This window comes from Balaenoptera physalus, assembly GCF_965194825.1.
Source record: "Balaenoptera physalus genome assembly, contig: HAP1_SCAFFOLD_2346, whole genome shotgun sequence".
Lineage (NCBI taxonomy): Eukaryota > Metazoa > Chordata > Mammalia > Artiodactyla > Balaenopteridae > Balaenoptera > Balaenoptera physalus.
The window spans coordinates 1-61267 of NW_028124461.1; the positions used below are offsets into that span (position 1 = coordinate 1).

Consider the following 61267-nt stretch of genomic DNA (forward strand, 5'->3'; position numbering starts at 1 on the left):
AAGGTCGGTGAGTTGGTGCGGAGTTTGTCTCGGCACGCGTGGCCGCGCTGGGATGGCGTCCTCCTCGTCTTCCTCCGCAGCGGGTTTGGGCTCGGTCGACCCGCAGCTGCAGCATTTCATCGAGGTAGAGACTCAGAAGAAGTGCTTCCAGCAGCTGGTGCACCAGATGACGGAACTTTGTTGGGAAATGTGCATGGACAAGCCTGGGCCAAAGTTGGACAGTCGGGCTGAGGCCTGTTTTGTGAACTGCGTTGAGCGCTTCATTGATACAAGCCAATTCATCTTGAATCGACTGGAACAGACCCAGAAATCCAAGCCAGTCTTCTCAGAAAGCCTTTCTGACTGACCTGATTATTACCTCTCTGGAAAAGGAAGGTAGTTCAAGAAATGAAGAGCAGTTGATGGGATGGTTGAAGAAAAGGCTGTGGGGGGATCGGCTCCCACCTTTGTCACTCTTGGGACATCCTGTCATCTGAGAATGAACAAAGACCAATTTTTGTGTGTGGGGGTGGTTTGAGGGTCAAATGTGTTTGGGGTTGTGTTTTTTAATGCTAATCTTGGGAAAACAATTGACAGATGAATGGAAAACTCTACTAGGTGTATGTTACTGTATGTGGGACGATGCTTTCCTCATAGTCCCATTAACTGCTTCCTATAATTTTAATAGTGGAACTGCTCTATAATTTGATATGTGGGACCACATAGGTAATAATCTGTTATTTGTGTGGATTCCTTTCAGATTTCTGGAGAGATCGATATACATCTTTGTGTCTCTCAGAAAGGGCAGCAGTGGGGGAAAGAGTAATTTGGTACTTGACTGTAGGCCTCCTTATCTAGTGTTTGATTATCTGTGCTAGAAAAAAAATGTATGGAGTATTCATACAGTACATTTCACCTTTCTAGATTATCTCCCTCCCTTATACTGTGATTCACTTAAATATCTATATATAAAGTACAGTCTTGAGCTAGTACAGGTAGCCTGAGAGTCTAGAGGCCTTTAGTTAAAGGAATCTAGCCAGCGAACATAATTCTCATACTAAACTGCCACAAGGAAGAAGTTAACTTACCCTGTATGTCAGGGTCCAAAAAAATTTAAAGATGTGCCTAAATGAAAAAATAAGTTATAAAGATTTAGGCCAGTCAAAAACTAACAGCAGGGCTTCCCTGGTGGCGCAGTGGTTGGGGGTCTGCCTGCCAGTGCGGGGGACGCGGGTTCGGGCCCTGGTCTGGGAGGATCCCACGTGCCACGGAGCAGCTGGGCCCGTGGGCCACAGCTACTGAGTCTGCGCGTCTGGAGCCTGTGCTCCGCAGCAAGAGGGGCCGCGATGGTGAGAGGCCCGCGCACCGTGGTGAAGATTGGCCCCCGCTTGCCGCAAATGGAGAAAGCCCTCGCACAGAAACGAGGACCCAACACAGCCATAAATAAATAAATAAATAAATTTAAAAAAAGAAAAACAAAAAAAAACTAACAGCAGTTTCAGGTAGAGGTGCATGCCTAATGTAAACCAGCATACTTTCCATTTACTGCGTTCTTTTAATCACTGAAATAAAAACTTCTACAAGATTCAAAAAAAAAAAAAATTCACCAATTAAAGTAAGTGTACAATTCACTAGTTCTTAGTATTTTCACCACCAATATTGTTATCTAATTCCAGAACATTTTTGTCACGCCCCCCACAAAGAAATCTTGTATATGTTAGCTGTTACTCCCTATTTTCCCCTCCCCAACATCCCCTGGCATCCACTAATCTACTTTCTGTCTATACGGATTTGCTCATTCTGGACATTTCATATACATGGAATTATACAATATATGACCTTTTGCTATTGGCTTGAAATATTTCTCCCTTTAATAGTGTCAGTTTTTCGGACTTCCCTGGTGGTACAGTGGTTAAGAATCCGCCTGCCAGTGCAGGGGACACGGGCTCGAGCCCTGGTCTGGGAAGATCCCACATGCCACGAAGCAACTAAGCCCGCGTGCCAAAACTACTGAGCCTGCGCTCTAGAGCCCAAGAGCCACAACTACTGAAGCCCATGCACTTAGAGCCCGTGCTCCTCAACAAGAGAAGCCACCGCAACGAGAAGCCCGCGCACCACAACAAAGAGTAGCCCCTGCTCGCCACAGCTAGAGAAAACCCGCGCGCAGCAACGAAGACCCAACGCAGCCAAAAATAAAAATACAAATAAATAAATAAATAAATTTATTTATTTAAAAATATAGTGTCAGGTTTTATCATTTTAATTCTGTTAGTTTTTTTTGTGTGTATTTGGGACTTGCTTATACTGCATTTGTCTTTTAAGTCATATAGGAGAAAAACTGAATTACAAACAAAAATACATTTATACTGTCTTTTGTATTTCCTTATGTAGTTACCTTTAGTACTTTTTTCATGTGGATTTAAGTTACTGTCTGGTGTTCACCATTCCATCTTGAAAAAAATCTCTTTAGTATTTTCTGTGGGTCAGTTTGCTAGCAGTGGAGTCTTTCAACTGTTGTTTATCTGAGAATGTCTTAATCTCTCCTTCATTTCTGAAGGGTAGTTTTGCTAGGTACAGAATACTTGGTAGGCAGGTTTTTTTCCTCAGCTCTTTGCATATGTCATTGCAATGCCTTCTGGCCTCTATGGTTTCTGATGAAAAATCAGCAATTAGTCTTATTGAAGATTCTTTGTACATGATAACTCCGCTCTTGCTGCTTTAACACTGTCTTTGTCATTTGATGGTTTATGATGTATGTAGATGTGGCTCTCTTTGACTGTATCATGCTTGGACTTCCTTGAGCTTTTGGGATGTGCAGATTAACAGCAGTCATCAAATTTGTGAAATTTTAGGCCATTATTTCTCCAAATACTCCTTCAGTCTCTTTTTCTGTCTCTTCATCTGGAACTCCCATTATGTGTATAATAGGATGCTTGAAGGTGTCCCATAGGACTCTGAGATTCTGTTAATTTCTCTTCGTTCTTTTTTCTTTCTGTTTCTCACACTGGATAATCTCAATTGGCCTATCTTCATGTTCACTGACTCATACTTCTGCCTGTTCAAGTCTGATACTGAGCTTTCTCCAGTCAATTTTTTATTTTAGTTATTGTACTTTTCAACTACAGATCTTCTATTTGGTTCTTTTTTGTAATTTCTCTTTATTGATATTCTCTATTTGGTAAGACACTGTTCTTATACTTCTTTAGACATGGTTTCATTTAGTTCTTTGAACATATTTTAAATAGCTATTTTAACATCTTCATTTAGTAAGTCCAATGTCTGAGATTCCTCACAGACAGTTTCTAAACTGCTATTTTTCTTTTGTATGGTCCATATATATATTTTTTTACTTTGAATTTCCATATCTTGTAACTTTTTGTTGAAAACTGGACATCTTAAAAAATATAATGTGACAACCCTGGAAATCAGAGTCTACTACCTCCCTAGGGTTTCCTGCTGTTGCTTTACGCTGTTTTTTTTTTTTTAAGTAACTTTTCTGAACAAATTCTATAAAGTCTACTGAAGCTGCCACTCAACTAGCTTAGTGGTCAGCTAATGCCTAGATGGAGATATCCTTAAACATCTAGAAACAATAAATCTCCCAGTCTTTGCCGAGGGACTACGTGCACATAGCCATCAACGCTGAGGGCAGGGAGTTATCAATTCGGCCTTAGCCTTCCCTTTCTTCTTGCCCAGAGCCTCAAGGGCAGCCAAAGGTAAAGGGTAGGCCCCTCTCAGATCTTTCCTGAGCATGCACTCAGGCCTGTGCACACTTGTGGTCTTCTAGAGTCCTAGGAATATATCAGTGCTTTTCAACATATCTATGGACATCTCATCCTCAGTTTTTCCGATAAAGCTTTTGGTTAGTCTATTGTTTGTCTCAAGTGTTATCCACTGCCTCATGCATTGTGACATTAAAACAGTTGCTTGGGGACTTCCCTGGTGGTCTAGGGGGTAAGACTCCGAGCTCCCAATGCAGGGGCCCTGGGATCGATCCCTGGTCAGGGAACTAGGTCCTGCAACTAAGGAGTCCGCATGCCGCAACGAAGATCCTGAGTGGTGCAACTAAGACCCGGCACAGCCAAAATAAATAAATTAAATAAATAAATATTTAAGAAACTAAAATAAAACACTTGCCTGTAAGTGTTTTTTGACAAACACCTCACACATAGACACAGAGGCTCATACGCACTGGATAGCTCTGAGTAAGGTCGAATAAAGATAAGCCTTTTGAGTGGAGTCTTCCAGAGAGCCATCAGACAGGTCAAATACTGACAATTCTTTGGGAATGAAATTGTGAAAGAGGTCCAGCTCTGTTCTGCTCCCTCCAGTCCTGGGAATGCAGGCTGATATTTTTCAAGGTTATCAATCACTGAGCTGAGTATGGCAATGAGAATAGGGCAAGGTAAAATGCCACAAGCTTATTACTATTCTTATCAAGGTTCAGCCATTTTTCTTGAATAAATGCTTACTACAAAAGCTACAAGCCTTTGGTTAATTTCCAGAGTTTTGGAAAAGTTTTCCATAAAGTTTTGCCAAAATTCTGTTGCTTTTATCACAGGGCAAAATGTTGGAGGTCTTTACTCCACCATTTTTTTCTGCTATTAACTCCTCACTTTGTTTTAAAACTCCCAGCCAGTTCTCTCCCCATGGCTTTTTGCTCCTATTGACAGTACTAGTACATAAAGTATTTAAATGTCTTTAAATGAATATCAAAATAACATCTATATTATATATTGGTATGAGGTATAAAATGGCTTACAAAAAAAAAGGCATAGTACCTATCTTCACAGAACTTACTGTCAGATATAAATGAAATCCTGTTACTACTTCAGAGTGTTACTTGACCTAATGAGTAAATCTCTAACATCTATCTCTTTCTTTGCGAGGTTACCTTTGCCTTGTTTTTTTGTTTTTGTTTTGTTTTTAATTTATTTATTTTTATTTTTGCCTGTGTAGGGTCTTCGGTGCTGTGCACGGGCTTTCTCTAGTTGCGGCGAGCGGGGGCTACTCTTCGTTGCAGTGCGCGGGCTTCTCATTGCGGTGGCTTCTCTTGTTGCGGAGCATGGGTTCTAGGCATGCGGGCTTCAGTAGTCATGGCTCGCAGGCTCTAAAGCGCAGGCTCAGTAGTTGTGGCGCACAGGCTTAGTTGCTCTGTGGCATGTGGGATCTTCCCGGACCAGGGCTGGAACCCGTGTCCTCTGCATTGGCAGGCGGATTCTTAACCACTGCGCCACGAGGGAAGTCCCTTTGTTTTTGTCTTTAAAAGAATTTTATGAGTTCAATTGTTTACTCATTCTCAACTGAGGAGAAATTATTTGGTCCAAATATCTGCAACGGTTTATGACTTGCCCTTGGCCCCAAACTCTAGTTGGATCTTTCTAGTATCTATAGAATCACAACACACTAATAGACACTATCTATCAGAACAATTCCTAGGCTTTCAGCTAGATCAGCTCTACTGGTCTAAGAAACTATTATTTTCTTCTGTCAACTCCCTCACTCTCAGAATAGATGCAGAACATGATAAATGACAACCTCAAGTATATATAGCCAACAGATCTCTTCTTGTCTAATTGATGCATTCAGTACTTTATTTATACGGACAGTATTTCTCAGGATACAGTGTACCATCCCTGAGTAGTCATTTCCTCTTCCCACTACTGTCCAATTTTTCTCAAAGTTAATGTCTCCAAAGGGAAGAGTTAGGATGTAAATGAATAGAAGTACACAGGAGGCCTCAAAAAATACTGGAACACCTGATTACACTTCTATTGGTACATTCTGTCTTCTGAACTAGGGGGCTGAAAGTGAGACTGAGATAAAAGATTTTCCTACCTACAATCAATTAAGTAAGCTTGTTTTATGTCTCGTAGCCACTAAGTGAGTTTTTAAAATCATAGCCATGCAGGTAGTGAAAATTTCTTCCAGTTCCTGGTTATAGGCTTCATAATCAATCCTAACATATGAGCATTTTGTGGTTCTTTTTTTCAGTGGCATCACAGTGGGAAATCAGGAGCAATTATATCAGGGGCTTTAACTCAGTTACCATTAGATACTAGTTGGGTCCTCTTAAAATTAACAGAAAATCTGCATAAGACCAGGGACAACTACTTTCTTTTTAATTTCTACACCTATAAAGATGTCTATTGACAAATCATGAACAATTTATATCTACACGGAACCAAGTCAACTCCTGTGGACCAATCAATATGTTATCCCAACAATCAAAACCCCGCACCATACCAACTCCGTATCCTTATAATTTTCCACAGAAAATATTTATTCAGTTCCTCCACAGGATGCTATTCATTTTCTAAATCTGCAGTTCTATTGTGGTGATCTCACAGGGATGTTGTGGGATATTTTAAAACTCTAGAGAAACAGTGATATGTAATATCTGGTGTACAGGACAAAAACTAATAGCTAAAGATAGTTTAAAGTTTCAACATTAGATACTGCTACATTCCTTTCAATGCTGCTGTCTGTATCTCTGCAGAGTTGGATTTTTGACAGTTTCTGTAACAAAAGCAATAAATGAGGGTGGTTGTGTCCAATCTCATCTCAAGGTGTGAGAAACTGTGCCCTAATAGCCACACATATCTCGTTAGCAAGTAATTATGCATATTTCTGAACAAAGTAAAATGTTTTCTTTCAAACACAAAACCAAAAATATTTTTGCTTATTAAGCTGTAAGATCAAAACGGTAAGTATTTTTATACCCTAATAACATAATAGCTTAGTATCTGAAAAAATACTTCATGTATTTATATGCTGCTGATGATTTATATCCCCACGATGATGAGAAAAGAAATCACCCAAACACTAAGGTGACTGTGAACAGAGAAAACTTGGAAACCTTTGTCCTAGATGGAGTCCACTAACCCAAACAAGTAACTGTTCATACAATTTTCTTCAAATATTTATCAAATGTTTGAGTGTACACAATACATCTGACCAAATAACTCACCTATCTGAACCAGAGACTGTGTCATGAAAATCTCCATGTTTCACTTAAAGATTAAATAGCACTGAGCTTTCATATGTCATCCAGAATTAAACAGCCAATCCACAAATAAAATTTCAAAAAGTAAAATTTTGAATAATTTCTGCATAATACCTGAGTGTGAGCTCTCAATGGTGGTGTCTGACTTGGAATCCAGAGATGAAGGAATTTGTCTTAATTGGGGAACATAGTACATCTTTGTACTACCAGAAGGCTTATATGGCAACAGTAAAGGCTGGCCTAAGGACATAAAGATCAGAATAATTAATAAGAAAACATTTATTAATTAACTGAACAAATATTAAGTACCTTTAATGTGCCAAGCAGTGGTCAAGATTCTTGGAATGTATCAGTAAACTAGCATTCTAGAAGAGGGAGATAGACAGTAAACAATTAGCATACTAAATAAGTAAATCATCTAGTGTTTTTATAAATTATTAGTGACATAAAAAATTAGAAAATACTGGGACTTCCCTGGTCGTGCAGTGGGTTAAGAATCTGCCTGCCAATGCAGGGGACAGGGGTTCGATACCTGGTCTGGGAAGATCTCACATGCTGTGGAGCAACTAAGCCTGTGCACCACAACTACTGAGCCTGCGTGCCACAACTACCAAAGCCCGCCCGCCCTAGAGCCCGAGCGCCACAACTACTGAGCCCATGTGCCGCAACTACTGAAGCCCACGTGCTCTAGGGCCCTTGTGCTGCGAGTACTGAGCCCTCGTGCTGCAACTACTGAAACCTGTGCGCCTAGAGCCCGCACTCTGCAACAGGAGAAGCCACCACAATAAGAAACCCATGCAGCACAACGAAGAGTAGCCCCTACTCACCACAGCTAGGGAAAGCCCGTGTGCAGCAACAAAGACCCAAAACAGCCACTCCCCCCCCCAAAAAATTAGAAAATGCTGAGGAAGATTAGAAGTATTTGGGAAATTGCAGCAGGATGCAGTTTAAATAGAGTGGTAAGGGTAGGATTCATTGAGAAGACGACTTCTTAGCAATCTATTCCATATTTAGATGGCTCTAACTAAGAAACACTTTATCTTATATTGAACCCAAACCTGGTCGTTGTTAACCCCTACTACTGATCTTTGAAGATTCTCCCTCCAGAGTCATAGAAAGTAAATCTAATTCTCTTCTATGTGGCAGATTTTCAAAATAAGTTTTCCATTATAAAAGTATAAATTCTCAATATTAAAAAAATACACAGAAATAAAAAAGACAAAGTCTTACCACTCAAAGATAACTATTATTAATATTTTAATGTATTTCTACAGGTCTTTCCTCTGTATTGCTTATTTGTTTACATAGTTGTGTATAGTATGTATAATGTGGAATTCAGTTTTTCTACTTTACATTGATAATAAAATATTCATTTTATTTCCTATCTTCACATTTTTTATCATTCTACTACACATTAAGTGTTTTTAACCCTTCTCATAATGTTAAAAATTTAGGCTGGATTAAATTTTCAATAATAAAGAATTCTGTAATAAAGACTTCCTGTTCATAGCATACCCATTCTCCCCTGCTGCCCCATTTCACATAAGTTTCCTGATTTCAGAGTGAAAAATTATGTCATTTATAAAGTTTCGTTTTTTTAAATACTAACTGCTAAAATTCTTTCTAAAATGTCTGTGACATGGTAGTAATTTGATTATTATAGAAGATGAAATCTTTTTCTTCTTCTTATTTTTTTGCTTCATTGGGTCTTCATTGCTGCACGCGGGCTTTCTCTAGTTGCGGTGTGGGGGGCTACTCTTCGTTGTGGTGCGCGAGCTTCTCACTCTTCTCACTGCAGTGGCTTCTCTTGTTGTGGAGCACAGGCTCTAGGCATGCAGGCTTCAGTAGTTGTGGAGCATGGGCTCAGTAGTTGTGGCTCGCGGGCTCTAGAGCACAGGCTCAGTAGTTGTGGAGCACGGGCTTAGTTGCTCTGCGGCATGTGGGATCTTCCCGGACCAGGGCTCGAACCCGTGTCCCCTGCACTGGCAGGTGGATTCTTAACCACTGCGCCACCAGGGCAGTCCCTGAAATCTTTTTCTATACACTTGTTTTTCTTTCATGATGTGGTAGAAACTCTGTCTCTGTAACAGCATTTTGATATTTAGCTGGGTACATACTGCTCATCTGTACACTGTATTTCCCAATCTCCCTTGCAGACATGTATGGACATATGACTGAGTCTGGGCCCATAGGTCAAGGGTGAGAATAATGTCTGCAACTTCCAGGCATCCCATGAAAACACTCCACTGGCTGCTGCTAAAATTTATCCTCCCCATTACTCTTCTTTTCCAGTATTTTCTTTATTATTCTTCCTGAAAAAACTTAAGATCAATTAAACAAGTTCAAAAGAACAATTCCATTAGAATTTTGAGTAGAATTACATTAGAGTTTAAATTCATTTGGGAATAAATGACATCTTTAAATATTCAATTTTCCCATTCAGAAATATCCCATCCCTCCTTTTAGTCTACTGTCCTTTTCTATGCCTACACAAAGGATTAGTATTGCCATCACATGAGCCCTATAAAATTCTTGTTTAGGTTACTCCTCAGTATTCATGGGGTTGTACTGCTCATTCAAATAGAATTTTGTAGATAGCTACCACTTCTCCTGATTAAACACAACAGCTTCTTCAGTTTATCCTTATGGACCATGGTCTTCTCTTGCATCCTGTAATCACCTCTAGATGGACTCCTAGTTGCCCATGTCTAGTTTATAAAAATCAAAATACTCTAGACAGAGTCTGATAGTCCCAGAGTAGAATGAGATCTCCTTCATTCTGGATGCAATAACAACTTATAAACTACTTAGAATTGTGTTACCATCCTTGGCCACTCCATGATTCTGATGATTTGACATGGAATCCATATTACTAGTACCCTGCTTCCAACCAAGGAACTGACTTCATAGTGAAGGAAATGAGACAAAAGGCTGACGACTAAAGGGAGTCACTGTTCTCCTCACAAGCCTGATCACCCACAGCTATGGTAAACTCAAGAACAAAAAAGCGAGTGAACAATTTACTGATAACTGTCATGGCACAAGCTGGGAGGCATCACTTTCTGAGGCTGGAATGCTAGCTTACTGAATACGGCATGTGCTCAGAACCACATGTGGCACTTGCCTATCCCACAGACAGAATGCATGTATTTAGGAACAAAGGCAGAAGCCTTTAAAATCTTTTGCTTTCTATCTCTGTGACTCTGCTTTGTTTGATGGAAGATCTTAGAAATAAGGGAGGGGCACTTCTACCGGGAGACAGGAGCCATCTAGTCATTTTACATTCTTTATGTCACTGAAACAATACAGGGAATAGGATGCCATAGTGTTGACTAAAACTACAATTGACCTTAACTATCAGGGAGAAATAAGGTTACCTTAAAAGAAGAAAGTCAGTAGGAGTATGGCTTACACCTAGGGGACCACTTTACCAAGCCTGGTCATAGAAATTAACAAAAAATTACCTTAAACCTATGCAGGGCTAGCAAAGCCTTAGACTACTTAGGAACACTTGTACCAACCTATCAGGCAAAACCCCAGCCAATGAGAACCTGGCTGAATTCAAGGAGAATGAAGAAATGTATAGAGGCTGGAAGAATTTAAATAACAGGAAAAATAGGTTGTAGCCTCTACTTCTCTTTGGACGTTGCTGTAGTCATTATTGTTAGGATATTGACTTAGTAGTTTTCTTCCTCCACCAGTGTATATAAAGCTTGGTGGTGATGGTTAAATTTACCATTTAGTTCAAAGTTTGCAGAAAATGGACAACAACAATTGGGCAGAATTACAATGGACCCAGAGCAAGAATGGTTACCATGTGGAGATGGAGAATTCAGAGGCAAGATAAGTGGCTTTTTGAAATTCTCAACAACTTTATGTTTGGATGCAGAAGTCTTAAAGTTACTTTGGACTGCCTATCTCTGGGGGAAGAAGCGACTATTCAGCAAATAATGGTTGTTCCTGGGAGAGAAAGAAAGGACTGGAGAAGGGTAAAGAAGAAAGTCCAACCATAAAATTTATTTCTTCAAAAAACTTGCAAATGGAACTAAATATAAACATATAGCATATTACTCTTAATTTGTTAATTCAGAGCAGTGGACACATAGTCATAAATTCAACATGCTATTCTGTATACTTTTTTTTTTTTTTAAAGCAATTCCTTTATTTTTATTATTTATTTATTTATTTTTGGCTGTGTTGGGTCTTCGTTTCTGTGCAAGGGCTTTCTCTAGTTGCGGCAAGCGGGGGCCACTCTTCATCGCGGTGCGCGGGCCTCTCGCTATCGCGGCCTCTCCTGTTGCAGAGCACAAGCTCCAGACACGCAGGCTCAGTATTTGTGGCTCACGGGCCTAGTTGCTCTGCGGCATGTGGGATCTTCCCAGACCAGGGCTCGAACCCGTGTCCCCTGCATTGGCAGGCGGATTCTCAAGCACTGCGCCACCAGGGAAGCCCTATTCTGTATACTTTTAAAATATTTTTTAAAATTTTACTTCTGAATCCACAGAGTTAAAAATATTTTATTATTAAACCAAATAATATTTCTCTTTTAAAGGAGTCCTTTCTACCAAGTACCTGTATGTAAAGGTAAGACCATGAACTGTGGGCTCTCTATAGACTGATCCATTTGATGTCAGAAGAGGTATAAAATACACTTTCACAGTTGGATTTCCTCTCCTGTGCTCTTCCACCAACATGAAAACAGCATAGCCCAGAGTAGCCTGGGTTTCAGTACAAGGCATGTGGAACAGACCCAAACCGTTTTTGCATCCTGATGCCAAACTCCAACGGACTCATAAGCCCATGAGTGAGGAAAGCAAATGTCTGTTGTTATAAAGCACTGAGATTTTCGAGGTTCTTATACAGTATCACGGTGGCAATAGGTAACTGACACATTAAAGGTGTTCTGTGTGATATTGATTAGACTATACATTTGGGGGGCATAATTTTATTTCACAATAAAAGTGTATAAGAAATATAACCATCTCGGGCTGCCCTGATAGCTCAGTGGTTAAGAATCCGCCTGCCAATGCAGGGGACACGGGTGCCAGCCCTGGTCCGGGAAGATCCCACATGCCGCGGAGCAACTAAGCCCATGTGCCACAACTACTGAGCCTGCGCTCTAGAGCCCGCGAGCCACAACTACTGAGCCCATGCACCACAACTACCGAAGCCCACGTGCCTAGAGCCCGTGCTCCACCACAAGAGAAGCCACCGCAATGAGAAGCCCGTGCACCGCAATGAAGAGTAGCCCCCGCTCGCCGCAACTAGAGAAAGGCTGCACGCAGCGATGAAGACCCGACACAGCCAAAATAAAATAAATAAAATAAAAAAAAAAGAAAAGAAATATAACCATTTCAACATATAAATGTATTTATTCAAATTAAATTCAGTGCAATTTAAATGTGGAACTAAGCAATTTTCTTTATACATTTAGGCATATTCCATTTATACCTACAGACAGATAAACTTTTTGCACAAGTAGGAACACTTAAAATCTATTTTGAATAGATTTGTACAAACTGTTGAATACTTTAAAATTAGTAATTGAAAGTTCCCACCCTCATTTGGAGGTAGAATGGGAACTTAACTTTCCAGTTACTGGTCTGAAAAAGAAAATAACTTGCTATAATTTTGAATGTTATATAGTGTAAGCACTATAAAAATATCACTGTCATGATAGCATAGGAACACTCTAAATGTTGTAGACCTTATGGTAGAAATTGCTAGCTGTTCACCAAAACTCATTTCTTTTTCATCCTGGAAAGCACAGCTAAACTATTCCTAGTCAGTGGAAAGTGATGTGGGCCACACCTAGGCCTAGACCATAAAAGCCTCCCAACATGTGCTCCTCCATGCTTTTCGTCCCTTCCAGTTGACTATGATGATGAATCCAAGGTTCCATGTTTTAAAGAAAGCAGAGTCACAGTCAACCTGGGTCCCTGCTCAACGTTTCTTGAGCAAGAAATAGACTGGTATTGTGTTTGCTATCTGTTCACTGTCTCATGCAAAACAATAGTAAAAGAAACAATGCCAAATAATTATCTACCTCCCTAAAATTGAACCTCTATAGTTTTTATGTTTTCATGAACTACTTGCATTCTTATGACAAGTATTATGAGTTGAAAATACGTCAGCCACAAGTAGCATGAGTTTCACATAGGTTGTTAACTTCACTAGAAATTGAAGTAAAAACATAATAAATTATATTCTCTTCATAGCTATGTAAATAAAAGATGTTATCATCATGTACAACCTAATGCTTAAAATTAAAATTAGGTTTTCTAACTAGAAAGACCCAATCAAGAAATTTATTGGTTAATGACACACAAAAGTTGGTAATGTGACCTAAAATTCTCTTACCATCTGTGCCATGAAGAACAGTAATCTGTTGGACTGAAGATGATGAAGCAAACTTGACAGGAACTTTGCCCAACTTCTGTGTACTGAGCTCTGGAATATCATGTCCACGATCTTCAGCATTACCAAAAATCTCAGATGAAAACATGGTTTTTCCTGGACTCTCTGTTGTTATCTGAGTGACTGCATCAGATGATAATTTTCCAGAGACGGGAGAAAACGGGGTCTTAATCTCCTTTGGTGATCTGAACAAAAAAGGGAAAGCACACAGCAGGTCATATCCTTGGCTTATCAAATACTGTAATTTCTTTCCAAATGTGGCTTCAATATTTTTTGGAGACACATCCAACTCCAATGGTTAAGTTATTTCTGCAGTACCCTTTGCTTTTTTACATACTTATTACAGGGTGATCATGCATGAGTTTACTTTTACTTATTTTAAAATCTACTTTTATTTTGGATTTAGAATGCTATTATATAAGGAAAGGGTACTTTTCAGTTGAAGTGGAAAGATATCCATTACAAAATAATTACTGGAAGTCCACTATAAATTAGGGGACTATGCTAAACGCATAGAGTGTACAAAAATAAAAAAGAAGCAGAGCCTTTCCTCAAAGAGTTTATATGTCAGTGGGGGAACCAGAGGTTTTTAAGGTTGTAATTATGTATATAGATGATAAAGAATCCATATTAAAACATAATGGAGTAAATAAATGAGTGTATAAATAAATAAATAATAGGAGGGAGGGAGAAGACAAATCTTGCCAACAGAAGAATTCCATATGTAGGTAACCTCCCCCACGCCACCCCCCCCCCCCCCCCGCCGGCATCCATCTCCTCCCCAAGGAGGTGGAGGTGAAGCTTAATCTTCCCCTTAAGTCCAGTCCTGGGCTGGCCTTAATGATTGAATTCCAAAGAGAGTATAAAATGGGAGAAAAAGTAACTTTACAGTGGAGAAACCAAGCAAACACCATGTTATGCAAGTGATGATGTTTCACATCACCAGTGATGTCACGGAGACACTACATACTCTCTGTTATGATGTGATGAGACGGTTACTTCGCTTCTGTGGTATTCTTTGTCAAAACCTATAACTCCAGTCTAATCATGAGAAAAACATCAGCCAAACCCAGACTGAGGACAATTCTACAAAATATCAGACAAATATTCCTCAAGACTGTCAAAATCATAAAAAACAAGGAAGGAATGAGGAACTGTCATAGACCAGAGAAGACTAAGGAGACATGACAACTAACTAAGTGGAATGTGATATACTGGATTGGGTCCTAGAACAGAAAAAGGTCATTAACAGGAAAACTGGTGAAATCCAAAAAAAGTCTTAAGTTTAGTTAATAGTAATGTATAAATGTTGGCTTTTTAATTTTGAAAAATATAGTATGGTAGTATAAGATGTTAGCAATAGGAAAAACTGGGAGAGAGGTAAAGGGAACTCTGTTTGTATCTTTTCTGCAGATTTGAAACTATTTGAAAATAAAAAAGGTCATTTTTAAAAAATGGAGTAATACTGTATTGTATTATATCACAGAAGAAGAAGACCTTTTAAAAGGTCTTTTAAATCTCTACCCTCTATATACTATTCACTAATTAAAAGGACAATTATGAGAAAAGAAAATAGGCCCATCTCCTTTATGTATACAGAAGCAAAAATCATACACAAAATGTTAGACAATCAAATGTAGAGTGTGTGAGTGAGTGAATGTGTGTGTGTGTGTGTGAATTCCTACCAAGTTGTTTTACTCCAGAAATGCAAGGTGAGTTAACATTCAAATATCAATAAATGTCATGCACCACATGAATAAAATAAAGGAGAAAATGTATATGATCATATCAGTATAGTCAGATAAAGCATTTGATAAAATTCAATAATTATGTATGATTAAAAACTCATAGCAAAGGGAAACTACAAAAAACTTTAGAGCCACCATCCTATTTATAGTGAAATGTGGAGAATGTCCACTGTAAGATTAGGAACAAAATAAGAATGCCAACTCTTACCTTTTCTATTCAACCTGTTAGTAAAAGTATTAAATGGCATTAGCAGTAAGGCAGGAAAATGAAATCAGAAATATAAGGCTAAGAAAGGAAGAAATAATACTGTCACTTTCCATATTTGATATAATTAAGGATACAGAAAATCCAAAACCATCTACAGATAACTTATTAGAATATCAGTTAGTTTTTAGAAGAGTTGCCAGATAAGAGACCAAACATTAAAAAATTCCACTAACATTTTTCTGTGTCTGAAAAGTTATAAAATTAAAAACTAAAAAATATGCCATCTACATTATCATCAAAACATCATATACCTAATAATAAGTGTAATAAAAAATGTAAGAACCCTGAACAGAAAACTATTAATATATCATAGAGAGAAATTAAAGGTGATCTAAATAGGATTTCTACTTTGAGGCAGGATATATAGGCATACCTCACTTTATTGCACTTCACTTTATTGTACCTTGCAGATAATGCTTTTTTTTTTTTTTTTTTTTTTTTTGTAACAAATTGAAGGTTTGTGGCAACCCTGTGTCAAGCAGCTCTACTGGTGGTGCCATTTTTTGCAACAGCATTTGCTCACTTCGTGTCTCTATGTCATGTTTTGGTAAGTCTCACAATATTTCAAACTTTTTCACTATTATACTTGTTACATGATCTGTGATCAGTGATCTTTGATGTTACTATTGCAAAAAGATTACAGCTTGCTGAAGGCTCAGATGATGGGTAGCATTCTTAAAGTCTGCTTTCAAATTAAGATATGTACTTTTTTTAGACATAATGCTATTGCACACTTAATAGACTACAGTATAGCATAAACATAACTTTTACATGCACTGGGAAACCAAACAACTCGTGTGACTTGCTTTCTTATGATATTCTCCTTATTGTGGTGTCTGGGACCAAAGCCATATCTCCATAATAATATGCCTGCACTAGGTAGGCACAGGCCATCACTCCTGCTGCAACGAGCAAACAAACTTGAATAAAGGATCATCGAGCTAAGGAAGCAATCAAGAAACAATATCAACTAGTATGCTAGAGAGGGACATTTAGAGATTTGGAGCAGGGGTTTGGTGTAGGGAGACATACTCCACTGGAAAAGAGAAATCACCATACCTTTTGATGAACTCATTTGCTGGCATGATGGAGTGAAATCTAGCAGAATGTCAAGCCGATTTCCCCCACAGGACATTTCCTTAGTGTCAGGGTGGTACAGGATGATGGGGGACTGAGCCAAGAAAGCAGAGTGAAATTTCCTGCACAGTCATGGCACGAACAAACCAAATCCCGCTAGATAAAGGGGCCTGTGACAATCATTAGGTCTCCTCTTCAAGACATTTGCCAGTTTTTGAACCTATAGAAAGCAGGAAGCTTAAATACCTAATGCCTGAGGGAGAGAACTTTCCAAAGTGAGGAATCAGAGACCTACCAGACTCACAGTAAAAACCCAGAAGTGCCATCCCCAAGAAGGGGGCTGAGTCAGAAAAAGTGAAATCATCTGCAATGTTTCAGTGTTTATGAGACAAATTTTCATTGAGAAAGTGTAACGGTAACAAATACATAGCTGGTCTCTCCTTACATTTGCCATACTCTGAAGCTGTGAGAACTGAGAGCCTAAAGAGCTGAATTCAAACATCTGAAAGACTGAAGTCAATAACTGACTGTATTTATTGAAGAATCAAAGACCTGTCAGGCTCACAGCAAAAATCCAGGGAGGCCACAAATCAGGAAAAATCATAGGTAGGATGAGACAAGTAAAGCTCCAACCCAGTTCTGACCTAGTAAAATTCCTGAAATGACTGAAATGATCAGCCACTCTGATTAACAGAGAAAGGGGTAAATCTTCTCTGGTTCAAAGTAATAGCATCTTCAGTCTCTATGAATTTTTTATTCACCATGTCCAGCACACAATCAAAAATTATGAAATTCCTGAAGCAGGAAAAAGTGACTAAAAATTAAGACAAAAAAAAAAAAAAAAAAAAACAAAACAAGAAAAATTGATTTAGAGGGAATTCAGATTCTGGAGTTAGCACAGAACTTTAAAATGACTATATTGAGAGTAAAAGATGGGGATTAATAGATTAAAATATGGAGAATCTCAACAGAAAATTGGAATCAATTTTAAAAAATCAAATACAGATAAATGAAAAATAAGAAAACTGATCCCCAGCAGACCTTAGGGAATACTAGAAGAAATTTTTTTAGGCTGAAGTAAAATGGCCCAACATAGAACAGAGCTGGCCTCTCCGTCCCATATTGAACTCGAGTTGGAAGAGGCGAGTCCGGTCTCAAAACGGAGGTAAAACCGCCGCCCGGTCGCCCCCAGCCCGACTCCGGCCGTCGCCGCCGCCGCCGCCGCCGCCGCCGCCACCGCCGCCGCCGGGGGGGGTGGGGAGGAGGGCCATGATCCAAAGGAACCAGAACAGTTGAGAAAACTGTTTATTGGTGGTCTGAGCTTTGAAACTACAGACGATAGCTTAAGAGAACATTTTGAGGAATGGGGCACACTTACAGATTGTGTGGTGATAAGAGACCCCCAAACAAAACGTTCCAGGGGCTTTGGTTTTGTGACTTACTCTTGGGTTGAAGAGGTGGATGCAGCAATGTGTGCTCGACCACACAAGGTTGATGGGTGTGTAGTGGAACCAAAGAGAGCTGGTTCTAGAGAGGATCTGTAAAGCCTGGTGCCCATCTAACAGTGAAGAAAATTTTTGTTGGTGGTATTAAAGAAGATACAGAAGAATGTAATTTGAGAGACTACTTTGAAAAGCATGGCGAGATTGAAACCATAGAAGTTATGGAAGACAGGCAGAGTGGAAAAAAGAGAGGATTTGCTTTTGTAACTTTTGATGATCATGATACAGTTGATAAAATTGTTGTTCAGAAATACCACACTATTAATGGGCATAATTGTGAAGTGAAAAAGGCCCTTCCTAAAGAAGAAACGCAATCTGCTGGATCACAAAGAGGTCGTGGAGGTGGATCTGGCAACTTTATGGGTCGTGGAGGAAACTTTGGAGGTGGTGGAGGTAACTTTGGCCGTGGTGGAAACTTGGTGGAAGAGGAGGCTATGGTGGTGGAGGTGGTGGCAGCAGAGGTAGTTATGGAGGAGGTGATGGTGGATAGAACGGATTTGGAGGCGACGGTGGTAACTATGGCGGTGGTCCTGGTTACAGTAGTAGAGGAGGCTATGGTGGTGGTGGACCAGGATATGGAAACCAAGATGGGGGATATGGTGGCGGTGGTGGAGGATATGATGGTTACAATGAAGGAGGAAATTTTGGAGGTAACTATGGTGGTGGTGGGAGCTATAATGATTTTGGAAATTATAGTGGACAACAGCAATCAAATGATGGACCCATGAAGGGAGGCAGTTTTGGTGGAAGAAGCTCGGGAAGTCCCTATGGTGGTGGTTATGGATCTGGTGGTGGAAGTGGTGGATATGGTAGCAGAAGGTTCTCAAAACTCACAAGAAAAGGGCTACAGTTCTTGGCAGGAGAGAGAGCGAGGAGGTGTCAGGAAAGCTGCAGGTTACTTTGAGACAGTCGTCCCGAATGCATTAGAGGAACTGTAAAAATCTGCCACAGAAGGAACGATGATCCATAGTCAGAAAAGTTACTGCAGCTTAAACAGGAAACCCTTCTTGCTCAGGACTGTCCTAGCCACAGTTTGCAAAAAGTGCAGCTATTGATTAATGCAATGGAGTGTCAATTAGATGTACATTCCTGAGGTCTTTTATCTGTTGTAGCTTTGTCTTTTTCTTTTTCTTTTCATTACATCAGGTATATTGCCCTGTAAATTGTGGTAGTGGTACCAGGAATAAAAAATTAAGGAATTTTTAACTTTTCAATATTTGTGTAGTTCAGTTTTTCTACATTTTAGTACAGAAACTTTAACAAAATGCAGCTTTGAAGGTGTTTCCTTGTGAGTTAACAAGAAGATCATTGTTAATTAATATTTTGTATGAATTTTGCTGAAGTTAACTGTAAAGAAACACCTGCTGACTTGCAGTTTAAGGGGATCTATTCTCCCCATTTCCAAACCATGAAATGAATGGGCTCTGACATGTGGAGAGAATAGATATTTGTGTTTGCAATGTGTGTCTTAGATAATAGACTTGGGTATTTAAATTAGCATATTTGTGAATTTAATAGCATTAAGACTTACTTCAAATGAAAAATCTCAAAATTCAAAAAAAAAAAAAAAAAGAACAGAGCTGGGAGCTCGATTGGAGCTGCCTGTGGGGGAGGAGCGCCGCCGCCGCCGCCGAGAGCTGGGAGCTCGATTGGCGCTGCCTGCGTGGGAGGAGCGCCGCCGCGAGCTGGGAGCTCGATTGGCGCTGCCTGCGGGGGAGGAGCGTCGCCGCCGCCGCCGCCGCTGCCGCCGCCGCCGCCGCCGCCGCGAGCTGGGAGCTCAGTTGGCGCTGCCTGCTGGGGAGGAGCGCCGCCGCCGCCGCCGCCGCGAGCTGGGAGCTCGATTGGCGCTGCCTGCGGGGTGGAGCGCCGCCGCCGCGAGCTGGGAGCTCGATTGGCGCTGCCTGCGGGGGAGGAGCGCCGCCGCCGCCGCCGCCGCGAGCTGGGAGCTGGATTGGCGCTGCCTGCGGTGGAGGAGCGCCGCCCCCGCGAGCTGGGAGCTGGATTGGCGCTGCCTGCGGGTGAGGAGCGCCGCCGCCGCCGCCGCGAGCTGGGAGCTGGATTGGCGCTGCCTGCGGGGTAGGAGCGCCGCCGCCGCCGCCGCCGCGAGCTGGGAGCTCAGTTGGCGCTGCCTGCGGGGGAGGAGCGCCGCCGCCGCCGCCGCCGCGAGCTGGGAGCTCGATTGGCGCTGCCTGCGGGGGAGGAGCGCCGCCGCCGCCGCCGCGAGCTGGGAGCTGGATTGGCGCTGCCTGCGGGGGAGGAGCGCCGCCGCCGCCGCGAGCTGGGAGCTCAGTTGGCGCTGCCTGCGGGGGAGGAGCGCCGCCGCCGCCGCCGCCGCGAGCTGGGAGCTCAGTTGGCGCTGCCTGCGGGGGAGGAGCGCCGCCGCCGCCGCCGCCGCGAGCTGGGAGCTCGATTGGCGCTGCCTGCGGGGGAGGAGCGCCGCCGCCGCCGCCGCGAGCTGGGAGCTCGATTGGCGCTGCCTGCGGGGGAGGAGCGCCGCCGCCGCCGCGAGCTGGGAGCTGGATTGGCGCTGCCTGCGGGGGAGGAGCGCCGCCGCCGCCGCGAGCTGGGAGCTCAGTTGGCGCTGCCTGCTGGGGAGGAGCGCCGCCGCCGCCGCCGCCGCGAGCTGGGAGCTCGATTTGCGCTGCCTGCGGGGTGGAGCGCCGCCGCCGCGAGCTGGGAGCTCGATTGGCGCTGCCTGCGGGGGAGGAGCGCCGCCGCCGCCGCCGCCGCGAGCTGGGAGCTGGATTGGCGCTGCCTGCGGTGGAGGAGCGCCGCCCCCGCGAGCTGGGAGCTGGATTGGCGCTGCCTGCGGGTGAGGAGGGCCGCCGCCGCCGCCGCGAGCTGGGAGCTCGATTGGCGCTGCCTGCGGGGTAGGAGCGCCGCCGCCGCCGCCGCCGCGAGCTGGGAGCTCAGTTGGCGCTGCCTGCTGGGGAGGAGCGCCGCCGCCGCCGCCGCCGCGAGCTGGGAGCTCGATTGGCGCTGCCTGCGGGGGAGGAGCGCCGCCGCCGCCGCCGCGAGCTGGGAGCTCGATTGGCGCTGCCTGCGGGGGAGGAGCGCCGCCGCCGCCGCCGCGAGCTGGGAGCTGGATTGGCGCTGCCTGCGGGGGAGGAGCGCCGCCCCCGCGAGCTGTGAGCTGGATTGGCGCTGCCTGCGGGTGAGGAGCGCCGCCGCCGCCGCCGCCGCCGCCGCCGCCGTCGCCGTCGCCGTCGCCGTGAGTGAGGAAGCGCCTCGGTCAGGCCTGCTGAGGGCCCTCGCCGACGCCTGGGCTTACCCGCCGCCCCGCCAGCTCCGCTCGTTTCCCGTCCCCCGCGGCCCGGCGCGGGGCAGGCCTGCCGGGGCCATGGAGGACGAGGTGGTCCGCATTGCCCAGAAGATGGACAAGATGATGCAGAAGAACGCGGTAAGCGCGGCGGGCGGCGCGGGCCGGAGGGAGGCTGGGCGGCGGGCGGGGGTCAGTCGGCCTGAGGGGTTTCCCGGCCCGCGGTGAGCGCGGCGGGTGCCGCGTGACGGCGGCGAGGCCCGCGCTCTGGGGAGGGGTTCCTGGGGAGGGGGGAGCTTCGTGTCCCGCGGCCGCGTCCCGGGCAGGGGTCCTGGGGGGCGTCCTGTCTCGCAGCCGCGTCCCGGGCAGGGGTTCTGGGGGGCGTCCTGTCCCGCAGCTGCGTCCCGGTCAGGGGTTCTGGGGGGCGTCCTGTCCCGCGGCCGCGTCCCGGGGAGGGGGTCCTGGGGGGGTCCCGGGGAGGGCGTCCGGTCCCGCGGCCACCGGCGCTGGGGCCCGCCCTGGGCGCCCGAGGCCCCTCGTGATTAGCGCAGCCCGGTAAACTCCATCGAGGCGTCCTCTTCATTATTTTAAACGTGACGGTGGTAAAGCCTCGCTGGTTTAGCTGAAGAGTGCAGAGAGCCCTCCCTGTTTGAAAAGAATTCGTTGTCTTTCCCGGGCTCATTGGCCAGCAGCGAGAAAACAACATCAAACAGAGGTTTGTGATCAGTTTTAGACATGAAACTGTTCAAGCAAAACGTGAATTTCCTGGATCTTATTTTTGAGGAAGGCTGAACATTCCCTTGATTGTCTCAACTCTCCTGCATGTTTGCTTAGCAATTAAAAAAGGTGAACTATGCCAGCGTACTTGGCAAGTTGCTAAACTTTTTGGAAAAAGTGGATCTTGTTAGGCCGCGGAGTGCGGGGAGCTGTGTTTAAGGCACTGCCGCCGACGAGGCTGTGCTGCCGGCTGGATTTGGACACATGTCGTTGCTGGTCCTCTCAGTGGTTTACGGTTGCTACCGGTGGCGTTTTCTGTTACTGATAACGTGTGCACGTGAACGTGTTCTCTTGTGGTTTGTATGAGGTGCTCCAGTTTTTGCATTTCTGTCCACCTGTGTGGGTCACTCTCAGTCCCTTGCTTCCGAGTCGTCTATATTTTCAGCTAAACTTCTGAAATTCCAAGTCAAACGAATGTGAAGGAGAGAAGGGCTGCTCTGATTTGCACAGCACTTTGGAGTTACAAAGCGTTTGTGCAGAATTCTTTGGCGACTCACGACAGCTGTGTTGCATTCATTTTACAGAATAAGAAACTGAGTCAGACCAAGCAGTTCACCTCCTTAAATGAAGTGTGCGTTGTGGATTAAGCCAGGACCCGAGTTTCCTGCTGGGCAGCATGCAGAAGTAATGTTAAACACCGAATTCTTAAGACTTCAGACTTGGTGTGCGCCTCTTTTCCTTTAACAGGTGCATTGCCCGGCGTGTAATTTCATACCCTGTTAATCTGTCTTTGCAATTTTGGCTTTTTAAAGTACCTCCTGTTTGTTTTCTGTTCCAGACGTTGCCTGTGCCATTTATTTTTTCTGTTGATACAGGCCTTTCATTCCTCACTGCAAGTGATGAGTTCTGTATATTTGATTGGCTGAACGTTTCTGTTATTCTGTTTAAACTGGCAAGTTTTTTTTCTTTGCCTAGAGAACCCTAGACTCCCCTAGTAGAAGCTGGCTCCTAGGGAAAAAGGCCGTTTCTTGGGTAATTTTTTTCTCGAACTCAGGCTATAAAATGTGTACCTTTTAATCATCTAGTGCACTAGGTGTTTTTGTTTGTTTCCTTTCCTTGAAATAGACGTTTCCTAGAAATGAGGAATTCCTTAGTGAGCAAGTATGGAGAAGACCAGTTTGTATTTATCTGCAGTTCTCAAATTATAAACACATAATGCGTCAGCAGGAGAATGAGGATAAGCTCCACAGATAATCCTCAAGTCTCATTTTTCTTTTCAAATCTTATATTTCTAGTAGTACAGAACTTTACCAATATAAAAACTTGCCCCCCCCCCCCCCAAAAAAAAAGAACAGAACTGCAGGAAAGAGCAAAGAGCACTTAAAGTCTGTGTGTGTGTTTAATATATATATGTACATATACCCAGGTACATACACCTTTATATTTATATGTTGTTTTGTAAATAAATGACAATAATAATGTCTTGTGGAGATGTAGAACAGAAGTATACAACAAAAGCACAAACAGCAGGAGGGGGCAAATGGAATTAAACTGTTAAACCTCCATGGGATGGTTCCATGGAGGAGGCAGAGAGGGGGATGGGATCCTCGAAGAGCTGCTGAAGACCTTGCATTTTTTGCAGATCTCTTTAGAATGCTACTTGTATATTATGCTCTCACTGAGTGCACCTGGCTGAGCTATGGCACATTAGCACGGTAAACATTTGTCAGATTTGCCCTAGTCAGAAAATTTTCTATACCTGCCATCCTGCTTGGCACTTAAAATAGTTTTTTTTTTTTAAGGTCTCTATGATATAGGGATGATGGGTGAAGAAGGTAGGCTGCAGGGTAATAATGTAGTATGTATGATCCCATTTTGATACAGTAAACAGAAAGTATTAAATGCATGCCTGTTTGTATGAGCAGTGAGTTTGCATGGTTATCTCAAGAGGGAGGGAATGGGACGGGTAGAGAAAGAGATTGACCACAGGCTATTGTTTTACTTGTTACAAGAGGCATGTGTTGCCTTCATTTCTGATTAAGCTTTTTGTTTACAGATTATTGTAGGTTTACATGCAGTTGTAAGAAATAATAGTGAGATAGGTCCTGTGTGTCCTTTACCCAGTTTTCCCCAATGGTAACATCTTACAGAACCATAGTATACTGTCACAACCTGGGTATTGCCATTGACACAGTCAAGATACAGAACATTTCCATCCCACAGGATCTCTCCTGATGCCATTTTATAGCCACTGCTGCTCCCCCACTCCCCACCAAATCATAATGATCTGATAGTGCAGTGGATAAAGTTGCACTAAAGTTTTTGTGCAGATGATCAAGGGAAAATAGCCCCTGGGGAAGATGGCCCATCTCCCAGTCCCCCGGCCCTATCTGTCCCTGGCAACCTGTCATTTCAAGAATGTTATGTGGGACTTCCCTGGTGGCGCAGCGGTTAAGAATCTGCCTGCCATTGCAGGGGACATGGGTTTGATCCCTTGTCCGGGAAGATCCCACATGCCGCGGAGCAACTAAGCCCATGCGCCACAATGACTGAGCCTGCGCTCTAGAGCCCGGGAGCCACAACTACTGAGCCCACGTGCCACAACTACTGAAGCGCGCGTGCCTAGAGCCCGTGCTCTGCAACAAGAGAAGCCACCGCAGCGAGAAGCCCGCGCACTGCAACAAAGAGTAGCCCCCGCTCGCCGCAACTAGAGAAAGCCCACACGCAGCAACGAAGACCCAACGCAGCCAAAAATAAAATAAATTAACTAATTAATTAAAAAAAAAGAATGCTATGTGAATAAAATCATATAGTGTGTAACCTTTTTTTTTTTTCTTAATTAAAAAAAAGTTTGTTTTTGGCTGCGCTGCCGGTTATGCGATCTTAGTTCCCCGACCAAGGATTGAACCCAGCCCAGGTAGTGAAAGTGCTGAGTGCTAAACACTGGCCCGCCAGGGAATTCCCAGTATGTAACCTTTTGGATTGGCCTTTTTCAATCAATGTAATTCCCTGGAGAGTCATCCAAATTGCATGAATCAATAGTGCTCCTTTTTTTTAAAAAAAAAAAATATATATATTTATTTATTTATTTGGCTGTGCGGGTATATAGTTGCAGCATGCGGGATCTAGTTCCCTGACCAGGGATGGAACCTGGGCCCCCTGCATTGAGAGTGCAGAGTCTTAACCGCTGGAACACCAGAGAGGTCCCAGTGCCGCTTTCTTTTTAATTGCTGAGTAGTATTCCATGGTTTGGCTATACTTCAGTTTGTTTAATCACTTGCCCATTGAAGAACATCTGAGTTTTTTCCCATTTCTTGACTATTACTGAGAGAGATGCTGTGGACATTTGTGTACCTTTTTTTGTGCGAACATGCGTTCTCTGGGGTAAATGCCGTATGGTAAGTGTTGCTTTTTTTTTTTTTTTTTTTTTTTTGGCTACGCTGTGCCACATGTGGGATCTTGGTTCCCCAATCAGGGATCGAGCCCGTGCCCCCTGCATTGGGAGCTTGGAGTCTTAACCACTGGACTGCCAGGGAAATTCCTGTATTGCTCCCCCTGCCCCACTTGATTGATTGATTGATTGATTGGTTGATTGGCTGTATTGGGTCTTAGTTGCGGCACGCGGGACCTTCGTTAAGGCATGTGGGATCTTTTTTGTCATTGCGGCGCACGGGCTCTTCGTTGCAGCATGAGAGCTTCTCTCTAGTTGTGGCGTGCGGGTTTTCTCTCTCTAGTTGTGGCACGTGGGCTCTGTAGTTGTGGCGTGCAGGCTCCAGAGCGCGTGGGCTCTGTAGTTTGCTGCACGTGGGCTACCTCATTGAGGTGTGCGAGCTCAGTAGTTTGGCGCGAGGGCTTAGTTGCCCCGCGGCGTGTGGGATCTTAGTTCCCCGACCGGGAATCGAACCCACGTCCCCTGCATTGCAGGGCGGATTCTTTACCACTGAACCACCAGGGAAGTCCCTGTATTGCTTTTTTAAATTAAAAAAAAAAAAAAAAAAGGAAAAGCAATCAGAGGTAAAACAACTAATTATATGATTGCCTTTCAAAGTACATATTCAAACCCTACATTGTTGGTGTACATAACTTCTTTATGTTGATTTCTGGTGTTTAGCTCTAGTAACAAGACAATAATAATAACGCTGTAGTTTTCCTTGTTTCTTTCAACTGATGATCTGTGTATTTCTTACAAATAATAATTAACACTCACAAGCTACCAGGAGGCAAGTAATGGTTAGTGCTGGTGTGGTTAACTCCTTTATAGATAGGGAGGTTGAGGCATGGATATTGTGGAATTTGCCATGTTGAGGCATGGGTATTGTGGAATTTACCTAAGGTTATAACACTGTGTTCTGACTCAGATTCATTCAGATTTACTCCTTCTCTTTCTGTCTCCTGAATTAATAACTCTTTGTAATTTTGACCTAGGTGTGAGGACACGAAAAGGGTTTTTTCCTGTACCTGAGGTTTAGTGCTTGTTTTATAGAAGCAATATAGTATAGTGGTTAGAGTATGCACTTTAGCATCTGATTTTTTTTTCTTCTTAAGTCTTTAATGAATTTGTTACAATATTGCTTCTGTTTTATGTTTTGCACATGCCGGAAAGGTAATAGGCCTTGGCCCCTGGGCCTGGGCTTCGTCTCTTGTGCTGTCTCCTGTCCCTGTTGCCCCCGCGCGCTGGCCCGTCCGTGCTGTGCCAGGGGATATTGGTCGTCTCCCGGCTCAGTTCACAGTAGCTGAAAGGGACAGTGTGTAATGTTCTGATTTCTGCCCATCGTTTTCAAAGGGAGGCTCTGGCCATTGCTCCTCTGGTAAAATGCAGAGGGAGTGCTTTTTAAGATGGGACTGTCAGTGTTAGGGCCACTCCTTAATTACCAAAACGGAATCCCCTTCAGTTCCTCCAGCTGTGTTGTTTTGGCACAGAAAATGTGAGTAATAGGAATTTGGAACTAAGTTGGAGTGAAAAAACGCACCGGTCCCGCCGAATTTTCCATCGAAACAGTTGATTTGTGTTGTCTCTAGGAATTCTAAAGGGCGTACCGTTGCTTCCTAACCGGTGTCATTTGGGAGATCTACCTCTGTACGTTCAAATGATTAATTTTGAGACTTTGCTCATGTGTGCAGTAAACCCTTTAATTCCCTAAGACCTTCCTTTCCTCCATCTCATACCCCATTAAGCCCGCTTCAGTTTATCTCCTGAATTTCTTTGGAATCTGTCAGCTCTCCCTCAACATTCTAATACTGAACTTGCCTGTCTGTTGCGATTAGGTCCTAACTAGTGTCCATATATCTTGTTTCCTTCCAATCCATTCTTCACACAAGAAACCTTCAAAGCAAGTTGGAACATTGCTCATAAACATCGCTCACAAACATTGTTTTGAGAATAGAAAACACAGTGTTGGCCTTTAAGACTCTGCGTGGTCTAGAATCCTCTCTGCTTCTCTAGCCCCATCTTGTGCCACTTGTGCCCTCACTGTCTATGCTTCAGATACACTGAATTAACCTTAGTTCTCACTCATCTGACAGAAGTCAGTTGAGAAATTATTTTTCACTGTGATTCCTAGCATTAAGGAATTTGATGATCAGGTTTTGTATGAGGACTAAAACTAAACTGGGAAGTGGAAGAATTGAGTTTAAACTGTGTCAGTCAACACGCATGTATTAATGATACCTAAGTATTGAACACGGGACTAGGTTTCATGAGGGATACAGAAGTTCTGGCCATCTCTGGTTTTGGATATCCCTTATTTGTTGAGACCTTTGCGTTGTTTGGTTGCCTTTTGTCTGTTTTCCAGATGGGAAAACAGGAACAAGGGAAGTATAGGTTATTACTAAGTGGGGTTGAACAAGTGGAGCAGCAAACTGCAAAGCAGAAAGAAGAGGGACGTACTATAGAGGGATATGATTTCCATTTTCAAGGCGCCTGCGTCCTGTGCAGGGAGACAGCCTAACATAACATGTGCCTAACAAAAAATATATTGACTTCTTACTAAAATCTCCAGTTCATATAACCAAGGGGTTTATACCTTCTCCTTTAAAAGTGATATTCCTGGGGGGAGGGAGGGGCAAGATGGCAGAAGAGTAAGACGTGGAGATCACCTTCCTTCCCACAGATACAGTAGAAATACATCTACACGTGGAACTGCTCCTACAGAACACCCACTGAACGCTGGCAGAAGACGTCAGACCTCCCAAAAGCTTTATTTTATTTTATTTTATCATCTTTATATCTATATATAAAGTACAGTCTTGAGCTAGTACAGGTAGCCTGAGAGTCTTAGAGGCCTTTAGTTAAAGGAATCTAGCCAGCGAACATAATTCTCATACTAAACTGCCACAAGGAAGAAGTTAACTTACCCTGTATGTCAGGGTCCAAAAAAATTTAAAGATGTGCCTAATGCAAAAATAAGTTATAAAGATTTAGGCCAGTCAAAAACTAACAGCAGTTTCAGGTAGAGGTGCATGCCTAATGTAAACCAGCATAGTTTCCATTTACTGCGTTCTTGTAATCACTGAAATAAAAACTTCTACAAGATTAAAAAAAAAAAATTCACCGATTAAAGTAAGTGTACAATTCACTAGTTCTTAGTATTTTCACAACCAATATTGCTATCTAATTCCAGAACATTTTTGTCACGCCCCCCACAAAGAAATCTTGTATATGTTAGCTGTTACTCCCTATTTTCCCCTCCCCAACATCCCCTGGCATCCACTAATCTACTTTCTGTCTATATGGATTTGCTCATCCTGGACATTTCATAGACATGGAATTATACAATATATGACCTTTTGCTATTGGCTTGAAATATTTCTCCCTTTAATAGTGTCAGTTTTTCGGACTTCCCTGGTGGTACAGTGGTTAAGAATCCGCCTGCCAATGCAGGGGACACGGGCTCGAGCCCTGGTCTGGGAAGATCCCACATGCCGCGGAGCAACTAAGCCCGCACGCCAAAACTACTGAGCCTGCGCTCTAGAGCCCAAGAGCCACAACTACTGAAGCCCATGCACTTAGAGCCCGTGCTCCTCAACAAGAGAAGCCACCGCAACGAGAAGGCCACGCACCACAACAAAGAGTAGCCCCTGCTCGCCACAGCTAGAGAAAACCCGCGCGCAGCAACGAAGACCCAACGCAGCCAAAAATAAAAATACAAATAAATAAATAAATAAATTTATTTATTTATTTAAAAAATAGTGTCAGGCTTTATCATTTTAATTCTGTTAGTTTTTCTTTATGTATTTGGGACTTGCTTATACTGCATTTGTCTTTTAAGTCATATAGGAGAAAAACTGAATTACAAACAAAAATACATTTATACTGTCTTTTGTATTTCCTTATGTAGTGGACATACTCCACTGGAAAAGAGAAATCACCATACCTTTTGATGAACTCATTTGCTGGCATGATGGAGTGAAATCTAGCAGAATGTCAAGCCGATTTCCCCCACAGGACATTTCCTTAGTGTCAGGGTGGTACAGGATGATGGGGGACTGAGCCAAGAAAGCAGAGTGAAATTTCCTGCACAGTCATGGCACGAACAAACCAAATCCCGCTAGATAAAGGGGCCTGTGACAATCATTAGGTCTCCTCTTCAAGACATTTGCCAGTTTTTGAACCTATAGAAAGCAGGAAGCTTAAATACCTAATGCCTGAGGGAGAGAACTTTCCAAAGTGAGGAATCAGAGACCTACCAGACTCACAGTAAAAACCCAGAAGTGCCATCCCCAAGAAGGGGGCTGAGTCAGAAAAAGTGAAATCATCTGCAATGTTTCAGTGTTTATGAGACAAATTTTCATTGAGAAAGTGTAACGGTAACAAATACATAGCTGGTCTCTCCTTACATTTGCCATACTCTGAAGCTGTGAGAACTGAGAGCCTAAAGAGCTGAATTCAAACATCTGAAAGACTGAAGTCAATAACTGACTGTATTTATTGAAGAATCAAAGACCTGTCAGGCTCACAGCAAAAATCCAGGGAGGCCACAAATCAGGAAAAATCATAGGTAGCATGAGACAAGTAAAGCTCCAACCCAGTTCTGACCTAGTAAAATTCCTGAAATGACTGAAATGATCAGCCACTCTGATTAACAGAGAAAGGGGTAAATCTTCTCTGGTTCAAAGTAATAGCATCTTCAGTCTCTATGAATTTTTTATTCACCATGTCCAGCACACAATCAAAAATTATGAAATTCCTGAAGCAGGAAAAAGTGACTAAAAATTAAGACAAAAAAAAAAAAAAAAAAAACAAAACAAGAAAAATTGATTTAGAGGGAATTCAGATTCTGGAGTTAGCACAGAACTTTAAAATGACTATATTGAGAGTAAAAGATGGGGATTAATAGATTAAAATATGGAGAATCTCAACAGAAAATTGGAATCAATTTAAAAAAATCAAATACAGATAAATGAAAAATAAGAAAACTGATCCCCAGCAGACCTTAGGGAATACTAGAAGAAATTTTTTTAGGCTGAAGTAAAATGGCCCAACATAGAACAGAGCTGGCCTCTCCGTCCCATATTGAACTCGAGTTGGAAGAGGCGAGTCCGGTCTCAAAACGGAGGTAAAACCGCCGCCCGGTCGCCCCCAGCCCGACTCCGGCCGTCGCCGTCGCCGCCGCCGCCGCCGTCGCCGCCGCCGCCGCCGCCGGGGGTGGGGTGGGGAGGAGGGCCATGATCCAAAGGAACCAGAACAGTTGAGAAAACTGTTTATTGGTGGTCTGAGCTTTGAAACTACAGACGATAGCTTAAGAGAACATTTTGAGGAATGGGGCACACTTACAGATTGTGTGGTGATAAGAGACCCCCAAACAAAACGTTCCAGGGGCTTTGGTTTTGTGACTTACTCTTGGGTTGAAGAGGTGGATGCAGCAATGTGTGCTCGACCACACAAGGTTGATGGGCGTGTAGTGGAACCAAAGAGAGCTGGTTCTAGAGAGGATCTGTAAAGCCTGGTGCCCATCTAACAGTGAAGAAAATTTTTGTTGGTGGTATTAAAGAAGATACAGAAGAATGTAATTTGAGAGACTACTTTGAAAAGCATGGCGAGATTGAAACCATAGAAGTTATGGAAGACAGGCAGAGTGGAAAAAAGAGAGGATTTGCTTTTGTAACTTTTGATGATCATGATACAGTTGATAAAATTGTTGTTCAGAAATACCACACTATTAATGGGCATAATTGTGAAGTGAAAAAGGCCCTTCCTAAAGAAGAAACGCAATCTGCTGGATCACAAAGAGGTCGTGGAGGTGGATCTGGCAACTTTATGGGTCGTGGAGGAAACTTTGGAGGTGGTGGAGGTAACTTTGGCCGTGGTGGAAACTTGGTGGAAGAGGAGGCTATGGTGGTGGAGGTGGTGGCAGCAGAGGTAGTTATGGAGGAGGTGATGGTGGATAGAACGGATTTGGAGGCGACGGTGGTAACTATGGCGGTGGTCCTGGTTACAGTAGTAGAGGAGGCTATGGTGGTGGTGGACCAGGATATGGAAACCAAGATGGGGGATATGGTGGCGGTGGTGGAGGATATGATGGTTACAATGAAGGAGGAAATTTTGGAGGTAACTATGGTGGTGGTGGGAGCTATAATGATTTTGGAAATTATAGTGGACAACAGCAATCAAATGATGGACCCATGAAGGGAGGCAGTTTTGGTGGAAGAAGCTCGGGAAGTCCCTATGGTGGTGGTTATGGATCTGGTGGTGGAAGTGGTGGATATGGTAGCAGAAGGTTCTCAAAACTCACAAGAAAAGGGCTACAGTTCTTGGCAGGAGAGAGAGCGAGGAGGTGTCAGGAAAGCTGCAGGTTACTTTGAGACAGTCGTCCCGAATGCATTAGAGGAACTGTAAAAATCTGCCACAGAAGGAACGATGATCCATAGTCAGAAAAGTTACTGCAGCTTAAACAGGAAACCCTTCTTGCTCAGGACTGTCCTAGCCACAGTTTGCAAAAAGTGCAGCTATTGATTAATGCAATGGAGTGTCAATTAGATGTACATTCCTGAGGTCTTTTATCTGTTGTAGCTTTGTCTTTTTCTTTTTCTTTTCATTACATCAGGTATATTGCCCTGTAAATTGTGGTAGTGGTACCAGGAATAAAAAATTAAGGAATTTTTAACTTTTCAATATTTGTGTAGTTCAGTTTTTCTACATTTTAGTACAGAAACTTTAACAAAATGCAGCTTTGAAGGTGTTTCCTTGTGAGTTAACAAGAAGATCATTGTTAATTAATATTTTGTATGAATTTTGCTGAAGTTAACTGTAAAGAAACACCTGCTGACTTGCAGTTTAAGGGGATCTATTCTCCCCATTTCCAAACCATGAAATGAATGGGCTCTGACATGTGGAGAGAATAGATATTTGTGTTTGCAATGTGTGTCTTAGATAATAGACTTGGGTATTTAAATTAGCATATTTGTGAATTTAATAGCATTAAGACTTACTTCAAATGAAAAATCTCAAAATTCAAAAAAAAAAAAAAAAAGAACAGAGCTGGGAGCTCGATTGGAGCTGCCTGTGGGGGAGGAGCGCCGCCGCCGCCGCCGAGAGCTGGGAGCTCGATTGGCGCTGCCTGCGGGGGAGGAGCGCCGCCGCGAGCTGGGAGCTCGATTGGCGCTGCCTGCGGGGGAGGAGCGTCGCCGCCGCCGCTGCCGCCGCCGCCGCCGCCGCCGCGAGCTGGGAGCTCGATTGGCGCTGCCTGCGGGGGAGGAGCGCCGCCGCCGCCGCCGCGAGCTGGGAGCTTGATTGGCGCTGCCTGCGGGGGAGGAGCGCCGCCGCCGCCGCCGCCGCCGCCGCGAGCTGGGAGCTGGATTTGCGCTGCCTGCGGGGGAGGAGCGCCGCCGCCGCCGCCGCCAGCTGGGAGCTTGATTGGCGCTGCCTGCTGGGGAGGAGCGCCGCCGCCGCCGCCGCCGCGAGCTGGGAGCTCGATTGGCGCTGCCTGCGGGGTGGAGCGCCGCCGCCGCGAGCTGGGAGCTCGATTGGCGCTGCCTGCGGGGGAGGAGCGCCGCCGCCGCCGCCGCCGCGAGCTGGGAGCTGGATTGGCGCTGCCTGCGGTGGAGGAGCGCCGCCCCCGCGAGCTGGGAGCTGGATTGGCGCTGCCTGCGGGTGAGGAGCGCCGCCGCCGCCGCCGCCGCGAGCTGGGAGCTCGATTGGCGCTGCCTGCGGGGTAGGAGCGCCGCCGCCGCCGCCGCCGCGAGCTGGGAGCTCAGTTGGCGCTGCCTGCTGGGGAGGAGCGCCGCCGCCGCCGCCGCCGCGAGCTGGGAGCTCGATTGGCGCTGCCTGCGGGGGAGGAGCGCCGCCGCCGCCGCCGCGAGCTGGGAGCTGGATTGGCGCTGCCTGCGGGGAGGAGCGCCGCCGCCGCCGCCGCCGCGAGCTGGGAGCTGGATTGGCGCTGCCTGCGGGGGAGGAGCACCGCCGCCGCCGCGAGCTGGGAGCTCAGTTGGCGCTGCCTGCTGGGGAGGAGCGCCGCCGCCGCCGCCGCCGCGAGCTGGGAGCTCGATTGGCGCTGCCTGCGGGGTGGAGCGCCGCCGCCGCGAGCTGGGAGCTCGATTGGCGCTGCCTGCGGGGGAGGAGCGCCGCCGCCGCCGCGAGCTGGGAGCTCAGTTGGCGCTGCCTGCTGGGGAGGAGCGCCGCCGCCGCCGCCGCCGCGAGCTGGGAGCTCGATTGGCGCTGCCTGCGGGGTGGAGCGCCGCCGCCGCGAGCTGGGAGCTCGATTGGCGCTGCCTGCGGGGGAGGAGCGCCGCCGCCGCCGCCGCCGCCGCCGCCGTCGCCGTCGCCGTGAGTGAGGAAGCGCCTCGGTCAGGCCTGCTGAGGGCCCTCGCCGACGCCTGGGCTTACCCGCCGCCCCGCCAGCTCCGCTCGTTTCCCGTCCCCCGCGGCCCGGCGCGGGGCAGGCCTGCCGGGGCCATGGAGGACGAGGTGGTCCGCATTGCCCAGAAGATGGACAAGATGATGCAGAAGAACGCGGTAGGCGCGGCGGGCGGCGCGGGCCGGAGGGAGGCTGGGCGGCGGGCGGGGGTCAGTCGGCCTGAGGGGTTTCCCGGCCCGCGGTGAGCGCGGCGGGTGCCGCGTGACGGCGGCGAGGCCCGCGCTCTGGGGAGGGGTTCCTGGGGAGGGGGGAGCTTCGTGTCCCGCGGCCGCGTCCCGGGCAGGGGTCCTGGGGGGCGTCCTGTCTCGCAGCCGCGTCCCGGGCAGGGGTTCTGGGGGGCGTCCTGTCCCGCAGCTGCGTCCCGGTCAGGGGTTCTGGGGGGCGTCCTGTCCCGCGGCCGCGTCCCGGGGAGGGGGTCCTGGGGGGGTCCCGGGGAGGGCGTCCGGTCCCGCGGCCACCGGCGCTGGGGCCCGCCCTGGGCGCCCGAGGCCCCTCGTGATTAGCGCAGCCCGGTAAACTCCATCGAGGCGTCCTCCTCATTATTTTAAACGTGACGGTGGTAAAGCCTCGCTCGTTTAGCTGAAGAGTGCAGAGAGCCCTCCCTGTTTGAAAGAATTCGTTGTCTTTCCCGGGCTCATTGGCCAGCAGCGAGAAAACAACATCAAACAGAGGTTTGTGATCAGTTTTAGACATGAAACTGTTCAAGCAAAACGTGAATTTCCTGGATCTTATTTTTGAGGAAGGCTGAACATTCCCTTGATTGTCTCAACTCTCCTGCATGTTTGCTTAGCAATTAAAAAAGGTGAACTATGCCAGTGTACTTGGCAAGTTGCTAAACTTTTTGGAAAAAGTGGATCTTGTTAGGCCGCGGAGTGCGGGGAGCTGTGTTTAAGGCACTGCCGCCGACGAGGCTGTGCTGCCGGCTGGATTTGGACACATGTCGTTGCTGGTCCTCTCAGTGGTTTACGGTTGCTACCGGTGGCGTTTTCTGTTACTGATAACGTGTGCACGTGAACGTGTTCTCTTGTGGTTTGTATGAGGTGCTCCAGTTTTTGCATTTCTGTCCACCTGTGTGGGTCACTCTCAGTCCCTTGCTTCCGAGTCGTCTATATTTTCAGCTAAACTTCTGAAATTCCAAGTCAAACGAATGTGAAGGAGAGAAGGGCTGCTCTGATTTGCACAGCACTTTGGAGTTACAAAGCGTTTGTGCAGAATTCTTTGGCGACTCACGACAGCTGTGTTGCATTCATTTTACAGAATAAGAAACTGAGTCAGACCAAGCAGTTCACCTCCTTAAATGAAGTGTGCGTTGTGGATTAAGCCAGGACCCGAGTTTCCTGCTGGGCAGCATGCAGAAGTAATGTTAAACACCGAATTCTTAAGACTTCAGACTTGGTGTGCGCCTCTTTTCCTTTAACAGGTGCATTGCCCGGCGTGTAATTTCATACCCTGTTAATCTGTCTTTGCAATTTTGGCTTTTTAAAGTACCTCCTGTTTGTTTTCTGTTCCAGACGTTGCCTGTGCCATTTATTTTTTCTGTTGATACAGGCCTTTCATTCCTCACTGCAAGTGATGAGTTCTGTATATTTGATTGGCTGAACGTTTCTGTTATTCTGTTTAAACTGGCAAGTTTTTTTTCTTTGCCTAGAGAACCCTAGACTCCCCTAGTAGAAGCTGGCTCCTAGGGAAAAAGGCCGTTTCTTGGGTAATTTTTTTCTCGAACTCAGGCTATAAAATGTGTACCTTTTAATCATCTAGTGCACTAGGTGTTTTTGTTTGTTTCCTTTCCTTGAAATAGACGTTTCCTAGAAATGAGGAATTCCTTAGTGAGCAAGTATGGAGAAGACCAGTTTGTATTTATCTGCAGTTCTCAAATTATAAACACATAATGCGTCAGCAGGAGAATGAGGATAAGCTCCACAGATAATCCTCAAGTCTCATTTTTCTTTTCAAATCTTATATTTCTAGTAGTACAGAACTTTACCAATATAAAAACTTGCCCCCCCCCCCCAAAAAAAAAGAACAGAACTGCAGGAAAGAGCAAAGAGCACTTAAAGTCTGTGTGTGTGTTTAATATATATATGTACATATACCCAGGTACATACACCTTTATATTTATATGTTGTTTTGTAAATAAATGACAATAATAATGTCTTGTGGAGATGTAGAACAGAAGTATACAACAAAAGCACAAACAGCAGGAGGGGGCAAATGGAGTTAAACTGTTAAACCTCCATGGGATGGTTCCATGGAGGAGGCAGAGAGGGGGATGGGATCCTCGAAGAGCTGCTGAAGACCTTGCATTTTTTGCAGATCTCTTTAGAATGCTACTTGTATATTATGCTCTCACTGAGTGCACCTGGCTGAGCTATGGCACATTAGCACGGTAAACATTTGTCAGATTTGCCCTAGTCAGAAAATTTTCTATACCTGCCATCCTGCTTGGCACTTAAAATAGTTTTTTTTTTTTAAGGTCTCTATGATATAGGGATGATGGGTGAAGAAGGTAGGCTGCAGGGTAATAATGTAGTATGTATGATCCCATTTTGATACAGTAAACAGAAAGTATTAAATGCATGCCTGTTTGTATGGGCAGTGAGTTTGCATGGTTATCTCAAGAGGGAGGGAATGGGACGGGTAGAGAAAGAGATTGACCACAGGCTATTGTTTTACTTGTTACAAGAGGCATGTGTTGCCTTCATTTCTGATTAAGCTTTTTGTTTACAGATTATTGTAGGTTTACATGCAGTTGTAAGAAATAATAGTGAGATAGGTCCTGTGTGTCCTTTACCCAGTTTTCCCCAATGGTAACATCTTACAGAACCATAGTATACTGTCACAACCTGGGTATTGCCATTGACACAGTCAAGATACAGAACATTTCCATCCCACAGGATCTCTCCTGATGCCATTTTATAGCCACTGCTGCTCCCCCACTCCCCACCAAATCATAATGATCTGATAGTGCAGTGGATAAAGTTGCACTAAAGTTTTTGTGCAGATGATCAAGGGAAAATAGCCCCTGGGGAAGATGGCCCATCTCCCAGTCCCCCGGCCCTATCTGTCCCTGGCAACCTGTCATTTCAAGAATGTTATGTGGGACTTCCCTGGTGGCGCAGCGGTTAAGAATCTGCCTGCCATTGCAGGGGACATGGGTTTGATCCCTTGTCCGGGAAGATCCCACATGCCGCGGAGCAACTAAGCCCATGCGCCACAATGACTGAGCCTGCGCTCTAGAGCCCGGGAGCCACAACTACTGAGCCCACGTGCCACAACTACTGAAGCGCGCGTGCCTAGAGCCCGTGCTCTGCAACAAGAGAAGCCACCGCAGCGAGAAGCCCGCGCACTGCAACAAAGAGTAGCCCCCGCTCGCCGCAACTAGAGAAAGCCCACACGCAGCAACGAAGACCCAACGCAGCCAAAAATAAAATAAATTAACTAATTAACTAAAAAAAAGAATGCTATGTGAATAAAATCATATAGTGTGTAACCTTTTTTTTTTTTCTTAATTAAAAAAAAGTTTGTTTTTGGCTGCGCTGCCGGTTATGCGATCTTAGTTCCCCGACCAAGGATTGAACCCAGCCCAGGTAGTGAAAGTGCTGAGTGCTAAACACTGGCCCGCCAGGGAATTCCCAGTATGTAACCTTTTGGATTGGCCTTTTTCAATCAATGTAATTCCCTGGAGAGTCATCCAAATTGCATGAATCAATAGTGCTCCTTTTTTTTAAAAAAAATATATATATATATTTATTTATTTATTTATTTGGCTGTGCGGGTATTTAGTTGCAGCATGCGGGATCTAGTTCCCTGACCAGGGATGGAACCTGGGCCCCCTGCATTGAGAGTGCAAAGTCTTAACCGCTGGAACACCAGAGAGGTCCCAGTGCCGCTTTCTTTTTAATTGCTGAGTGGTATTCCATGGTTTGGCTATACTTCAGTTTGTTTAATCACTTGCCCATTGAAGAACATCTGAGTTTTTTCCCATTTCTTGACTATTACTGAGAGAGATGCTGTGGACATTTTTTTGTGCGAACATGCGTTCTCTGGGGTAAATGCCGTATGGTATGTGTTGCTTTTTTTTTTTTTTTTTTTTGGCTACGCTGTGCCACATGTGGGATCTTGGTTCCCCAATCAGGGATCGAGCCCGTGCCCCCTGCATTGGGAGCTTGGAGTCTTAACCACTGGACTGCCAGGGAAATTCCTGTATTGCTCCCCCTGCCCCACTTGATTGATTGATTGATTGATTGGTTGATTGGCTGTATTGGGTCTTAGTTGCGGCACGCGGGACCTTCGTTAAGGCATGTGGGATCTTTTTTGTCATTGCGGCGCACGGGCTCTTCGTTGCAGCATGAGAGCTTCTCTCTAGTTGTGGCGTGCGGGTTTTCTCTCTCTAGTTGTGGCGTGCAGTCTCCAGAGCGCGTGGGCTCTGTAGTTTGCTGCACGTGGGCTACCTCATTGAGGTGTGCGAGCTCAGTAGTTTGGCGCGAGGGCTTAGTTGCCCCGCGGCGTGTGGGATCTTAGTTCCCCGACCGGGAATCGAACCCGCGTCCCCTGCATTGCAGGGCGGATTCTTTACCACTGAACCACCAGGGAAGTCCCTGTATTGCTTTTTTAAATTAAAAAAAAAAAAAAAAGGAGAAGCAATTAGAGGTACAACAACTAATTATAAGATTGCCTCTCAAAGTACATATTCAAACCCTACATTCTTGGTGTACATAACTTCTTTATGTTGATTTCTGGTGTTTAGCTCTAGTAACAAGGCAATAATAATAACGCTGTAGTTTTCTTTGTTTCTTTCAACAGATGATCTGTGTATTTATTACAAAATAATTTTTTTTTTTTTTTTTACAAGTAATATTAACACTCACAAGCTACCAGGAGGCAAGTAATGGTTAGCGCTGGTGTGGTTAACTCCTTTATAGATAGGGAGGTTGAGGCATGGGTATTGTGGAATTTGCCATGTTTAGGCATGGGTATTGTGGAATTTACCTAAGGTTATAACACTGTGTTCTGACTCAGATTCATTCAGATTTACTCCTTCTCTTTCTGTCTCCTGAATTAATAACTCTTTGTAATTTTGACCTAGGTGTGAGGACACGAAAAGGGTTTTTTCCTGTACCTGAGGTTTAGTGCTTGTTTTATAGAAGCAATATAGTATAGTGGTTAGAGTATGCACTTTAGCATCTGATTTTTTTTTCTTCTTAAGTCTTTAATGAATTTGTTACAATATTGCTTCTGTTTTATGTTTTGCACATGCCGGAAAGGTAATAGGCCTTGGCCCCTGGGCCTGGACTTCGTCTCTTGTGCTGTCTCCTGTCCCTGTTGCCGCCGCGCGCTGGCCCGTCCGCGCTGTGTCAGGGCGTATTGGTCGTCTCGCGGCTCAGTTCACAGTAGCTGAAAGGGACAGTGTGTTATGTTCTGATTTCTCCCCATCGTTTTCAAAGGGAGGCTCTGGCCATTGCTCCTCGGGTAAAATGCAGAGGGAGTGCTTTTTAAGATGGGACTGTCAGTGTTGGGGACACTCCTCAATTACCAAAACGGAATCCCCTTCAGTTCCTCCAGCTGTGTTGTTTTGGCACAGAAAATGTGAGTAATAGGAATTTGGAACTAAGTTGGAGTGAAAAAACGCACCGGTCCCGCCGAATTTTCCATCGAAACAGTTGATTTGTGTTGTCTCTAGGAATTCTAAAGGGCGTACCGTTGCTTCCTAACCGGTGTCATGTGGGAGATCTACCTCTGTACGTTCAAATGATTAATGTTGAGACTCTGCTCATGTGTGCAGTAAACCCTTTAATTCCCTAAGACCTTCCTTTCCTCCATCTCATACCCCATTAAGCCCGCTTCAGTTTATCTCCTGAATTTCTCTGGAATCTGTCAGCTCTTCCTCAACATCCTAATACTGAACTTGCCTGTCTGTTGCGATTAGGTCCTAACTAGTGTCCATATATCTTGTTTCCCTCCAATCCATTCTTCACACAAGAAACCTTCAAAGCAAGTTGGAACATTGCTCATAAACATCGCTCACAAACATTGTTTTGAGAATAGAAAACACACACTGGTGGCCTTTAAGACTCTGCGTGCTCTAGAATCCTCTCTGCTTCTCTAGCCCCATCTTGTGCCACGTTTGCCCTCACTTTCTATGCTTCAGATACACTGAATTAACCTTAGTTCTCACTCATCTGACAGAAGTCAGTTGAGAAATTATTTTTCACTGTGATTCCTAGCATTAAGGAATTTGATGATCAGGTTTTGTATGAGGACTAAAACTAAACTGGGAAGTGGAAGAATTGCGTTTCAACTGTTTCAGTCAACACGCATGTATTAATGATACCTAAGTATTGAACACCGGGCTAGGTTTCATGAGGGATACAGAAGTTCTGGCCATCTCTGGTTTTGGGTATCCCTTATTTGTTGAGACCTTTGCGTTGTTTGGTTGCCTTTTGTCTGTTTTCCAGATGGGAAAACAGGAACAAGGGAAGTATAGGTTATTACTAGGTGGGGTTGAACAAGTGGAGCAGCAAACTGCAAAGCAGAAAGAAGAGGGACGTACTATAGAGGGATGTGATTTCCATTTTCAAGGCGCCTGCGTCCTGTGCAGGGAGACAGCCTAACATAAAATGTGCCTAACAAAAGATCTATTGACTTCTTACTAAAAATCTCCAGTTCATATAACCCAGGGGTTTATACCTTCTCCTTTAAAAGTTCTATTCCTGGGACTTCCCTGGTGGTCCAGTGGTGAAGACTCTGCGCTTCCAATGCAGCAGGCGTGGGTTCAATCCCTGGTTGGGGAGCTAAGATCCCACATGCTGCGCAGCCAAAGAAATTTTTTTCAAAAGTTATACTCCTGTGTTGTTGAATTTAGTGGTTTAGATTTTGTTTGAATGTTAAGAAGATTTCAGTTTATTTACCAGGAACAAACAAAACATAATGTAAAAATAGTTTCCCAGAAACGATTTCCATCGTTCTCTTCTTCCCTTTCTCCCGCAGACTGACTGGTGTTTCATCTTGACAAGGTCTCTGAAGTTCTCTGTCATTCCATAGGAAAGCGGTCTGGCTTGGAGGTTGCAATCCCAGGGAATTTTTCATCAGCGGGGAAGTCTCCATCACTACAGAGGAATCAAGGGAGAAGTCAGTCCCGGGTAAGTGAGATGCTCCCCCTAAACACCAACACAGCAGTCGTGTACCTTTCAAGGGGTTCAGGGGCAAGATGGGCAAGGCATTTCTACTAACTCTTCTTAAGGATCATGGACAGTGCGCCCTATGCTACGAGGTAAGCGGTGACTGTTGTAATTCTTACTGGTGATCATTTCATGTCACTGATCCTTGGCTCTCTTTGTATCTCATAGGACTGTTGTAAGTCCAATACAAAATGAGTCTTCTTTTTAAAAAACTGAAATGTTTTACAAAGCCTAGCATTCTCATAGAGAGTCCTTTGAATTCTCCCCACTTTCCCGAGAGGCTAAGAACACTTCACACCATGAACTAGGAGAGGGGGTAGAGCCCTTTCTGATGAAATATAGAAACAAAGACAGAGTCTTAGCCTGCTTGCTCTCTGGACAGGATCTCGGACCACAAGGTCTTAAATCCTGGTATAAATGACGGAAGTGAGGACAGTTCAACTGGCACTCTCATAACAAGAGTTCTGAAACACCTTCCAAAGAGACTGTAGCAGTAGACGAGGGAAGGGAGTGCTACAGTGTGGTAGTACAGGGGGAATGCTCGGCTACAGCAGTGAAAAATGTGGTACCTATTGGTGTGCTCTCGGGGTTCTTGTACATGTAGCATAGATGACCTTTACAGTGTCCCTCCCACCTTCCCACCTGCATTAGGTGTTCTGTTTTTTTGTTTGTTTTTTTTTTTTTAATTTACGTTTATTGATTGATTGATTGATTGAACTTATTTATTCTACGTATTTATTTTTTTGGCTGCACTGGGTCCTCATTGGTGTGCACGGGCTTTCTCTAGTTGCGGCTAGCGGGGTCTACTCTTGGTTGCGGTGTGCGGGCTTCTCATCGCGGTGGCCTCTCTTGTTGCGGAGCATGGGCTGTAGGCGCGTGGGCTTCGGTAGTTGCGGCTCACGGGCTCTGGAATGCAGGCTCAGTCGTTGTGGCACATGCGCTTAGTTGCTGCACGGCATGTGGGATCTTCGCAGACCGGGGCTCGAAGCCGTGTCCCCTGCATTGGCAGGCGCCACCAGGGAAGCCCTAGCTGTTCTTACATAGAGTCTAAAAACAGAGAGCACTGAGAGAAGGTAGTGGTTATTAAAGGCTCAGGATCTAAATTCTACCTGTCTCTACACCCCTTCCCAGCTGTCGATTTGACCCCGTTTGTGAATGCCGACCTCATTCTTCAACTTGCTCTGCCGTTTGTATACTCACCTTGAAAACTTGTTTCTGTGATGCGTTGAGCAGACACAGGGTGGCAGATTGCAGAGGTGGAAGCTGGTGGTCGGATATTTGCGGGCTGAATCTCCTTCAGTCCCATTCCCATTTCTGGTTGCGCAGAGGCCCTACTTCCTGTGTATGACGCGGAGCCATAGGATTGCGGGCAGGAGCCAAGTTCTCCATACAGTGAAGACCCCAGTGTGCCTTGGTTATAGTAATATACCTGGCTTCCTTCCTGGTAGGGAAGTGACAGGCGGCTATGCCCCTGATTTGTTCGTGGGCCTCCTGATACAGCAGTTCCCTTGGCTCTGGCCCTGTCGTCAGCTGCCCCTAGGAGGACTCTGAGCCCTAGCCACTTCTCTGGTAGATTTGCCTATTCCCCCACTATAATCACACCTGAATAAGGCAACTCAAACCTTTCAGAGATGTGTCGTGAACCTCTTGTTTTCTGAAATACCTATCTGGTGGTTGTGAGACTTAAGGCCAACCTCCCCGAGAGACTTTGTTTCTATTTCTCCTAGTAAACCTAGACTCATCTCCTGTCACCTTCAACTCTACTCCAATTGTGTTCTTTCAACCCAGACCCCTGACCCTGCTTTTTACTTCTGCCATTTCATCCTCACTCCTGCTTCCTTTCCTAAATCCATACGTCTCTTTTGGCCTTCCTAGCCCTGGGCCAAGTTCCTTCCTCTTTCCTCAGTTTTTACCCCTTTCCTTCATTCTCCCATCCAACTTTCAGGCCTTCCTTTCTCACGCTCCAGTTAGCAGCATCTCAAAATTCGAAAGGTTTATTACTCATCTATTAATTCTATTCCATTTACTTATTCGGTTCTATACCTATCTTACCTATGTATGGAAGAACCGCTGGTAGCCAAGGTGGCAGCAAGAATCCTAGCAGCTGTCACCTGACGTATCCGTAGTAGTCAGCAATTTCCATTTCTTTGTCCCTCTGGGTGAAAAATTGCAGCTTCCCCGAAGAGGTGTATCTGGCAGCATTCTCCCGTTGTTGTTGAGCCCGCCTCTTCATGGCCTCTCGCTCTGGCCTCTGCTCTTGTTCGATGGGCTTTGACATGACTGGCTCAGGCACGTTGGGTTCCCTCCATGGAACTCGTTGCTTGCTGAAGTCTTGGAGTAGAAGTTGGGTTTGGAGCTTGGGTGGGGACTGGCGCTTAGTCACAGCAGGGGGAACAGGCTCGCGCTGGAGAGAAGCGCCAGATGAAGTTTTGTAGGGTGCAGGCCTAGGAGCAGCAGGCTGAGGGACACGAGGCTGGGTATGGTTGGTCCAAGCCGGTTGGGTTGGGTTGGCCACAGTTGGCTGAGCTGGTTTGGCGGGACCTGGCAAAGAGGCAGGAGCTGGCTGGGATGAATTGACTGCAGCAGGTTGAGCTGAGTCAGTAGAACCAGGCTGGGCACGGTAAGCCACAGCAGGCCGATGTGAGGCCAGAGACTGTGGCCTCCGAGGAGTGGGTCGAGCTTGAGGCTTGTCCCAGGCAGAAAAAGGCAGAGGTATCAACTTGACCTTCCCAGGAGGAGGCCGCTCACACTGGGATGGAGATGGACACTCTGTTTCAGCACTGCTGTCTGGTTTCTGGGCTTGGACTTGCGTTTTCTCAGGCCTCTTACCCTCACGTGGGGTATGCCGCCGTGGCTGGATCGCTGGGGGTGGCTGGGGGTCTTTGGGGTTGCTTGAATTTCCCAAGAGCCGACAGGAAGAGAGCCCAGTTTTCGTCTCATTCTTCTTCCCCAGCGCATGAAGAACCTTCACAGACTCCAGCATGCGCACGCCAAGGGAGGTTCGAGGCTTTTGAAAGCTCTCTTGGCGAAGCTCAGTTTGGTGTTCCTTTCGCTTCGTGTTGGGGATTGCTGGCTTGTCTTCTGCCTTGACTTTGTTCCCTGACTGCTTGTTCTCTTCAGCCTTGTTTCTTCCTCTGGTCCTTTTGGTCTTTTCCTGCCCATGGCTCTCAGTTTTGCTGATCTTTCCGGATGCAGCTTTCTGAGGTTTGCCTTGAGAGTGCTTGGCCGTGTTCGCAGGAGCCCTGTCACTGACTGCAGCAGTGCATATAACCGCTTCTCCCCCTAACAGGCACTCTGGATCCTTTGGCTGGATTTTGGCCTTGGGAGCACCACCGATAGGCTCAGAGGCTTTCTGTTTGTTCTTCCTGGGTTGATCAGAGGGAACCTTTACGACACTTGGCTTTTCCTGCACCTGATTCACCTTAATGGCTCTGGTGTCTTCAGCTTTGATCACGTTGGGACCTTGGGATCGATCAAGATCTTTCCAAGAATTAAAGAGCTGGGGAAGGTGAATATCCTCCGCCAGTGTAGTAATGTCTGCAAGACCACTGCTAGGTTCAGTCCCATTTTCAAGTGTCCCTAGGTCCTGACGACTCAGGCTGTTCTCTCCCAGATCAGCATTTTCAGAACTAGGCTGCTCCTCTTGGCTGAGGGGATCGGTGCAGGCCAGCGGCTGGGGAATATCAGGGATTCCTAAAGGGAGTAGTGGAGGATCTTGGTTTTCTATTGGGATCTGGTAGGCCTCCAGAGGCTTTGACAGCTTGGTTTTGATATCCTCCACGTTCTTACTCTCTGTTTGTCCCTGGCTTGGAGCTGGAGGCAGGGCCAGGAGACGCCTGGCACTCTGGACTGGAGCTGTCACTGAAATGTCCCCAAGTTCAGATGGTGGGTTACTCTCAAGTATGTGACTGTTTCTGCTACTGCAGGACTTGGGGAGTTCTTGAGTTTGTGTCACACAAAACGTCTGGCTTGGAGGTTGCAATCCCAGGGAATTTTTCATCACCAGGGAAGTCTCCATCACTACAAAGGGATCAAGGGAGAAGTCAGTCCCTGGTAAATGAGATGCTCCCCCTAAACACCAACACAGCAGTCATGTACCTTTCAAGGGGTTCAGGGGCAAGATGGGCAAGGCATTTCTACTAACTCTTCTTAAGGATCATGGACAGTGCCCTATGCTACGAGGTAAGCGGTGACTGTTGTAATGCTTAACTGGTGATCATTTCATGTCACTGATCCTTGGCTCTCTTTGTATCTCATAGGACTGTTGTAAGTCCAATACAAAATGAGTCTTCTTTTTAAACAACTGAAATGTTTTACAAAGCCTAGCATTCTCATATAGAGTCCTTTCAATTCTCCCCACTTTCCCGAGAGGCTAAGAACACTTCACACCATGAACTAGGAGAGGGGGTAGAGCCCTTTCTGATGAAATACAGAAACAAAGACAGAGTCTTAGCCTGCTTGCTCTCTGGACAGGATCTCGGACCACAAGGTCTTAAATCCTGGTATAAATGACGGAAGTGAGGACACTTCAACTGGCACTCTCATAACAAGAGTTCTGAGACACCTTCCAAAGAGACTGTAGCAGTAGACGAGGGAAGGGAGTGCTACAGTGTGGTAGTACAGGGGGAATGCTCGGCTACAGCAGTGAAAAATGTGGTACCTATTGGTGTGCTCTCGGGGTTCTTGTACATGTAGCATAGATGACCTTTACAGTGTCCCTGCCACCTTCCCACCTGCATTAGGTGTTCTTTTTGTTTTTTTGTTTTTTTGTTTTTTTTTAATTTACGTTTATTTATTGATTGATTGTTTGAACTTATTTATTCTACGTATTTATTTTTTTGGCTGCACAGGGTCTTCATTGGTGTGCACGGGCTTTCTCTAGTTGCGGCTAGCGGGGTCTACTCTTGGTTGCGCTGTGCGGGCTTCTCTTGTTGCGGAGCATGCGCTCTAGGCGCGTGGGCTTCGGTAGTTGCGGCTCACGGGCTCTAGAATGCAGGCTCAGTCGTTGTGGCACATGGGCTTAGTTGCTCCACGGCATGTGGGATCTTCCCAGACCAGGGCTCGAACCCGTGTCCCCCGCATTGCATTGGCAGGCGGATTCTTAACCACGGCGCCACCAGGGAAGCCCTAGGTGTTCTTACATAGAGTCTAAAAACAGAGGGCACTGAGCGAAGGTAGTGGTTACTAAAGGCTCAGGATCTAAATTCTACCTGTCTCTACACCCCTTCCCAGCTGTCGATTTGACCCCATTTGTGAATGCCGACCTCATTCTTCAGCTTTCTCTGCCGTTTGTATACTCACCTTGAAAACTTGTTTCTGTGATGCGTTGAGCAGACACAGGGTGGCAGATTGCAGAGGTGGAAGCTGGTGGTCGGATATTTGTGGGCTGAATCTCCTTCAGTCCCATTCCCATTTCTGGTTGCGCAGAGGCCCTACTTCCTGTGTATGACGCGGAGCCATAGGATTGCGGGCAGGAGCCAAGTTCTCCATACAGTGAAGACCCCAGTGTGCCTTGGTTATAGTAATATACCTGGCTTCCTTCCTGGTAGGGAAGTGACAGGCGGCTATGCCCCTGATTTGGAATCTGAGATGGTGCTCCCTGAGCAAGCCTGGCAGAAAGTGATGGATATAGAGGGACCATGTTATTGGCGTCTGAAGTTTTATCATACTGGGCTGCCATAAACATGGAGGAAGCAGCTGGGTGCCGGTCAGTGAGTGCCAGAGTAAAGTCTCCGAGTGAAGAGGAATTCTTTTCAGTGCTTCCTGTGATGTCCCACTCAAGAACACCTGGATAGGAAGGAGCTGAAGTGGAGATCTGGCTGTGGTCAGTAACTCCAGATAACATAGTCGTGCTGGAATGTTGGTAAAGGTAGGCACTACCCATGAGTGTCTGGAAAGAGGTACCGGTAGCCGATGCCGAACTGACGGCAGGGGCAGAGACTCTGGAGAAGTTGCAGACACTTCGTGTTAGGGAAGTTGCATTGCTCACCACAGGAAGAGAATGCTGCAGAGAATTTAGAATTCCAAGTAGAGATGGATTTTGGAAATTTTCTGTAAGAACAAGAGGGTCATGAAAAACTCAGGGAGGTTGAGAAATTCTCACTACGTTTGAGGAACAGCATTATCTTAAGGTTCTTGCTCTCAGGACACCTCTACTATCGACCCTTCCTGAGAAACCCAAAATCAGACAGTTAATGATGGCTGTAAGGACTGAGCAGTTTTCCACTCTTCTGTATTAACTGCCTGTGCTCCCATCTTGGGCACAGATGGGCAGAAGAGCCAAGTGGTATGGTTCAGACATTGTTCTCTAGGCTGGAAGCAACCTTCTCCCTGCCCTGTCTTTCCCTTCAGCCTGCACTCGTATTGACTTCTATGCTATTTCCTAGACTGGAAGCATTTTAGAACTAGGAGGCCCTTAGAGAACTTTCTCTTTTTTCAGTCTCATTTCACGAGTAAGGAAACTGAGGCTCAGAGAGGTCGGGTTGACTTGTTCAGGTTCTCTCATTATGTTAGTGTCATTACCAGGTTTCAGAACCTAAGTATCCTGACTTCCTTGCCAGGACTCCACTCTGAGCATGATAGTGCCAGAAAGCAGGAGAAATAGAACTTATAATATAAGCATTTTTTTTGTCCATTAGAAAACAGTACGGCCATTACCATTGTCATCTTCAGTGTCTCCCTTTGCTTGTGCAGTTCCCACGCTATTACCTAGAGTTGACGTATAGCTCAGTCCAACTGGTGAACTGAAAGAGTCATTTTTGCCCTCTTCAAGCCTGGTTTCTCATCCTACCTCAAAATGATTACCCGAAAGTGGATTTCTTAAGTGCTTTTGGAAAGAGAAAAGTTATCTGATTACTTCAGATTACTCATCTATAAAGTGGTTATAACACCACCACCAATAATAATAGCAGTAATAATTAATAGATGAATAAGCTGATCTATTGCGTATGATTTATATGGAGGAAGATACAATAAGTTCTAGAAAGACAAAGAAAAATCATGAAAAACATGTTACGTAACGAAAAAGAAATCCATAGATATTAATGAAAACTGGGGTATGTGGGCAAGTATCAAAGCCTAATGAATTTACTAACAAATGACATTCTGTACCATACATGCAATATTATGAAAGTGAATTTTGCCCACTCTATTTTAGTGAATACTATTAACCAAAAAACACGATGGAGGTGATAGAGGTGAATGAATTCCTAGCCAATGCATACAGACAGAGACGATAAATCAGTAAAAAATGCACAACAAGCAACAGAATGCAACAAATGTGAATGTATAGGTAGCCACAACATATATAGACAAGTATTTCAATGAAAACCGGTACAAAGCAGACAGCAAAATAGTAAGTGTAAAAGAGTTTCATTATTGTGCTCATTCATATTTTTACCCAGCAAGTAACAGGTATTAAGCCTAGGAGAAATATATCTTTCCATGAATATAACTCATATAATAAGCAGAAAGGAAGCTTAAAAAGTATCAAGAAGGTTTTTGTATTTATCCTAGAACTTAGAATCATCTTCCACATCCAAGAAGATGACATCCCAAGACCTCAAAAAACCATCATCCCTAGAATCCAATTAAAAAAGATTTTCAAATGTAAGAAAATCCAAAGAACTCCACAACATTGTTTTAGATAAATGTGGATGTTTGTGTTTTCTTTTTTTCTTTTGCCGCGCCGCGTGGCCCTGGCCGTGAAAGCACCGAGTCCTAAGCGCTGGACCGCCAGGGAATTCCCTAAATGGGGAATTAGAGATGTGGGGCTTGACTTTTTCTTTTTCTTCTCCGGTAGCTAAGATCTACAAGCGAACGATGGCTGTTGATCAATGTGCTCTCTGTGTTAGGAAGGAAATAACTGTAAAAATTGAAAAGCAACCTTGCCTTAGAAGCTACATATCACACAAAGGAAATAGTCCTTCTGATTCAATGTAGAAGATATCATTTAAAATGTTTAATTGGTCAAATGTCTACCTAGTTTAAAAATTAGAAAGAATAGAACACTGAAAAGCAGCCCCCTAGATAACCACTTTGGTTTCTGGTTTCTAGGAAGCATCATTTCTAAAACATACTTCTAAAATGTTTCTATTCCAAACTGTCAAGTGCCAGCTGTATTCAGAGAGGCAATAAAAGAAAGAAAACGGAGTATGACTTTTCTGATAGGCTGCCCTTCCTGGTGATCCCCTGTTCTGGCCTTACTTTCCTTCTTAGTCTGTTAATGTAAGGATTTGCTACCATCAGCTTTGTTTTGCCCTGCTCTGAGCAGATTTCCCTCTGTGCTGTTTCTGCTTTAATTTAAAATCTTTGGCTCCCGTCAACATTCCATGGCAAACTGCCTCTTTCTTGAGAGCTCCTCTATGCTTTCCCTCTTCATTCTTATATTTTTTTCCCATCTCTTGGTTCCTGTTGGCCTGTGCTAATGAAAACAATCCTAAACTTGCTTACGTTTGACTCTGTGCCTCCCTATATAGCCCAGTACTCTCCATCCTCTCTCCCTATTCTCTCTTTTCAACTAGTCGAAATACTAGTGGAGGGAGACCATTGGAGATGAAACATCTTGGTATATATCGCTAGTTTTCTGTGTCACCTGGCTTTTCTATGTTTCTGTTGAAACACTCTTTTGAGAAGTCTCTGATTTCATTTTCTACATGGGTACCCTTTAAGGCTCAATATTGGAAAAGAAGGGGATCAGAGTGATCAACCCAATGTGGTATCCTAACGTAACAGATAAGGAAAGCAGCAGGCTTTGTGAGGCAGTCAGTGATTTGTCCAAAGTCACACAGACAGTAAACGTCAAAGTCAAAACTGAAATTAGGTCTCCAGACTTGTAGTTCAATACTTTCCCTCATTATTCCACGCTATTTTGAATCTCCTCCTCAATTTAGGGGCACAAGAAATCGAACGCAAAACTTTCCAAAGTTTCTTTTCTTACCTGACATGGTCAGAGAAGAGGAGACATCAACTGCAGGTACAAGGGATGAGGAGACAACACTAGAGGATGTCTGAGTGGCTGCAGCTGAACGGCGCACGTGTCCAGTACAAAGGTCACTGGTTACTGGTCCAAACGGCTCCACGGAAACCCCAAGACCTCTACCAAGTGGTAGTAGGTTTGGTAGGAGAGTGATGTCACAAAGCAGGCAGTTGAAAGGTATGAGCTAGCCAATAGGGAGGTCCGATCCCCAACAGGAGGGCGGGCTTGGGTGAAGAGAGCGTAGGAGAGCTAAAACAACCCCTCAATTTCTGAGCTCTGGGGAGGAAATCCTAGAAGACAGATTTACCTCCCCCAGGCTCTTCCATTAGGGAAATCATTGCAACATTTCTTACAGACGTTCATTAATATAATTAACTAACAGTTACTTATATTCTACAGAGTATTCTATTTTATGTATCATATACTTAGAGCTATATAGATCTTATTTAACTAGTATCCTTAGGAAGGAAAGAGCCATGTAGTTTGAACTATTACAGTTGTAACTTGGTTAAAGAGCAGGGTGAAGTTTGTTGAGTGTACCCTGTGGAGAATGTTGTGGTCCAAGGCTCTTCTCTTTTAGTTTCTTCTCCTTGACTCCTACCTTCCTTGGGCTGGGCTAGGCTGGGGGCCAGGTTGGACTTGCGACTTAACATTTCTCTTCCGCTTTCTTTTTTTTTTTTTTTTTTTTTTTCTTCCATTATGGGCATTGCTTCTAGGACAAGCCTTGATCTTGCATTGGATGTTCCTTCCTGTCAACTTCCAGCAGCAGGAGTCTTCTTTTCAGTGCTTGATGCTTCACGAAATAGACTCTGCCCATTGGCAGCAAATACCAGAGAGCCAGGAGACAGAGCTGGTTGCAGACCTTTCCTCTTCCAGCCTTTGGTTGCAATTGTTTTGCCCATGATTTGCTAGCTCTAGTTCCTTGGGCCACACAGGTATCCTGCCATCCAGCTCTTTTTATATGTGAGAGACATTCTGAACACTGTCCCTCTTTCTTTGCACAGAAGTATATACAGTGTGGCAATTACCGTAATCTCCTCCCCCTTGCAAACAGCCCCTCTAGAATCTCGGACCTCTAGGACTCTCTGTCTTGCATGCTTGGGTGCAAGGCCAAGCACAATGAAGAGGAGAATAATTAGAGAAAGAGGAGGACATTGGTGGAGAACTGGGAGCAGGTAAGGTGAAAGGGCACCGGAGAAAAGAGATGCATGTAGGTTTTTTGGTTTCTGTGGGAAACAAGTTGACACACTTGGGCCTCATTTTGTATTAACAGAACAGAGAGTTGTAGATATAAGTAGCTAGATCGTGCAGCAACTGCCATGAAGTCTGTACACTGAAGAGAACAGTCTCACATCTAGTTTTCATTTTGTTTTATGTCATATTACCTTATTTATAGCATTCACTGGTATGTTTGTAGAACGCAGATGTTTTCAAATGCTCTGGTTTTGTCTACATGGTTATTTCCTTGTCCTATTTGTAAGGAATCCAACATTGTAAGACATATTGCATGTTTTTCTCTTGACGATTGTTTACCTTGAAGCGTCATGAACTAACTTGAGCTGTTGGATTTTGTGGAGAAACTTTAAAAAGGGTCTGTGAAAAAGGCATTGTGGTGAGTCGCATTATGCACCCGAGCGTAAGGAGCAGATATCTGCCACCAGCCCAGCTTGGCCTGGATTGCCTCTGTGTTAGTTCCCCTGGTTAGTGCTTTTCTCCCTAACCACTCTTGTGACTGTGATAATGTGAGTTAAGGGCTGAGTTGCTAGTGATTTATGTGTGAGGTAGGCTGGTTTGAGGGAGGAAATCTATGGACCTAGTCATTTTCCTTGGTGGTAAGCTTTCAGGGGTGCAAAGATCGATCTTCCTGGGGACTTTTCTGGTACCAGGAAGATATCGCATAGATGGGACCTCCAAAGACACACATTTAATTTTTAGGCCTGTTGTTCCTATTATGAGATGTGAGTTTCTTCACTGATGGGGATGCTGCTTATCTGAGAAGAAACTGTGAAAGGTGGTGTAGTATAGAGGTGTGGCTTAAGCTTTTAAGTTTTCTTCAAGGTTTTTCCCCTAAGCTTCATACTTCAGACGGCCTACTTACATGAGACTAGTATGTGATGTCAGGCTAACAACTTCCTAAATACCTGCAAGCCAGATCAGTGTCTCTTTTCTCTATATTCCCATGGAAATCAAGGGTCCCGCCGAATTTTCCATCGAAACAGTTGATTTGTGCTGTCTCTAGGAATTCTAAAGGGCGTACCGTTGCTTCCTAACCGGTGTCATTTGGGAGATCCACCTCTGTACGTTCAAATGATTAATTTTGAGACTCTGCTCATGTGTGCAGTAAACCCTTTAATTCCCTAAGACCTTCCTTTCCTCCATCTCATACCCCATGAAGCCCGCTTCAGTTTATCTCCTGAATTTCTTTGGAATCTGTCAGCTCTCCCTCAACATCCTAATACTGAACTTGCCTGTCTGTTGCGATTAGGTCCTAACTAGTGTCCATATATCTTGTTTCCCTCCAATCCATTCTTCACACAAGAAACCTTCAAAGCAAGTTGGAACATTGCTCATAAACATCGCTCACAAACATTGTTTTGAGAATAGAAAACACACTGGTGGCCTTTAAGACTCTGCGTGCTCTAGAATCCTCTCTGCTTCTCTAGCCCCATCTTGTGCCACGTTTGCCCTCACTTTCTATGCTTCAGATACACTGAATTAACCTTAGTTCTCACTCATCTGACAGAAGTCAGTTGAGAAATTATTTTTCACTGTGATTCCTAGCATTAAGGAATTTGATGATCAGGTTTTGTATGAGGACTAAAACTAAACTGGGAAGTGGAAGAATTGCGTTTCAACTGTTTCAGTCAACACGCATGTATTAATGATACCTAAGTATTGAACACCGGGCTAGGTTTCATGAGGGATACAGAAGTTCTGGCCATCTCTGGTTTTGGGTATCCCTTATTTGTTGAGACCTTTGCGTTGTTTGGTTGCCTTTTGTCTGTTTTCCAGATGGGAAAACAGGAACAAGGGAAGTATAGGTTATTACTAGGTGGGGTTGAACAAGTGGAGCAGCAAACTGCAAAGCAGAAAGAAGAGGGACGTACTATAGAGGGATGTGATTTCCATTTTCAAGGCGCCTGCGTCCTGTGCAGGGAGACAGCCTAACATAAAATGTGCCTAACAAAAGATCTATTGACTTCTTACTAAAAATCTCCAGTTCATATAACCCAGGGGTTTATACCTTCTCCTTTAAAAGTTCTATTCCTGGGACTTCCCTGGTGGTCCAGTGGTGAAGACTCTGCGCTTCCAATGCAGCAGGCGTGGGTTCAATCCCTGGTTGGGGAGCTAAGATCCCACATGCTGCGCAGCCAAAGAAATTTTTTTCAAAAGTTATACTCCTGTGTTGTTGAATTTAGTGGTTTAGATTTTGTTTGAATGTTAAGAAGATTTCAGTTTATTTACCAGGAACAAACAAAACATAATGTAAAAATAGTTTCCCAGAAACGATTTCCATCGTTCTCTTCTTCCCTTTCTCCTGCAGACTGGTGTTTCATCTTGACAAGTTCTCTGAAGTTCTCTGTCATTCCATAGGAAAGCGGTCTGGCTTGGAGGTTGCAATCCCAGGGAATTTTTCATCAGCGGGGAAGTCTCCATCACTACAGAGGAATCAAGGGAGAAGTCAGTCCCGGGTAAGTGAGATGCTCCCCCTAAACACCAACACAGCAGTCGTGTACCTTTCAAGGGGTTCAGGGGCAAGATGGGCAAGGCATTTCTACTAACTCTTCTTAAGGATCATGGACAGTGTGCCCTATGCTACGAGGTAAGCGGTGACTGTTGTAATTCTTACTGGTGATCATTTCATGTCACTGATCCTTGGCTCTCTTTGTATCTCATAGGACTGTTGTAAGTCCAATACAAAATGAGTCTTCTTTTTAAAAAACTGAAATGTTTTACAAAGCCTAGCATTCTCATAGAGAGTCCTTTGAATTCTCCCCACTTTCCCGAGAGGCTAAGAACACTTCACACCATGAACTAGGAGAGGGGGTAGAGCCCTTTCTGATGAAATATAGAAACAAAGACAGAGTCTTAGCCTGCTTGCTCTCTGGACAGGATCTCGGACCACAAGGTCTTAAATCCTGGTATAAATGACGGAAGTGAGGACAGTTCAACTGGCACTCTCATAACAAGAGTTCTGAAACACCTTCCAAAGAGACTGTAGCAGTAGACGAGGGAAGGGAGTGCTACAGTGTGGTAGTACAGGGGGAATGCTCGGCTACAGCAGTGAAAAATGTGGTACCTATTGGTGTGCTCTCGGGGTTCTTGTACATGTAGCATAGATGACCTTTACAGTGTCCCTCCCACCTTCCCACCTGCATTAGGTGTTCTGTTTTTTTGTTTGTTTTTTTTTTTTTAATTTACGTTTATTGATTGATTGATTGATTGAACTTATTTATTCTACGTATTTATTTTTTTGGCTGCACTGGGTCCTCATTGGTGTGCACGGGCTTTCTCTAGTTGCGGCTAGCGGGGTCTACTCTTGGTTGCGGTGTGCGGGCTTCTCTTGTTGCGGAGCATGCGCTCTAGGCGCGTGGGCTTCGGTAGTTGCGGCTCACGGGCTCTAGAATGCAGGCTCAGTCGTTGTGGCACATGGGCTTAGTTGCTCCACGGCATGTGGGATCTTCCCAGACCAGGGCTCGAACCCGTGTCCCCCGCATTGCATTGGCAGGCGGATTCTTAACCACGGCGCCACCAGGGAAGCCCTAGGTGTTCTTACATAGAGTCTAAAAACAGAGGGCACTGAGCGAAGGTAGTGGTTACTAAAGGCTCAGGATCTAAATTCTACCTGTCTCTACACCCCTTCCCAGCTGTCGATTTGACCCCATTTGTGAATGCCGACCTCATTCTTCAGCTTTCTCTGCCGTTTGTATACTCACCTTGAAAACTTGTTTCTGTGATGCGTTGAGCAGACACAGGGTGGCAGATTGCAGAGGTGGAAGCTGGTGGTCGGATATTTGTGGGCTGAATCTCCTTCAGTCCCATTCCCATTTCTGGTTGCGCAGAGGCCCTACTTCCTGTGTATGACGCGGAGCCATAGGATTGCGGGCAGGAGCCAAGTTCTCCATACAGTGAAGACCCCAGTGTGCCTTGGTTATAGTAATATACCTGGCTTCCTTCCTGGTAGGGAAGTGACAGGCGGCTATGCCCCTGATTTGGAATCTGAGATGGTGCTCCCTGAGCAAGCCTGGCAGAAAGTGATGGATATAGAGGGACCATGTTATTGGCGTCTGAAGTTTTATCATACTGGGCTGCCATAAACATGGAGGAAGCAGCTGGGTGCCGGTCAGTGAGTGCCAGAGTAAAGTCTCCGAGTGAAGAGGAATTCTTTTCAGTGCTTCCTGTGATGTCCCACTCAAGAACACCTGGATAGGAAGGAGCTGAAGTGGAGATCTGGCTGTGGTCAGTAACTCCAGATAACATAGTCGTGCTGGAATGTTGGTAAAGGTAGGCACTACCCATGAGTGTCTGGAAAGAGGTACCGGTAGCCGATGCCGAACTGACGGCAGGGGCAGAGACTCTGGAGAAGTTGCAGACACTTCGTGTTAGGGAAGTTGCATTGCTCACCACAGGAAGAGAATGCTGCAGAGAATTTAGAGTTCCAAGTAGAGATGGATTTTGGAAATTTTCTGTAAGAACAAGAGGGTCATGAAAAACTCAGGGAGGTTGAGAAATTCTCACTACGTTTGAGGAACAGCATTATCTTAAGGTTCTTGCTCTCAGGACACCTCTACTATCGACCCTTCCTGAGAAACCCAAAATCAGACAGTTAATGATGGCTGTAAGGACTGAGCAGTTTTCCACTCTTCTGTATTAACTGCCTGTGCTCCCATCTTGGGCACAGATGGGCAGAAGAGCCAAGTGGTATGGTTCAGACATTGTTCTCTAGGCTGGAAGCAACCTTCTCCCTGCCCTGTCTTTCCCTTCAGCCTGCACTCGTATTGACTTCTATGCTATTTCCTAGACTGGAAGCATTTTAGAACTAGGAGGCCCTTAGAGAACTTTCTCTTTTTTCAGTCTCATTTCACGAGTAAGGAAACTGAGGCTCAGAGAGGTCGGGTTGACTTGTTCAAGTTCTCTCATTATGTTAGTGTCATTACCAGGTTTCAGAACCTAAGTATCCTGACTTCCTTGCCAGGACTCCACTCTGAGCATGATAGTGCCAGAAAGCAGGAGAAATAGAACTTATAATATAAGCATTTTTTTTGTCCATTAGAAAACAGTACGGCCATTACCATTGTCATCTTCAGTGTCTCCCTTTGCTTGTGCAGTTCCCACGCTATTACCTAGAGTTGACGTATAGCTCAGTCCAACTGGTGAACTGAAAGAGTCATTTTTGCCCTCTTCAAGCCTGGTTTCTCATCCTACCTCAAAATGATTACCCGAAAGTGGATTTCTTAAGTGCTTTTGGAAAGAGAAAAGTTATCTGATTACTTCAGATTACTCATCTATAAAGTGGTTATAACACCACCACCAATAATAATAGCAGTAATAATTAATAGATGAATAAGCTGATCTATTGCGTATGATTTATATGGAGGAAGATACAATAAGTTCTAGAAAGACAAAGAAAAATCATGAAAAACATGTTACGTAACGAAAAAGAAATCCATAGATATTAATGAAAACTGGGGTATGTGGGCAAGTATCAAAGCCTAATGAATTTACTAACAAATGACATTCTGTACCATACATGCAATATTATGAAAGTGAATTTTGCCCACTCTATTTTAGTGAATACTATTAACCAAAAAACACGATGGAGGTGATAGAGGTGAATGAATTCCTAGCCAATGCATACAGACAGAGACGATAAATCAGTAAAAAATGCACAACAAGCAACAGAATGCAACAAATGTGAATGTATAGGTAGCCACAACATATATAGACAAGTATTTCAATGAAAACCGGTACAAAGCAGACAGCAAAATAGTAAGTGTAAAAGAGTTTCATTATTGTGCTCATTCATATTTTTACCCAGCAAGTAACAGGTATTAAGCCTAGGAGAAATATATCTTTCCATGAATATAACTCATATAATAAGCAGAAAGGAAGCTTAAAAAGTATCAAGAAGGTTTTTGTATTTATCCTAGAACTTAGAATCATCTTCCACATCCAAGAAGATGACATCCCAAGACCTCAAAAAACCATCATCCCTAGAATCCAATTAAAAAAGATTTTCAAATGTAAGAAAATCCAAAGGACTCCACAACATTGTTTTAGATAAATGTGGATGTTTGTGTTTTCTTTTTTTCTTTTGCCGTGCCGCGTGGCCCTGGCCGTGAAAGCACCGAGTCCTAAAGCGCTGGACCGCCAGGGAATTCCCTAAATGGGGAATTAGAGATGTGGGGCTTGACTTTTTCTTTTTCTTCTCCGGTAGCTAAGATCTACAAGCGAACGATGGCTGTTGATCAATGTGCTCTCTGTGTTAGGAAGGAAATAACTGTAAAAATGAAAAGCAACCTTGCCTTAGAAGCTACATATCACACAAAGGAAATAGTCCTTCTGATTCAATGTAGAAGATATCATTTAAAATGTTTAATTGGTCAAATGTCTACCTAGTTTAAAAATTAGAAAGAATAGAACACTGAAAAGCAGCCCCCTAGATAACCACTTTGGTTTCTGGTTTCTAGGAAGCATCATTTCTAAAACATACTTCTAAAATGTTTCTATTCCAAACTGTCAAGTGCCAGCTGTATTCAGAGAGGCAATAAAAGAAAGAAAACGGAGTATGACTTTTCTGATAGGCTGCCCTTCCTGGTGATCCCCTGTTCTGGCCTTACTTTCCTTCTTAGTCTGTTAATGTAAGGATTTGCTACCATCAGCTTTGTTTTGCCCTGCTCTGAGCAGATTTCCCTCTGTGCTGTTTCTGCTTTAATTTAAAATCTTTGGCTCCCATCAACATTCCATGGCAAACTGCCTCTTTCTTGAGAGCTCCTCTATGCTTTCCCTCTTCATTCTTATATTTTTTTCCCATCTCTTGGTTCCTGTTGGCCTGTGCTAATGAAAACAATCCTAAACTTGCTTACGTTTGACTCTGTGCCTCCCTATATAGCCCAGTACTCTCCATCCTCTCTCCCTATTCTCTCTTTTCAACTAGTCGAAATACTAGTGGAGGGAGACCATTGGAGATGAAACATCTTGGTATATATCGCTAGTTTTCTGTGTCACCTGGCTTTTCTATGTTTCTGTTGAAACACTCTTTTGAGAAGTCTCTGATTTCATTTTCTACATGGGTACCCTTTAAGGCTCAATATTGGAAAAGAAGGGGATCAGAGTGATCAACCCAATGTGGTATCCTAACGTAACAGATAAGGAAAGCAGCAGGCTTTGTGAGGCAGTCAGTGATTTGTCCAAAGTCACACAGACAGTAAACGTCAAAGTCAAAACTGAAATTAGGTCTCCAGACTTGTAGTTCAATACTTTCCCTCATTATTCCACGCTATTTTGAATCTCCTCCTCAATTTAGGGGCAAAAGAAATCGAACGCAAAACTTTCCAAAGTTTCTTTTCTTACCTGACATGGTCAGAGAAGAGGAGACATCAACTGCAGGTACAAGGGATGAGGAGACAACACTAGAGGATGTCTGAGTGGCTGCAGCTGAACGGCGCACGTGTCCAGTACAAAGGTCACTGGTTACTGGTCCAAACGGCTCCACGGAAACCCCAAGACCTCTACCAAGTGGTAGTAGGTTTGGTAGGAGAGTGATGTCACAAAGCAGGCAGTTGAAAGGTATGAGCTAGCCAATAGGGAGGTCCGATCCCCAACAGGAGGGCGGGCTTGGGTGAAGAGAGCGTAGGAGAGCTAAAACAACCCCTCAATTTCTGAGCTCTGGGGAGGAAATCCTAGAAGACAGATTTACCTCCCCCAGGCTCTTCCATTAGGGAAATCATTGCAACATTTCTTACAGACGTTCATTAATATAATTAACTAACAGTTACTTATATTCTACAGAGTATTCTATTTTATGTATCATATACTTAGAGCTATATAGATCTTATTTAACTAGTATCCTTAGGAAGGAAAGAGCCATGTAGTTTGAACTATTACAGTTGTAACTTGGTTAAAGAGCAGGGTGAAGTTTGTTGAGTGTACCCTGTGGAGAATGTTGTGGTCCAAGGCTCTTCTCTTTTAGTTTCTTCTCCTTGACTCCTACCTTCCTTGGGCTGGGCTAGGCTGGGGGCCAGGTTGGACTTGCGACTTAACATTTCTCTTCCGCTTTCTTTTTTTTTTTTTTCTTCCATTATGGGCATTGCTTCTAGGACAAGCCTTGGTCTTGCATTGGATGTTCCTTCCTGTCAACTTCCAGCAGCAGGAGTCTTCTTTTCAGTGCTTGATGCTTCACGAAATAGACTCTGCCCATTGGCAGCAAATACCAGAGAGCTAGGAGACAGAGCTGGTTGCAGACCTTTCCTCTTCCAGCCCTTGGTTGCAATTGTTTTGCCCATGATTTGCTAGCTCTAGTTCCTTGGGCCACACAGGTATCCTGCCATCCAGCTCTTTTTATATGTGAGAGACATTCTGAACACTGTCCCTCTTTCTTTGCACAGAAGTATATACAGTGTGGCAGTTACCGTAATCTCCTCCCCCTTGCAAACAGCCCCTCTAGAATCTCGGACCTCTAGGACTCTCTGTCTTGCATGCTTGGGTGCAAGGCCAAGCACAATGAAGAGGAGAATAATTAGAGAAAGAGGAGGACATTGGTGGAGAACTGGGAGCAGGTAAGGTGAAAGGGCACCGGAGAAAAGAGATGCATGTAGGTTTTTTGGTTTCTGTGGGAAACAAGTTGACACACTTGGGCCTCATTTTGTATTAACAGAACAGAGAGTTGTAGATATAAGTAGCTAGATCGTGCAGCAACTGCCATGAAGTCTGTACACTGAAGAGAACAGTCTCACATCTAGTTTTCATTTTGTTTTATGTCATATTACCTTATTTATACCATTCACTGGTATGTTTGTAGAACGCAGATGTTTTCAAATGCTCTGGTTTTGTCTACATGGTTATTTCCTTGTCCTATTTGTAAGGAATCCAACATTGTAAGACATATTGCATGTTTTTCTCTTGACGATTGTTTACCTTGAAGCGTCATGAGCTAACTTGAGCTGTTGGATTTTGTGGAGAAACTTTAAAAAGGGTCTGTGAAAAAGGCATTGTGGTGAGTCGCATTATGCACCCGAGCGTAAGGAGCAGATATCTGCCACCAGCCCAGCTTGGCCTGGATTGCCTCTGTGTTAGTTCCCCTGGTTAGTGCTTTTCTCCCTAACCACTCTTGTGACTGTGATAATGTGAGTTAAGGGCTGAGTTGCTAGTGATTTATGTGTGAGGTAGGCTGGTTTGAGGGAGGAAATCTATGGACCTAGTCATTTTCCTTGGTGGTAAGCTTTCAGGGGTGCAAAGATCGATCTTCCTGGGGACTTTTCTGGTACCAGGAAGATATCGCATAGATGGGACCTCCAAAGACACACATTTAATTTTTAGGCCTGTTGTTCCTATTATGGGATGTGAGTTTCTTCACTGATGGGGATGCTGCTTATCTGAGAAGAAACTGTGAAAGGTGGTGTAGTATAGAGGTGTGGCTTAAGCTTTTAAGTTTTCTTCAAGGTTTTTCCCCTAAGCTTCATACTTCAGACGGCCTACTTACATGAGACTAGTATGTGATGTCAGGCTAACAACTTCCTAAATACCTGCAAGCCAGATCAGTGTCTCTTTTCTCTATATTCCCATGGAAATCAAGGGTCCCGCCGAATTTTCCATCGAAACAGTTGATTTGTGCTGTCTCTAGGAATTCTACAGGGCGTACCGTTGCTTCCTAACCGGTGTCATTTGGGAGATCCACCTCTGTACGTTCAAATGATTAATTTTGAGACTCTGCTCATGTGTGCAGTAAACCCTTTAATTCCCTAAGACCTTCCTTTCCTCCATCTCATACCCCATTAAGCCCGCTTCAGTTTATCTCCTGAATTTCTTTGGAATCTGTCAGCTCTCCCTCAACATCCTAATACTGAACTTGCCTGTCTGTTGCGATTAGGTCCTAACTAGTGTCCATATATCTTGTTTCCCTCCAATCCATTCTTCACACAAGAAAGCTTCAAAGCAAGTTGGAACATTGCTCATAAACATCGCTCACAAACATTGTTTTGAGAATAGAAAACACACTGGTGGCCTTTAAGACTCTGCGTGCTCTAGAATCCTCTCTGCTTCTCTAGCCCCATCTTGTGCCACGTTT

At 44.8% G+C, this 61267-nt stretch overlaps 2 long non-coding RNA genes and 3 pseudogenes across 5 annotated transcripts; 3 read left to right on the forward strand and 2 right to left on the reverse strand.

The window, feature by feature from the left end:
• Window positions 1–6: 6 nt before the first annotated feature.
• On the forward strand, window positions 7–1151 carry LOC309654233 (mitochondrial import inner membrane translocase subunit Tim8 A pseudogene; annotated as a pseudogene). Its single transcript has one exon. The product of its transcript is annotated as a mitochondrial import inner membrane translocase subunit Tim8 A pseudogene (transcript).
• A 1260-nt stretch (window positions 1152–2411) lies between these two features.
• On the reverse strand, window positions 2412–14140 carry LOC309654237. Its single transcript, XR_014260063.1, has 2 exons — window positions 13346–14140; window positions 2412–7225 (listed from the first exon to the last, which is right to left on the reverse strand). It is a non-coding gene; the product is annotated as an uncharacterized lncRNA (long non-coding RNA).
• On the reverse strand, window positions 8278–11948 carry LOC309654236. Its single transcript, XR_014260062.1, has 2 exons — window positions 11450–11948; window positions 8278–11119 (listed from the first exon to the last, which is right to left on the reverse strand). It is a non-coding gene; the product is annotated as an uncharacterized lncRNA (long non-coding RNA).
• A 1817-nt stretch (window positions 14141–15957) lies between the features above and the next one.
• On the forward strand, window positions 15958–27467 carry LOC309654232 (heterogeneous nuclear ribonucleoprotein A3 pseudogene; annotated as a pseudogene). Its single transcript has 3 exons — window positions 15958–15965; window positions 17688–18287; window positions 27459–27467. The product of its transcript is annotated as a heterogeneous nuclear ribonucleoprotein A3 pseudogene (transcript).
• A 3022-nt stretch (window positions 27468–30489) lies between these two features.
• Window positions 30490–39223, forward strand: LOC309654234 (heterogeneous nuclear ribonucleoprotein A3 pseudogene; annotated as a pseudogene). Its single transcript has 2 exons — window positions 30490–31679; window positions 39210–39223. The product of its transcript is annotated as a heterogeneous nuclear ribonucleoprotein A3 pseudogene (transcript).
• Window positions 39224–61267: the final 22044 nt, after the last annotated feature.